The sequence below is a fragment of the Petromyzon marinus genome, chromosome 17 (genome assembly GCF_048934315.1).
Source record: "Petromyzon marinus isolate PM22_M1 ecotype Great Lakes invasive population chromosome 17, UKy_Petmar_22M1.pri1.0, whole genome shotgun sequence".
NCBI lineage: Eukaryota > Metazoa > Chordata > Hyperoartia > Petromyzontiformes > Petromyzontidae > Petromyzon > Petromyzon marinus.
Window position 1 is genome coordinate 12,607,346 of NC_133683.1, and position 72,089 is coordinate 12,679,434.

At 50.0% G+C, this 72,089-nt stretch overlaps 2 long non-coding RNA genes and 1 other non-coding gene across 3 annotated transcripts; 2 read left to right on the forward strand and 1 right to left on the reverse strand.

The window, feature by feature from the left end:
* The first annotated feature begins 14,719 nt into the window (after nt 1-14,719).
* LOC116943425 (U6 spliceosomal RNA) lies at nt 14,720-14,823 on the forward strand. The gene has a single exon (XR_004402954.1). It is a non-coding gene; the product is annotated as a U6 spliceosomal RNA (small nuclear RNA).
* A 21,741-nt stretch (nt 14,824-36,564) lies between these two features.
* Nucleotides 36,565-37,018, forward strand: LOC142924827 (uncharacterized). The gene is made up of 2 exons (XR_012941908.1): nt 36,565-36,760; nt 36,847-37,018. It is a non-coding gene; the product is annotated as an uncharacterized LOC142924827 (long non-coding RNA).
* A 26,809-nt stretch (nt 37,019-63,827) lies between these two features.
* LOC142924828 (uncharacterized) lies at nt 63,828-70,135 on the reverse strand. The gene is made up of 3 exons (XR_012941909.1): nt 69,901-70,135; nt 67,841-68,025; nt 63,828-65,477 (listed from the first exon to the last, which is right to left on the reverse strand). It is a non-coding gene; the product is annotated as an uncharacterized LOC142924828 (long non-coding RNA).
* Nucleotides 70,136-72,089: the final 1,954 nt, after the last annotated feature.

Here is a 72,089-nt window from a genome sequence, read left to right on the forward strand (position 1 = left end):
TGATCGTTGAGCATTATTATTGTTTATCGACAGGATAAATTGTTTACGTGGACTCCGTGCTAACAGTTGCTCTCCACCTGCCACATGAACTCCTCGTCAGTGTTGACGGGAACTCCCAGCCGGCTGGATCAGCAATAGAACAAGCAGCTCGTAATTGGAACTAAACTTTATTATTATTATTTTACCAGGCCAGGCCCCACTGAGCTGTGTAGTTCTTCATCAGAAGCGAGCTGGCTATCGCAAATGATCGCTCAAAAAGAAGTGGCTCACCACCGTGTGGATGCTTACATCAGCAGACAAATATTCCCAATGCCCACCAGCGGTGCAGCCATAGGGGGAATTTGACTTCTATATTTGGGGGGGGGGGTGGTTCGCTTTGTCCCTCTAATTACGAACCACGGGTGCATATAATTAATTAATGTTTAATCTTAATTGTAAACTACTGAAAATAAATTAATAAAGGTGACCCGTTTGGGCGGGGCGTTGCCCCCCCCCCCCCCACCCACCGTGCGCCTACCCCCCGCAAACTTTGCCCATGAGTGCAGCTGACATGGCGTGTGCAGGCGGTGCAACTGCCCGGGACCCCTGGCCAAGATGGGCCCCAGGTGCCGGGCTATGAAGAGGGGAGGGGAAATTGGGCAGGCGGCCCCATTTCACTGCTTGCACCAGGGTCCGTGCCAACCGCGCCACGACCACGGTTGCCACCTCCGGGGTGACAAGAAGCCGAGGACGCGTTGCGATTTCGAAGAATATCTCACGAGAGAAAACTTCCAGTACACGCAAATGGATGGTCCTCGGGCGGTGTACGCCCCCCCCCCCCCCCCAAAAAAAAAAGATATATAAATGGGAATTTCAATTATCCTGGGAAGACTGGCATATATTTCCCGAGGACAGCAGCGGCTATCTAACCACAACAAAGCGGACGATCCTGGGAAAACAAGGACTGGTGGCTTCCCGGGAGTGCGAGCCGGGGCGGACGTGCCCGCTGTCACCCAACCCCACAGCCACTCAAACCCGGAGTGGTCGCCCAAAGGCGCCGTTCCGCGCCGAGTGCCAGGTAATTGGTCCCTGACAAGGCGGGACTCGCCGGGGTCTCAATCCGCGCCCTGGGACCGCGGTCACGGGCTGGAAGAGCGGCGCGAGGAGCCTCGGGGCTGTGCTGTGTCTCTGCTGCTCCTGCTGATGATTATGTGGATCGCGCAAGAGAGATCCGGGCCGGTTGCCAAGGGAAAAACCTGGTGACGAGGAATAATCCTCGCCGAGGTCTGCTCCGTTGGCACAATGTGGCGTGGGGAAGTGGCGAAGTTCGCTGCGGGCGACACCGTAGAAGCGGCCTCCCTCGCCGGGTCCCCCACCACACTCCAAATACCCCCCACACACCCACCCACACACCCACCCACACACCCACCCACACACCCACCCACCCCATCCCACCCACCACACCCCACCCACACCACCCACCCAAACCCACCCCATCTCACCCACCACATCCACCCCACCCCACCCACACCACCCATCCACCCCACCCACCCACTACCACCCACCCCACCCACCAACCCACCTCACCCACCCCACCCACCCCACCCACTCCACCCACCCCGCTCACCCACCCACACCACCCACCCACTCAACCTACAGCACCCACCCACTACACACCACCCACCCCACCCACCAACCCACCCCACCCACCCCACCCTACCCACCCACCCCACCCGAACCCACCCACCGCACCCACCCACCCACCCACTACACCCCACAAACCACACCCACCCCATCCACCCACCCACCCATACCACCCACACCACCCACACCACCCATCCACCCCACCCACCCACCGCACCCACCTACTCACTACACCTCACCCCACCCACCCACTCCACCCACCAACCCACCTAACCCACTCACCCACCCCACCCACCCCAAACCACCCACCACCCACCCCACCCACCTCCGATTTTCCGAGCGAGCACCGCATCACCCCACCACACAGGCCCTCACACACACTGGGTCACGCTTTGATGAATGCGGCAATTTGCCGAGCGTTCGATTTAACCCAGAGTCAGCCATCACAGGCGAGGTGTGTCAACCGATCGGGTGCGATGTTACGTACGCACACTGTACTTCTTTCGCACCGTACGTAGCCAGCCGTGCTAATCTGCGGTACGGGCTGGGGGGGGTGGTGATGAAGGGTGGGGAGGAACAGCCTCCACAGGTGAACGCCGCAGACAGCCGTCTCTCGAGCCGCGCTTTTGTCTGCCACCTTCCAACTCGCGTTCAATGACACGATTGTGCGCAGGGGAGGGTCAAGTTTGTGCCAGAGGAGATTCGTTTCCTTCTCTCTCTCTCTCTCTCAAGAATATCTGGACACAAGGCCCTTCTCGCTTTATCCGCGTGTCCTTAGAACGATTAAAAAGAAAAGCGTCTGCAAGGAGCCACTCTCTACAAGCGAGCGATGGCTGGCGGATAATTGGAACGAACACCTCCCCCCCCCCACCCCCAAAATTGCAGTTTTTGCTTTCTTTACTTTTAAAGTTCAGGCTCACAGCTGGTTTGCGTGGCGGCGTGAAACGGATAGTTATTTAAAGAGAGAGAGAAACCGGCAGCTGTAACGCATTCGCGCAAGGAACGCGAGTGCGTTACAGCTGCTGTGGCGTGCGGCGGCTGAAGATGCACTTCAAATTGAGAAGCAGAATGTCTTTATTTTTTTCTCGGAAAAAAAAAAATCTGCGTGCGCGCATGAGTGGGGCTGCGAGCCGCAAAGGGACTGAAATGCACCTCGCTCATGATGGGCCTGTAACCCAGCATGCTTGACCAGTGTTAGTTTCCCCCCGCCCTCCCACTAACATCGATAGATAGATACAGTACCTGCATGATACAATGTAATGTTCACCGAGTGTACGTAGGTCGTGTAGCGGCTGGCGCGCCTGCGATGGCAACCCGGCGAACCAAGTTCGAATCGCCGCTCACGGCCAACATCAGTGACGATTATCCTAATCGGTCCTGAGCCTCCCTTGGGTCGGCTCAGCCTGAAATGAGTGCCTGATGCGGTGTGTAGTAAACATCGCCACTCGGGGAGACAAAGACGTCCGGGTGTGCTGCTGGCCACCCACCCCCTCGTGCACCGTGCCGGCCTTCATTAGTGCTCGCAAAACAGCACTCGCCCCAACAGTCTGTTGAGGCTACACGGGGGAATCTTTGTCTTTGGGCAGCTGAGTAGCCTCGTGGCTAGTGCGCTTTCCCCAATGAGTCATCAATTTGCGCGGAGCCATTTGGTCCGATTTGTCTGAGCCGTCGTCCCACAGTCGCTTTCGTGGGGAATCACCGATGAGCGCCGTCTTCTGTGCCGTGAAAGTGGACGCGGTGAACGACGACCAGATGGGGGACACGGTCGTTATATCCACCTGCAGGGCTGCGAGGGGTGCCAATAGCCAGGGCAGCGCAGCAAGTAGGTTTCTAATGGGCTACGGGCTGCCAAGCTTGGAGTTGCTTACAACCGCCCGTGGGATTTGCTGAAATATTTCCACGGCCTCCTGAACTATTGAGGCTCAGTGCAGTTGGTCCTCTGGGGTTCACGAAACGGAGATGGACAGCGTCGTGACACTGAAGAAAGGGAATCTTCAGCACCAACAACGAGGACATATGAAGAAAATAAAACTGCAGTCAATATGCTACAAAAAAAGACAAAGGTCCCCCGTGTAGCCTTACCAGTCAGTGTGCACAAGCGCACACACACACACACGGCTTGTCAATACAACCCGCATTCAGCCTTGTAGACCTTCGGAGCAGGTGTGTACGTGGAACTTCTTTCGCGCCGTACATAGCCAACCGTGCTAATTTGGAGGTGTGGGGGACAGGTGTTGTTAGTGAGCTCCCACGTGTAGCCTTAACATACTGTTGGGGCAAGTGCTGTTAGGGAGCACCTATGAAGGCCTGGTCGGTACAAGAGTGGGTGGCCAGCACCACGCCTGACCGCCTTTGCCTCCCCAGTGGCGATGTTTACACACCGCACAAATGTACTCGTTTGAGGCTGAGTCGACCTCGGGGAGGCCCAGACCGATTCACATAATTGTCACCGGCGTTTGAGCGAGAATCGAACTCGGGTCGCCGGGTTCGCTGCGCAGCGCGCTAACCGCTACACCACGCGCACGCACCACACACCACAACACACAGCACGCACAACTCAGTGCATTCATACGCACGCGCAAATAAAAAAAAAACCTGCCTATTAATTGAAAAAAGGTCGGGGAGGTGCCAGATGATGACGCCACCGCGAGGGCACTGCCAGGGACTTTGCCGACGAACGAACAACGCGTTTCTTGTGGGGCACGGCTGGAGTCTCGCCAGGGGGTATACAGTGGTTTTGCATGAAAGGCGCGGTGAAATGCAGAGCGTTTACCGAGCGCTATTTGTTTATCGGAGGGTACGGTACGGCCCCCGCCACCACGGCCACCGCCGTCACGGCGCGGCCCCCCGTGCTTGCGTAAACGTTGCCCCCAGGTGTCTCACTGCGGCGGGAAGACGGCACGGGTTGTGGGTAAAAGAGTAAAAGTACAGCTGCCCCCCCCCCTCTCGCCCGCACACCCAGCTCGCAATTGCTTCGTTCATGCCACCGCTGCGGAACGAGAGGGCTTCCGCGAACAACAGCGGAGCTCCAGGGAGAGAGAGAGAGGGAGAGAGGGAGGGCCCTACTCGAGGCTGATTGTGGCTTCGCTCGTTCAGGCTGTGGCCAGACGACTCGCAGAGAGGTGGTCACCGCCCGTTTACAGCCCCGAGCGCCGGTGGGGGAAATTCCACATTTTTTTGGAGGGGGGAAGAGTCTATCTGTGAGACAATCACGGTCGACCTCTCCACATCCTGCAGGGATGAAGGGCTGAGCTGGGCCCCGGTGCCGCAATGTTTGTTTAATGCGCCCCTAGACACACACCTTGACGCTGCACCACCCAGTGGTTACAGCGAGAGACGGACAGAGGAACGCGTGGGATCAGGGAGCCAATTGAAATAATAGGTCATCATATATATTGACCGTTAAGACATGTAAGTGGGCTTTGGCGGGACTCTTCGCTGCAAGGGATGATGGCTCTTGGTCAAGACTGACGGTTGATTGGCAATCAAAGAAGAGCCGATGTTGGCATTTACCCGCGATGTTTGATTGTTAATGGCCACGTGTGTCAAGCGGCACGTGGCATCACGGCTCGGCAAACGGGCGAGGGAATCCACATCTCGCCTGGTAGCCCGAGCCTGGCGCATGTACACTTCGCCTAGGGGCCGTCCATAAATGACGTCACGCACCTAGGGGGGAGGGGGGGAGTCAGACATTTGTGACGATGTGTGACGATGGGGGGGGGGGCGGGGGTGAGAAATGTGACGTCACATCAAAATGCGCAACTTTAAATAAATATAGACAACACGTTCTACTTTATTAAATAGACTTTTTAATAAATGTTTTTTTCCTACAACATCAGAGTGCAGCGCCACATTAAATACGCACTACAATGACAATAGTTTAAAGCGATTTGAAGCATGTTTTATGTGTTTTTTTGGGGGGGCAGAGCTTTGTGACGACATATTTTAGGGGGGGTTCACTTTTTGTGACGCCGTGTGACGAAGGGGGGGGGTCAAAAATCGTCCAAAATCGCGTGACGTCATTTATGGACGCCCCCTAAGTATGCAGGAACGCGTTGGTTCGATCTCTAACCCTGACGCCTGCTGCTGTATATTTGGAGTTTGCGTGTCTCTCTCCCCGTGGTTGCGTGGATCCTCCTCGGCTTTCCCCCTCCACATTTAGAATGAACACGCCCTTCGAGTATTTTGGCTGCTGTAAATGTCCACACGATGATACGCCACTTCTTTGAGAGATAATTTGTGATCGCCAGGTAGCTGCTCAAAAAGAGCTATATGGCGCAGTGGGCTTTACCTGGTAAAATAAAAACAAATTTCGTTGAACAAGATACAGAGTTTAGCAGTTTAGTTTAAAATACCAACATTAAACTCCTAACCAAGAGCCACCAAAGCGTTAAATATGGCCTCCTCCGTGCGGCTGATGTTGATGGAGAGCGCAAGGACTCTAATGTTGAAATTAAGTGGCTGCGCCAGACAATTGCGTCAGGAGAAGCGGGGTGGTGCTATCGCTGTGGTGATGCATGTGTGATGCATGTGTGTATGCATGTTGAACTTCTTTCGCGCCGTGCGTAGCCAACCTTGATAGGTGCGGGTGGAAAGACACACGAACTTAACGCAACAGGCGGTTCTAAAGAAATTAGTTTGCCAATCTAGATGATTAATTTCAAAGCGCACCAGCTCCGGCGTCTTCCTAATATCGGGAAGGAAGAGCGTTCCAGACGGCCGCAGAAGCGCATCTGAAAGCGCGCGACGCCGGCGACCGCCGTCGCGTTTGCGAGCCGGGAATTCGGCTCCAACGCTTCCGTCTGGGCAGTGACCGCAGCCTCCGCACACCGCCGGAGAATTTTCCAAAGCTTCCATTTGTGCACTCAGTACATCCCATCCGCCACGCGTACAGCGAGCGAGTATTGCGGGTGGCGAGATGTTAACTACCTCGCATGGGTGTACGGGATAATCGTGGGTTCGATCCCGACCTCCTGTATATTTTGGAGCTTGCACGTTCAACCCGTGGTCGCGTGGATTTTTCTCGGGGGTCCTCTGGCTTTTGACCCTCCACGTTACATTTCCAACCGATAGGCCACTTCGTTGAGCCGTCGTTGGTGGCAGCCAGGTCGCTTCTGCAAAAATGGCGATACAGCTCAGTGGGCCTTACCTGGTAAAATAAAATTAAAAAAAACATACGTATCGTTGAATAGTTTGAATAGTTTGATTGATGTTTTAACTGCGCGAGACACTTCACATTTTTACCTGGCTGAGTCACAACGGTCTACAAGGCAGCGGTTATTGGCCGGGTCCTGGCAGTGGCGACGTTGGCATGCGACTTACCTGTGGAGACCCCCTGCTGTGGTCACGGCTGATCGTTTAACAACAACAAAAAAACCCTTTCTCTCTCTCTCTCTCGTCTCTCTCAAAGAGCCCTGGCCTGTGTCCTGCGCAAGTCAATTGTCGGGGCTTGTTTCCGCTGCATTTTGTCCGCGACACGGCTGTTGCCGTGGCGTGCTTTTGTCCCGAGCTTGAACGTGGAGCGGAAGAGCTGGTGGGGGGTCGGGGAGGGGGGGGGGATCCCTTGGTTGCCGTTGTTGGTGCAACGCGACGCAACTTGGGAGAGTGGGGCACGACGGTGGGCTGGTCCAGTCGGGGTGGAGGTGGCTGGGCGGGGAGGCACGCGTGGATCTCGTATGCGCAAACTTCGATGGCGAAAGAGGTTGCTCGCTCTCGTCTCCCGCCCCCCTCCCTCCCTCCCTCCTCGTCGTCGTCGTCATCGTCGTGTGTGTGTGTGCAAGTAGAAACCCGCGGCATCGTTACGTGTCGGGGCATGCCTGCGAGGCCGTCGGCCGTCCAACGTTGTCAGTGCGCGGTCTCCCGGGCGGGCTGTACGCACGCAGCTACAAAGTCGGGCGCTTTTGATGCTGCCCAGAGATCAACCAAGAAGCAAACAGGCTGTGTTCTGTCCTTCGCCGGTGACAACGAGCTGGGTTCGATGCCTGACGTCGAGCGTCAGTCCACGTGGAGTTTGTTCTGCGTGGGGTTTCCTGTGGGTTCTCCCATTCTTCCATCATAGAGGTTTTTTTTTTTTTTTTGGGGGGGGGGGTTAGATCGGGTGAAGCCGACGTGTTCAACTCTCCCATTATTCTCCGAAAGCTTAAAAACACCCGTAACGCCGTTGGTGTTTACCAAAGCAAGTGTGGCTTTCAGTGCACTCCTATTAGTATCGACGATTGATCTTGTTTGGTTTACAGTTTGCGCATCATTTACAGAAAGTATTAGAGTGGGTTTTGAGCGGGCATCCTTAAACACAAGTGTCTACTGTCCAACAATTATTATTATATATATGTGTTGATGGTATAGTACAACTGAAAATAATTTCAAATAATAAAAAATACAAATTAAGTCATCACGTGGGGCAATGGTGCACAAAGACATAGATCCCGGACCTGACGCCTGCTGTGTATTTGGAGTTTTCTTGTCGCTCTCCCCACGGTCGCTTGGATTTTTCTCCGGGTCCTCCGGTTTCCCCCCTTCCCACATTTAAAATGAGCGTGCGTTTAGAGAATGTGGCTGCTGTAAATGTCCACGTGATAAGGAGCTTCGATTGGGCTCTCATTTGTGGCCATGTCGCTTCTGAAAAATGAGCTACGTAGCTCAGCGAGCCTGACTCGGGAAGTAAAAAAAAAGTTCGTTAAATAGTTAAAGTTACGTCTCCAACTCGAGTACTAAACCGGTCTCATCACTGCTTAGCTTCTGAGATCTGACAAGACCGGACGACTTGGTTCTGGCTTGGAACAGACGCCAGAATAGAACTCATGAGCTGAAAGTGTGGTGCATGCATCCATCATGATGCTAACTTAATAATCCATATGCACGTTGTGTTTTTATTCATATACAGGGTGGCCCCAAAAGTCAGAACACAAAGGGTGATTGTATTTCTTTTATATTCTTGGTTCTTTCGGTAAAGTCACGTAGAAGGGAAACAATAAAATAAACTTTACCGAAAGAACCAAGAATATGAATCCCTGCAGTCACGAAAGCTTTAAATCAAAATATATTTCTTTTAACAAATATTCAAACTGACCTCCATTGATATTAACGCATGACGCATGCATTCTCGTTTGAAATGTATTTAAGACTTTAAAAGACAGATCACAGGTGTAATCTTTACAAACATTCATCAATTCTATTTTGTCTCAATTCATTCAGCGTTCTTGGTCGATGGATTTGAGGTGACCCCACTGGAAGAAGAACGATAGATATAAATAATGATGATTGATAAAATATTAACTTACAGAACAAACAATTACAATTGTTTATACCAGTGATTAAATAAATTAAATGACCCAGTGTGTCCTGGCGTTTGTGCCACCCTGTATACATAACAAAGATAAATGTACCCCGTATAGCCTTAACAGACTGTTGGGGCAAGTGCTGTTAGCGATCACTTATGAAGGCGGGAACGACATACGAGGGGGTGGGTGGCCAGCACCACAACAGGCTGCCTTTGTTTCCCGAGTGGCGATGCTCACACACCGCACCAGGTACTCGTTTGAGGCTGTGTCAACATAGGGTAGGCCCAGGTCCGGCTCAAATAATCATCGCTGGTGTCGGTGACCATGAGCGGGAATTGAACTCAGCTTTGTACCGCTCCCCATACATACACACATTTCAACAAAATAACCTAAATCTAAATTCCATGTGAGTGCAAAGTATTTTTCACGTGTGGGAATGTTGCCAGTGCACACTGCAATGCATGCTTGTTCTCAGCCTTATGTGTGGGAGTTTGCTTTGCTGTTTAATGATTGGCTTAAATATTTTTTACAAGTAGTTGTGTTAGGAATGCGATCTTTTATTTTTAACCCCCCCTGCGCCCCCCCCCTTTTATTTAATGACATTTGAGAGTGTAAGGCCTCTTATTACGATTACCGCTGCATTGTCACGTTGAAAATAAACTAATTCTATTTTTTTTATTTTACCAGTTACAGAGTTCTTTTTTCTGAAGCGACCTGGTCACCACAAATGATAGCTGAACGAAGTGCCTTTAAATCAAGTGGAAATTTACAGCAGCCAAAGGCTCGACACGCACGTTGATTCTAAACGTGGAGAGGGAAACCGGAGGACCTAGAGAAAAATCCAGGCGCCCACCACGGGGAGAACATGCAAACTCCAAGCATACAGAAGGCGTCAGAGTCGGGGTCGAACCCACACCCTCCCGTATACCAGGTGAGGGAGTTAACATTTTGCCACCGTGCCACGTCGTGCACAGCTGTTCACGTGTGTATGATGGACCTCTCGGTACAGGTATAACCAAATACTTATAACTAGAACCTCAATGGCCATCGAAGTAATAATAATACAGTTATTTTATTTAATCTACAGCCCGTTGTTAATCCGTTGCCGGATGAGGGCCTCCCCATCCTGCATCGGTCACAGGGGTTATTTGACCATACTTCACCATGTTGGTCACAGTGCGTGTTGGTGATGGGGCGCGCCACTTAGGAGAGGTTTGGGATCATCCCCCCGCTAAGTGTTCCCTGTGACCGGCAATAAAACCTCGGGTCGCTGGGTTCAATGCAAGCCCAGTGCTGTGCCTAACCGTCGGCCCACCGCTCCATTCATGGCAACAGACTTCAATTCCACCAGGTGAGAACCCACTGAGGTCACCGCGGTGGCGAGATGTTAACTCCCTCGCCTGGTATGCAGGAGGTCGTGGGTTCGATCCCGACCCTGACGCCTGCCTGTAGATTTGGAGTTTGCGTGTCTCTCTCTCTCTCTCTCATCCCGTGGTGGGCGCGTGGATTTTTTTCCGGGTCCTCCGGTTTTCCCCCTCCACATTTAGAATCAGCAATACGCGTTTACGATATGTGGCTGCCATAAATCTCCACACGATGTTGATAAGCCACCTCGTTGAGCTTTCATTTGTGGTAGCCAGGTCGCTTCTGATAAAGAGCTGATATATAGCTCAGTGGGTCCTTACCTGGTAACAACAACAAAAAGCTGAGTTCAGAAAGAGCCAAACGAAACGATTTTTACACGCTTTCATTTAACTCACTCTCTGTTGTTGTTGTATCCTCAAATCTTGTAACTCAATTTTAACCCACTTACCAATGTGGTATCGACTGCAAACTTGGTATACTTATGTCATAATGATGACAATACTATATTCTATCATAAAAAAAGAAAAATATATTTTTAAACAATCTTTTTTAAATGTTATGTTTCGGCTTGGGTCTTATTGTCCACGCTCAACTGACGTTGGCTGTAATTGATCACGGTCCCTTATGTTATGGCAAGCTTCGGGGCCACTTCCTGGAGTCGTGGAGTTCTTCCATTACTAGTGCATTTCATAAAAAGCGTGTCTTTAAAAAAGTTTTTTTTAATATGACTTATTTTTTTCTTTTACCAGGTAAGGCCCACTGAGCTACACAGCTCTTTGTCAGAAGCGACCTGGCTACCACAAATGAAAGCTCAACGGAGTGGCTTGCCATCGCGTGGAAATTTAGAGCAGCCAAATACTCCTTTGCAAGCGTGGCTTGGGTCAACAAATGATGGCAGCGCATTTCAGACCTGGACACACGCAGAGCCGCTCGAGGTCAAAGAGGGAATTTCAGTGATACATCGTCTCGTCACGAGACAGGCTGCCGAGCACGCGAGACGCGAAGTCGCAAAGGATAAACAATGGACACGAACGCACATGCAAACGATGCAACGTTTAAATAGCCCAACAATGATATCGGTTGTTAGAACCGCAAAACCACTGACAAAACAAAACAGTTTGTCCTGGAATGTATGCGGATAACCAACTTAACGGATAACCAACTTAACGACCGAGGACTTTATGCTCGACATTTTTACACCAACCATCCCGTGCGCAGTGCCGACCGTAGTAGGTTCTCGCTAAAAGCACTTGTCCCATCAGCCTTTTATGGGCCATATGGGGATCTTTGTCTGTGTGTGTGTGTATGGAGAGAGATGGGGAGCGGTAGTGTAGCGGTAAGCGCTACGCTGTGCTACGAATCTGGCGACCCGGGTTCGCTTCCCGCTCAAGGCGAACATTCAGTGGCGATTACCTGAACCGGTCCTGGGCCTCCCCTAGGTCGACTCGGCCTGAAACGAGTTACTGGTGCGGTGTGTAAACATCGCCACTGGGGAGACAAAGGCGGCCGGGCGTGGTGCTGGCCACCCACCCCTCGTGTGCCGTGCCAGCATTTATAGGTGCTCGCTAACAGCACTTGACCCTACAGTCTGTTAAGGCTACACGGGGGATCTTTGTTTGGAGATTAGATTTTAATCTTATGGTTGCATGTTCAGGAGCTAAATGCCAATGTCGAGGTCCGCTAGCCCCCACGAGAGGGCTTCAGGAGAGAGAGAGAATGTAGTTTTGCTCTTCTCCGCTGAAGGAGCGTAGTCTCCAAAATTTGACTACATGGTCTCCACGGCATGGATCGGCACGACCACGGTCGCACTGTCGCCTGTCTTTTAACGCCCCCCCCCCCCTCCCCACCCTCTGAGGGAGATGTTGCGAGACAACGCTGTTGTCGGCACACGTCGCTGAGACCCATCCTCTGCCTGGGTGAGATTCCCTTCGCTTCTACTTAGGCTGACTCAGCCTGAAATGGATCCTCGGTGCATTACGCGCAGCAGCGCACGCGTGAGGGGCTTTTAACGCACCGTGCCTCAGCACCAGTCGCCAAAGTGTTTTTGTTGTTGATTCCCGGACAACAACAAGCGGTGGTTTTCAGAACTGCTCCATCGCCTCCCTGAGGTCAACTCAGCCGGAGACGAGTGCCTTGGTGCATTGCCGGTGGGGGAGACAAAGATGGCCGGGGAGGTGCTCTGGCCACACCACCCCCCTCGCGTGCGCCGTGTCGGCCTCAACAGTTGCTCACGAACGTCGCCGCTTGCGCTTGCAATATATGGGGGAAGGGGGGGGGGTGCTAAGTCATAGATCAATTCTTTATCGTACGTCGCTGTGTGTGTGTTTTGGAGTTGAATAATCCACCGCGGTGAAGTCCTGGCCAACATTATCTGCCACGCTTCCTGCGCCAATGGCATTCTTAAGGGGCCCAGGAAGGCTGGCCCCCCACTCTGGGGTAGTGACTCCCCCCCCCCCCCAGCACATCAAATGCACACCACCAAAACCTGGCCCTAAAAAAAAAAATCAAATCACTGCCGGCGGCTGAGATTGGCACTTCGCGGTGGTTGCCACCACGCCACACTGCTGCTGCTGCTGGCGACGTCTACACAAAGTAGAACCGCCTCGTCTCTCCCAAGTGCGCCCCCTGAATATTTTAGAGACGCCGGCAACATCACAGGCCTCAGGCCAGCGCTGCCAGGCTTTTTGACATTTTTTTTCTCTTTGGGAGGTGGGGGGTGGCGGGGGGGGGGGTGGGTTTGGAGATGATGGGGAGGGGGTGTGGAGATTATGGGGGGTGGAGATGATGGGCGGTGGAGATGATGGAGGGGGGTGTGGAGATGATGGGGGGGGGTGAGGAGATGATGGGGGGTGGAGATGATGATGGGGGGGGTGTGGAGATGATGGGGGGGGAGGGCTTTGGGCTTTAACTTTATTTATTAATTTATACGTCTCGTGTCTAATGGAGACGGCGTACGGACGGACGGGGGCGACGTGCGGGGGGGCTGGGGGGGGGCTGTTTGATTGAGCCACACAAAGGCATCGTTGTGTTTTGCTGCTTTGACGCACACCGCAAAAAAGGCGAAGTTCCTCTCCGCGTGTAGCGCGGAGAGGAACTGTTTGGGGGTGGGGGGGGGCAAGTGCCGTCGCAGCGAGCAACCTGTGAAGGGTCGCAACGGTGGCCCACATAGCGGAGCGGTGGTGGCGGTGGCGGTGGTGGCGGTGGTGGTGGCGGTCGTGGTGGTGGCGGTCGTGGTGGTGGCGGTGGTGGTGGTGGCGGTGGTGGCGGTGGTGGCAGTGGTGGTGGTGGTGGTGGCGGTGGTGGCGGTCGTGGCGGTGGCGGTGGTGGCGGTGGTGGCGGTGGTGGCGGTCGTGGTGGTGGTGGCGGTGGTGGCGGTGGTGGTGGCGGTGGTGGTGGTGGTGGCGGTCGTGGTGGTGGCGGTCGTGGCGGTGGTGGCGGTGGTGGCAGTGGCGGTGGTGGTGGTGGTGGCGGTGGTGGCGCCACGCCCGCCCGCATTAAACAAAGACGAAGGTTCACCCCATTTAGACTTTCAACAGACTGTTGGGTCCAAGGAGCTGTTACCGGGCACCTGTTTGAGGCCGGTAGGGACACCAGCAAGAGGTGGGTGGCCAGCACCTCGCTTTTGTCTTCCCAGTGGCGACAGTTCGCACACCGCACCGGGCACTCGCTTGAGGCTCAGGTGACCCGGACAACACCGGCGATGTTCATCAGCGATGCTGGCCGTGAACGGGAATCGAACTCGGGTTTCTAGGTTCGTAGACCGCTACACTTCCGCTTCCCACCTGCAGAGAGGCGCGTGTGCGCCTTTTATTTGTTTCGACACGCACCAGCTGGTGTCTCTGCCGGTCATCTCAGTCAGCCACCCCATGGCACCTGGGGTCTGTCCCGAGACCTCCGGTCAGGGGGCCTTCGGACACGTCACGTGACGGCCTAAAAGTGCAGCACCTGGCCGTCACATGCGCCGTGGTGACGACACTCACCGATTTTCGAACGGTGGTTGTTCGTATTGGTTTGATCACTTTCGTTACGATTCAAACCCAGGTTGAATTACAATGTGTTGAATTGGGAATCACAAATTGAACTGAGAACCACGTCCATAATAGATGTTTGTTTTTGGGTTAGATCGCGTAGATATGTAAATGTGTCGCTAAAACCCGCCACCACCCGACACAGCCAACTAGTAGGGGTCGTCACGTAAACAGAACGTGGCCAATTCGTCACTAGTACAGCACATCGGTGTGTTGGAGAGCCAAGCCACAACATTTACAATCAGAGTACGACGTTCCGCCAGTAATTGCAAATAGCTCCATCAGGCGACAGCCAGATTTGTGGAGATGTCCACCACGTCTTTGCGTTGCCATTGTACTGAATGTAGAGGCCTCTAGTGGCTGGAGGGGATCAATCGAGCGCAGTGCCTACAACAACACCGCAGTCGAAGAGAGAGAGAGAGAGTTGCTCCGGCAGTACATATACTAAAATTGGAACGATAGAGAGAAGAATAGCATGTCCCCTGCGCAAGGATGACACGCAAATTCGAGAGAGCATCGCTTCTCACAGCTGCGATGCAGTGCAAGCGAAGCGGGCTCGGGAAGCGATATTGACCAATGGATTGATACATCAATACCGTATCGACGCCGATATGCACGATTGGCTACGTACGGTGCAAAAGAAGTTCAACACACGTAACGCTCATTATCCGCGTGTTCTATATGAATGCGGTATAAGAGTTGTGCGTTTTCATGAATAGCCCGTCACTGTCCCAGCATTGTCGGTACTTATTGAGCACATCTGTGCAACTAAGCCAGCATGCGTGTGACGGGTAAGTCTATCTCGTGTGTGTGTGCTTGTGTGTGTGCTTGTGTGTGTGTGGATTCATGTCCACATGATTGTGGGGAGTCGTGGAGCAGCGGTTAGCGCTACGCTGCGCTACGAACCCGGCGACCCAAGAGCGATTCCCCGCGCACGGCCAACACCGGTGACGATTGTCTGCATCACCCCGGGGGCCCTTCTCGTCGGTTGTCTCGGCCTCAAATGAGCAGCTTTTGCGTTATGTAATCATTGCCACTGGAGAAAAAAAACAAAAACACAAAGGCGGCTGGGCGCTGTGCTGGCCACCTCGCCCATCCCCCTCGTGTGCCCTACAGCCCTTCGTAAGGTGCTCGCTAACAGCGCTTGTCCCAGCAGTCCGTCAAGGCTACACGGGGGAATCTTTGTCTGTATCTGTGGCCACGCGGTCGAGCGTGTGAACGTGTGCGTTGTTGCACGTAGAAGTGGAATGCATATTCCGAGTGCACGGGGGACCGGCCAGCCTGCAACGGGGGGGTTGTGTGAGTGGTGGTTCGGCTGGGATAGGGAGGGAGGGAGTTCACAAGGGGGGTGGAGGGGGGAGCTCGGGAGGTAGAGAGGAGAGAGAGAGGCAATGAAGGGAGAGGTTAGGGAGGGAGGGCAATGGAATTGGAGGGCTGCGTCTTTTGTTCAGCGGCATATGGGCTATTGTTCCACCCACAGTCCCGTCCAGGGACGAAAACTCCTTCTGCCTTCACCAATACCCAACTCCTCCACCCGCCACCCTTACCGCCCCACCATCACCACCACCACCACCACCACCCAACCAACCACCGCAGCCAGCCAGCCCAGCCCAACCACCTCCACCCACCCACACCATCTCCCGCCCCCACATCGCCCCCGCTTTGCGACACGGGGGGCTGAGGGGGGTAGTGGCGAGGAGCCGGCGAGGAACACAGAGTGTTATTGTTTATCGACAGCTGGCGGACGGCCCGGGCGTCTGGTGACGCTGGGAGGCCCCCCCCCCCCCCCATGTTAGCGTGCAGAGAAAGGGGGCCCCCCTCCCTCTCCACCCCGGGTTCACGTTACAGCCTTGGCCTTTGTCACAAAGCGCACCTCTGCAGTTTCACTCCCGAGCCTTTATTCTCCTGCTGCTACTGCTGCTGTTCTTCCTCCTCCTGCTGCTGTTGCTACTGCTACTACTGCTGTTATTCCTCCTGCTGCTGTTGCTGCTGCTAACTACTGCTGTTATTCCTCCTGCTGCTGTTGCTACTGCTACTACTGATGTTATTCCTGCTGTTGCTACTACTACTACTGCTGTTCTTCCTCCTGCTGCTGCTACTGCTGCTGTTCTTCCTCCTGCTGCTGCTGTTCTTCCTGCTGTTGCTGTTGCTGCTACTGCTGCTGTTTTTCCTCCTGCTGCTGCTGTTCTTCCTGCTGTTGCTACTGCTGCTACTACTGCTGTTCTTCCTCCTGCTGCTACTGCTGCTACTGCTGCTGTTCTTCCTCCTGCTGCTGCTGTTCTTCCTGCTGTTGCTGTTGCTGCTACTGCTGCTGTTCTTCCTCCTGCTGCTGCTGTTCTTCCTGCTGTTGCTACTGCTGCTACTGCTGCTGTTCTTCCTCCTGCTTTTGCTGCTGCTACTACTAATGTCGTTCTTCGTCCTGCTGCTGCTACTGCTGTTCTTCCTACTGCTGCTGCTACTGCTGTTCTTCTTACTGCTGCTACAACTACTGCTGTTCTTCCTACTGCTGCTACAACTACTGCTGTTCTTCTTACTGCTGCTACAACTACTGCTGTTCTTCCTACTGCTGCTACAACTACTGCTGTTCTTCCTGCTGCTGTTGTTGCTGCTACAGTAGGTTTGGAACTGGGATCTTTTTAAGAGATTATAATTGTAATGAGAATTGCTTTTGTTCCCCTCTATGTAGGGAATAAAACTAGAATTCACAATGCCCCCAAGACCCTTCATTTTTTTTCAGGACTGTGCCGCCATTTGTTCTGTTCTGCAGAGAAAGTCCACCGTGATATCAAAGCGTAGCACTCAAAAGCTCCGCACGAATAATATTTAACAATCCATGGCTGTACGTGTGTATGCATGCTGAACTTGTTTCGCACCACCGTGCTAAGATGGTAGTTCCCAGGCCTCCAATGCCTGTAATGACTAATTATTTACTTTTACCAGGTAAGACCCACTACGCTATATCGCTCTTTTTCAGAAGCGACCTGGTTATTGTCTAATGATAGCTCAACGAAGCGGCTTATGACGTGGAAATGTGTTACAGCCAAATAATCTGAACGCATGACGTGGATTGTAAATGTGGAGGGCGGAAAAACGGAGGATCCGGAGAAAAATCCACGCGACCATGGGGAGAACGTGCAAACTCCAAATATCCAGCATGCGTCAGGGTCGGGCATTGAACCCTCGTTCCTCCTGAATACCAGGCGAGGTATTTAACACCTCACCACCGCAGGCAATCTCCCTATAGACGTGCTAACCGGCATTAAACATGCTTGACTTCTGGTTATCTGACGAGGATCGGGCCCAAAATGCAGGGCGATGTGGTGTTAGGCGTTATAAATATTGTTCCAAAATCGATTATTAATTGCGAGGCTAATTTCCATGCTGTCATCAACTCAAGCAGCTATTTGGTCCGTAAGGAGGCCTTATTATTGGCGACTTTTGTTGCTCTCTCATCTCGGCAAGTTCAGAAGGATGAGCCCCCGTAATTATTTTGTCATTCACTGTTGGGTAATTAACAAATTTTAGGGATTTGGGCATTGACAATCGGGACGCTTTCGCGATGATGTCACGAAGCTTTTTTGGCGTTCTCTGTTCGGCCCAAAAAAAAAGTGTTCCTCTGCAAACTATCGTTGGCAGCGAATGTGTAAACCGCTTAACTGTCCCGACCGAGGCCCGTGCTTTTTTTTATTTTGATGACGGTGAATTTAGTTTCCCGGTCAGTGTGACTCTGTTGTGGGCACTGCAGGTGAACTTAGTGGCGACTCGGTGTCTGTCGACCTACGTAATGCACAGAGCTAACAACATTTTTGTTCCAAACAACCAAGCATCACCCATCACATACAGACCCTTGATCCCACCTACCTACCAACACACCCGTCTGCCTACGTACTTACCAGCCACACTCCTGCCTACCAACCCACATACCTCCACCCCTCATACAACTAACCAGTCACCCTTACCACAAACCTAGATACCAAACTAATTACCCACCCACCCACCAACATACCTACACCCCTCAACCATCCACTCACCCATGTACATGACAACCCATACACCCACCCACCTACCTACCACGCACTCACCTACCACCCACCAACCCACCACACGTCTCGATTCGCATCGTACGGCAGAGAAATAGAAGAGCCATCAATGTAGTTGGGAACGCGCCATGAGCGTTGCAGTACGGGTTTGGCGGGATCGTCCGTATCTGAGTGCATACGAATGCCTTCACGTCGAGACTCTTGGGCTGGCAGAATTTTGGTTTAACCCCTGGGGCGGGGGCGGGGAGGCGAATATTCGTTCCCGCCAGTGAACAATGCGTCCCACAGACTGCCAGCATCCTCATCCTTCAAGGGAAGGGGAACCCACTCACGTCCACCGCAGAGATGGAGCGATGGAAGTCAGCTGGTTCTGTAGGTGCCGGGCGGGTCGTTACATTGCAGGACCGCGATACATGGTTGCTGGATTAGGGAGGCCTTCATCCAGCAGTGGATTGATCGTGGCTCTTGACCGCGGCTGACGACGATCCAGTTATTCGCTCCCTAGAGTTCGGGTTGGGCGTTGCGTTGGTGAGGGCGAAGTTAGGACAAAAACGAGCGCGTTTGAAAAAAAAGTTAAACTGCTGCTTAGCAAACGGAGCAGACGATTCATAAATACATTGGGAAAGCTGTCTTTCAAATGTCCGCTTTAGCTTAAAACCGCATTGATTATAAGCTCCGTATGCACGGAAACATGACCTTGTATAAGCTATAAAAATTGGGTGCAGAGCACCGACGGACGAAGTCACACGACGGCCTGACGAAGGCATCGAGAGCGAATCCGCTCGTCAAATCCCACTTCGCTCAATCCGACGCCCCTCGTGCGTGATTGAGCCCCGTGGACCGTGTGCTCTTCCCTCTGGTGGGCAGAGCTTGCAGTGAAAGATATTCTCCCGATGTTGGCCTTCGTATCCACCGACTTCCACTGGACATCTGTGTAAAAGAGCTTTATAGCTCATCGGATTCCTTCAGTATAAATAAATATACAGATTTTTTTTTTATTTTGACTTCTGGCCCAGCACGCCGCGGTGGCGAGATGTTATCTCCCTCGCCTGATATGCAGGAGGTCGTGAGCTCGATCTAGACCCTGACAAAGCTTGCTGAATATTTGGAGTTTGCGTGTATCTCTCTCTCTCTCTCTTCCCGTGGTCGTGTAGATTTTTCTCCGAGTCCTTCGATTTTTTCCTCCACTTTTAGAATCAACAACACGCGTTTCGAGTATTTGGCGGCTATCCATTTCAAATTTGACGTTAAGCCACTTCGTTGAGCTATCATTTGTGGCCAGGTCGCTTCTGAAAAAGAGCTATAGAGCTCAGTGGCCCGTTCCTGGTAAAATAAAAAAAAATGTTTAGTTTATATGCAATTTGCTCGGTAGAACTTCCTCAAAGGTTTTTCGCTCGCATTCAAAAGGTCGTAAGTTCAAATCCTGTTCAGGGATCGATGCAGCCCACCATTCATTGCCCCCGGGCTCGATAACATGAGTTGTGACGAGCCAACAGCGGTCATCCGATGATGACTCTCTCATCATCATCATCATCGTCGTCATCATCGGACACGGGCAATCCACTGCTGGATGAAGGCCTCTCTAAGCCATCGACATTTCTCGCGATCCTGCAACGCAACGGTCCAGCCGAGCATCTGCGCACGACCTCGTGGCTCCGTCTCCTCGGTGTTGGCAAAATCCCGAAGCAGAAGACTCGTGCTGGATACGGAAGTCACATTCGCAAATATCATTTGTAACTTTGACCCTTACCTGTCTATCGATAGCTCAATGTTCATGTGCCATTTTTTTATTGAGGGACTACTACGACTACTACTACTGTGTGGTGTTATCTTGGTGTTGCCTGGGACTCTAATGCTGTTGTTTTTTGCGGCCTTGCCCAAGCTTGATTAATGGAATCGTATTCATAGTTACTTTCTTACCCCTTTTCTCTATTATTTGCTTGCACTACTTTTGTTTGTCTACATTGTTTGCTGTCGTAACCTTGGTGACCCCGCGCCATACTGGACATCTGTGGAAAAAGAGCTTTATAGTCCACCGGATCCCTCCAGCATCAATTAATGTTCTGATTCTGAACGCCGATGCAGTTTAAAATCATGGCGGGGGGGGGGGGGCGAGATTCAAGGGGGAGCACCGAGCCGCATTTTTGTTAAATCTGGAGACTCGAGCCATCCTTACACGAGCAGAATCAAGGAGGAGCCGGCTCGATCAGAAGCTGCTGAGTTTAAGTAAGAAAAAAAAAGCGGTATCGTTGAGTCGAAGTAGCAGGCTCACCTCCTGCTGCATCAAGACTCCTGATTCTGATTTCGGAGGTGTTCTTCTCCTGGGCAACCGCTCCTCCCCCACCGTTCAACCCTAGCCCCATTTGTTTCTCGCTACGGAGTTTGAATTTGTCTTGCCCGTCATAGGAACGTGGAATGCCCACAATTGTCTCAGGGCCACCAACAGAGATGAGCGCCGTCTGTTTGATGACTTGTGCCGAGAGTTCGTCGTTCTTAACCTTCACTGCAGCCTCAATCGTTACAACATTTATAACGTTAATAAATACACAGAGTTTGATGAAACAAAGTAGTTGCGCTTACGCGCCCGTGCTTAAATTTGTGTTTTCGTTAATGAACCTTCTAGAAAAATCTGGCCGTGTCTCGCACCCCCAGAAAGAGCATCTGGCACCGCGCGTCAAGAACCACTGGCCTAGATGCTTATTTTGAAAGTTTATTTTTTTCTTCCTCCAATTATATTTCAATTGGCACTGGTAGTGAGACCAAGACATTTCTATTCAGAACACTGTGTAGCGAACAGAGCATCACCCTGTGCCCCAGAATATGACGTCGTAGGAACTACCACTGAGTTCCACGCCTTTATCCACACTCGGTGTGCCCTGTTTTTATGCCCTGCAAACGTTCCTCGGAGTCCATAATAAAAGTTTTTGGGCTAGATCACGTAAGTACAAATGTGCCTTAACCCTCCACCACCCGACACAGCCAGCAAGGTTTGTCACGTAAACAAAACGTGCCAATTATTTCCTACTTCGGCCCACCGGTGTGTTGGAGAGTAAATCAACAAGATTTATCATTTTTAGTACCGTGACTGACGTTTCGCTGGTAATTACATCCAGCATCATCGGACGATTTGCCCGATGAACAGTATTGCTCGTAGTCGCATGCCATTCAAAACATTTATTCATTCATTTTAGAGCCGCAATGCATCAATTGAAGTATATTTTTACTACGATTCACTTGCGTGCAGCAATTGGTGATTGGACTGCAACCATCAATGCACTCCAATTGAAAACTCAATTGAATAATTGTCAGCTGAAGCCTGGATTCGAACCCAGTGTCTCATTAGTCCTAGCTCAGTTCTCTGACCAAGCGAATAATAATGATGATGTAATGTGTATGATCATTATTATGTGATGTATCCGGCATTGGCTAAACATCGCAGTGCTGAAAATTGACCTGCAAATTACTCGATTGGGATACATTTGTGTGTGGGAGAAGAGCAGTTGCGAAATAGTTTGTGCAAACTGCTCTCAACGCAGTGACTTCAGTTCGACTTCCATCGACGTCCAACGTCACGTGGTGTGGGTGATATCTGACTTACTGGTTATGTGGCCCTAAGATTGACCATTGTATGAATGTATGCTGAACTTCTTTCGCGCCGTACGTAGCCAGCTGTGCTAATCGGATGTGTGGGGGGAAGGAGAACAAATGAAACACAAAAATAAGTTCCAAAGAAATTAGTTTTCAATCTAGATTTCAAAGTGCATAGCTCCAGTGGCTTCCTAATATCGGAAGGAAGAGCGTTCCAGAAGGGCACCGTGGTATTGACAAAATGCGCTGAATCGTTTTGTTCATTGCGCTCACCAGCATTGTTTCAAGTTTTTGGCGATGAGTTTGTTTATTCAGGTGAGAACCTAATAGAGAACCAGGATGAGTCTCATATGGCAGAGTATGTATGCTGGACTTCTTTCGCACCCTACGTAGCTAACCGTGATAGTCGGAGGTGTGGGGGAAGGACAACACACATCGAATATACAACAGGCGTCGGGGTCGGGATCGAGCCCACGAGCTCCTGCATACCTGGCGAGGTAGTTAACATCTCCTAGCCACCGTGGCGCCTCGAGTGACCCGGGGCATTAGTCTGTCAGTAGGGAGCGGCGGGGATGATTGCTACTGTGTGCAATCCCAACTGCGTAATTTGTGCTGATAATGGTGAAGTATAGTTTGGTGTGAAAACTATCACAATGGCAAAGCATGGTATGCGAGAGGGGGGGGCCTACATCCAGCAGTGGATTGACAAGAGCACTTGTGCATCATTATCATCATTATTGTGTTACGGTGGGTTTGTTGTGAAATCATGTACGGACGTGAAATGTTCTTCCATCTGGGCACAAGATATGCGCCGTGTGCCTAAGATGCAGAACGCGTCTGTTCATGACGATTAAGGGTGACCGTATAAACGCGTGATCTGCTGGTAGATGCGCGCGTCGTGGACACGCGCGTCTCGCGATGTGCCGGTCCCATCGTTGGCTATGTTTTTATTTTTTTTTCCAATACGATGCACATCGACGAATGAAAAGAACTTGGCTGCTCGTGCACGTGGGCATGAAACAACAACAACACCAACAACAACAACAAAACATACACGCACGCGCACACACGCGCGCGCACACACACACACACGCGCACACACGCACTATAAGATGTGTCATCCACTCTACGTTGTACGGCAAAAGCTATTTCTGTCAAATTCTTATCAAGCGCGGCCACTTCGTTTACCGTAAATACGGGTTCGTGAGCCACGTGAACTCGTGCCATGGCCTCTGTTTGGAGCCCGTACGCCCCTGCATAGAACCCTGTGACCGATCTGACCCTTCTGTACATGTGCCCTCTGAAGGAGAACCATTGCCCGAAATGTTATCAATTATATCTGCTTTTTTAATGGAAAATATAATTGCCCCCGTGTTATTGACGAATGTGTAGACCGGTCAGTGTGTTTAAAGACAATGCATATATTATCAGAGCATGGTTTGTTTGCATGTTCACCACAACTACGTGTGGCTAATGCAGACATGATTGCTTGCGAAAGGTTTCCTTTGATGTTTGGACATCTTAACACCTGTTTCTTGCCAGAAAGGGTAAAACCTATTCTTATTTTTTCATACTTTGATATTGGCAAAAAAGTTTTCATTTTAATGTGTTTTAGCTGTTTTTGTTGTTGTTGACTCAACTTGTGCACAACTGACAATGTAGCAGCAGCAGCATCAAAAAAATATTTTTTGTATATGTGTATATTCATTGGATCTTTCGGCAAAGCCACGTAGATAGGAAATAATAATCAAAATATCACGACGTTTCGATCGCAACACAAGCAATCGTCATCAGGTGAAAAAATATAGCGGGAGAGCTGCTGAGGCAGGCTGCTATAAAGGTTCGAGATGGGTGTAGCCCAAGGGTCATAAGCGAAGTGGGCGGGGCTAGTGATGAAATTAGCATGTAAATGTAAGATCGGGTAAATCGTGTGTATCTCATCATCCACGATTTAGCCACTGCTGGTTGAGTCATCACCAACCCTGACGTTCTCGCGATGCTGCTGCTACTACGATCCATGTGGCCCCTGCACATCAGCTGATCTCACGACCTCTGACCCCGTTCGTCTCCGCACGGGACGCACCCTCGGATGTGCTCGCTCCTCGAAGCTGCCGCTCCATCTCCGGTCTCGACCATCGTCGCGTCGTCCCACCGAGCTGTGTGACCCGCTCCGAACCCACTTTGATCAACAACCAATCACGACGCCTCGAACGCAGAGGGGAGTCGGGAAGAAAAATAACAAGAAGAGCAATTCTTTTTTTTCGAATTCGGTAAAATAAAAATAAAAACTGCGGTGAATACGAGAGACAATGGTGGTGGTCCTCTGAATGAACAACGGTGATGAAGAAGCGGTCCTTACAGCGCCGCATGCTGTTAAGGAGCCGCAGGTTCCCAACTCCTTTCTCAAACGTCTGATGCGCCTCTGATCCACGTGCTCTTCTCTTTCTCTCGCGATTTCTAATTACGCACCTTTCCAATCGCCTCTCCGTCTTGTTGTTATTGTTTTTGTTGTTTCTCCGCTGTCCACATATTCTGATCCAAATGGCACAGCGGGTGATAACGCACCGAGTGAAAACTGCCATGTTAATTGGGGCCCGTTTCTACGTTGACTTTATTTGTCTATTTATTTGTCTATTCATTTGTCTATTTACTTATTTCGCGCAAGTTCGAGCTGGGAATATACAAGAGGGGGGTGGGGGGGGGGGTTAAGTAAAGTGCACGAGTCATCGGGAGTGGTCCTGCGCTGTCTCGCTCCGGGGCAGCTCCCTGCCGGGCGGTGTCGTGGCGCCGCCGGTGAAAGTTCCCAAGCTGGAGTTGAGTTTCACTCTGTGCTGTAACTGACACGGGCGGGTATTGCATTCACGCACGAAAAAAAAATCCAACAAAGACTCAAAATAAGAGAGAGCTACGAGAGAGAAGAAGCAACTGCAGCCAGCATCAAGTGGACAGCGCCTCTGGGTGAACGTTTGTTCGTGCGCGTATTTCTGGTGAAGCGACTTTGTCAGATCGCGGGGGGTGGGGGGGGGGCAGGGGCCGGGGGAAGAAAATATTTAAGGTGAAACCTCCGCAGAGATTGCGATGCCGCAGATGTTTCGGTGGACGTCCCCGACATCAACACAGCCAGCGCTGCGCTCCCCGCACCGCTGGCTGTGACGGAACGAATGAATGCTGTTCACGATCGCGCGCCGCAGCCATCGCGCCTTCTGCCGGATGAATATCTGCCGGGACGTCGCTGAAGCATTCCTGACCTCTTGCTTCAGAGCCCAGGGCGTGGCGCGGTGGTGAACCTGGCAAAACCAGAGTTCGATTCCGGCCCGTGGCAAACTTTGGTGGCGAGTTGCTATCTAAAAACCGGTCTCTGGAGGCCCCCTACGTTCTCACGCTCTGATAGCTTTGCAGCTCATCGGGTTCCCCCAGTATAATTACAGATTCTCATTCCCATTATCTACCCGCGCTGAGCTGCGTGGTAACGCATGGTCAAATCACCCCCCCCCCCCACCGTGACATTGTCATGTAATGGGGGGAACGTTCATCCAGCAGCGGAATGATTAGCGGTTGTATGTTTTTTTTTAGTAGACTTCAAACCGCGTTGACACTTTGCCCACGTGTTGGCAACAGCTGGGGGGAGGGGGGGGCGGGGGGGTTCTGCGCGAAGGGATTCGAAAGCTGGCGCGTCACTCGGGCGTCGCAGAATGAACGAAATCCACGACTTTGGGAGGACGAACGTCGATTTTTATTTTTGCGTGCGGGTGTAGCATTTCCAGCATCGCCGGACCGCCAGTACAATGTCCACGACGGCGCGGGAACCCGACCGCGTTGCATTCACCGTCCCAGCGCTGTGACACGATGCTACGAAGGCGCTCTCGCCTTGGCCTCCCCCTCCCTCGCAACCTTCCATCCCCAGGTGTGCCGAGCCCCATCGACAACTCCACCGCTCTCCAGTTTCCGCCTTGACAACGACAGTGGCCAACTCAGTGGCCGGCGACGTCACCACAGCAGCGCTTGTGCCAGGCGAGGTCCACTTTGAGGCCGTCACGTGAAGGGTCGAAGGCTCTCTCTGGCGACAGGAGGTCACGGGGACAGTCCCCAGGGTGTTATGGGTCGACTGACCCATAACACCCTGGGGCACATGCGCCAGCTGTGCTCTCGCCGTGTCGCTTCGCCGCGTTTTAGACGCCCGGCGCTCCGCTCGTTGTTGTGAGCGTCGCTCCTCTGCCCGCCGTTGTCGCGCGGAGGTCGAATGCCTTCCACATGCCCAGGAGCAGCAGCGTCCTTCACGAGCCTCCTCCACAGAGGCCGATCTTGACACCGCCGGTACCGGCCATCGGCAAGTCTTCACAACCATCACCAGCACCCCGCCATTCGCCACTAAGTGAGAGTGACGTCTGTGCCAGGCCAGACGCACTTTTAGGCCACGTGAAGTGTCAAAGGCTTGTTGACAGGAGGTCTTCACAACCGCCACCTCTCCACATGCTCTGAGCTGAGATTTAGACGTCTAGAGAAGGGGCAGGGATGACTCTGGAGGGGGGGGGGGCGGGGATGGGAGTTCCAGAATTGAAAGGCGGCAGGGGAGAATGAGCAATGGCTGATTGAGAGCTGAAATAAGGAATAAAGCATTGGACAGGTTTGGTGACATCACCATCACACTGGCCATGATGACCTCTTGACCTTGAATTTTGTTGGATTTGTTTTCACGCGATATACCAGGCGACTACATTGTTTTCGCTTAAAAGCAGTGCTTGTTAATGACACCGGTGCGATGGCATTTTCAAATTGTGCTAAGACGCCACTGCTGATTCAGACATTTAGATGTCAGATGCAAAACGTATATATACGGACGTAATTCACCGATATTAAAACGTGCTGCTGGTGCGAGGTTGCGTTGACCTAAAGGAGGTGGCCCACGCTGGGGTCAACAACATCCACACACGGACGGCCAAATCGGAATCGGGGTCACGGAGATCATCCCAGTGCAGCCAAGAGAGTGGTGCTTGCAACTTTGCCAAGCGCGCGCATACACAAACACAAAGATCCCCCGTTATAGCATTGACAGACCGTTGGGGCAAGTGCTGTTCGCGAGCACCGCCCTATGAAGGCCGACACGGCACACGAGGCGATGGGTGGCCAGCACCACGCCCCTAACAGCCTTTGTCTCCCCAGTGGCGATGTTTTTACACACCGCACCAGGTACTCATTTGAGGCTGAGCCGACCTAGGGGAGGAGACACAGGAATGTGGTTAAGATGATTTTCCACTGGTATTGGCCTTGAGCGGGAATCGATCGCGGATCACCAGGTTGGCTCACCGCTACAGTACCGCTGCCACACACAAAGACAAAGACCCTTCGTGTAGCCTTAACAGGCTGTTAGGACAAGTGCTGTTTGCGAGCACCTATGAAGGCCGGCACGGTATACGAGGGGGTGGGTGGCCAACACCACGCCCGGCCGCCTTTGTCTCCAGAGCGGCGATGTTTACACATCGCACCAGGTACTCATTTGAGGCTGAGTCGACCTAGGGGATGCCCAGGATCGGTTCAGATAATCGTCACTGGTGTTGGCCGTGAGCGGGAATCGAACCCGGTCCGCAGCGCGCTAACCGCAACACTACCGCTCCCCACAGACACGCACGCAGACACACACACAGACACACACACAGACACACACACAGACACACACACAGACACACACACAGACACAGACACACACACAGACACACACACAGACACACACACAGACACACACACACAGACACACACACAGACACACACACACAGACACACACACAGACACACACACAGACACACACACAGAAACACACACAGACACACACACACACACAGACACACACACGCAGACACACACACACAGACACATACACACAGACACACACACGCAGACATACACAGACACAGACACACACACAGACACACACACAGACACACACACAGAAACACACACAGACACACACACACACAGACACACACACGCAGACACACACACACAGACACACACACACAGACACACACACAGACACATACACAGACACACACACACAGACACACACACAGACACACACATAGACACACACACAGACACACACACACACGCACGTTCCCTTCCCTACAAAGAACACCCTCCCAGCGCTATAAATGCGCGCGCATCTTTGCAGCAGTTTCGGTAGCGCGAGCTTTGAAAGCGGCAGTTTGGACTCGGGCCGGTCGTTAAGCGCGCACAGGACCAGATTGCTGCTGCTCATAGCCAGAGGATCGGCGGGGGGGGGGGGGGGGGTCGGGAAGAGGGGGGGTGGGGGAAGGGAGCCGGTGAGTGGAGGAGAACGGTGGTGGTGGGGGGGGGTTAGCAACCTATCACTCACTGAAAACCAACCAAAATATTCCATATCCCCCCCCACACCCCCCCTCCCCTCGTGCGTCACCCCACATCCACCCGCCCGCCTGCAACCCTCTCTCTTGCCCCCCCCCCCCCGCAACAACAACCGACAAAAAAATATCGGGTGCCTCGTGCACAGCTATCACGCAGCCCAGTAGCACTCTTCCTCCCGCTTAAATAATGGATGGCAATCTGGCCTGCCCAGCTGTGTGCGATGAGCGAGCCAGAAATGCTCTACCCGTAAACTTTTTTTCCGAGCCTGTCATCTGTGCAGGCCGGTCGGGCGGGCTGCACGAGAGGGCTGGGAGGGGGTCGTAGCGAGCCTGTGGGTGGGTGGGTGGGTTGTGTGGGTGGTTTGGGTGGTGTGTCTGGGCGTGTGGGTGGTTTTGGGTGGTGTGTCTGGGCTTGTGCTTGCGGGAGTGAGTTGCCCGAATGTGAGAGGCGCAAAGTTGGAAGGGTGGTTGTTGGTGGCCGAGGCGGTGGTTTTGCCGTGGTGGCGGCGGCGGCGGCGGTGGCAACGATGGTTGTTGTTGGTGGCGGCGCTGGTGGCGGTGGTAACGGTGGTGTGTGTGGTGATGGCGGTTGTGGCAGTGGTGGCAACGCTGGTTGTGGTGATGGTGGTGGTGGTGGCAGTGGCTGGTGGGCTGCACAAAACGAGTGGTTCATCTGGAGAGGGCACCGCATGTTTCGAGAGACCGAGGAGAAGACAAGCGGAGCAAACGGCGTGCCCTGTGTGCCACGGTTGTTGCGCAGGAGGCCACGCAGAGTTTGCAGATGGTCCCTGCTAAAAAAAAAAAAAAATCGCCTCCCACGATGAAGCGTAACAACAAAGCAACAACAACAACAAAATTGCGATGAAAAAAAAACTCGGCAAGCTCCGCTGGCATGGCCACCGTCATCAAATTAGCGAAAACGTCCAGCGTGGACGGGCGCTCCTCTCGGAACATTTTGCTGCAAATTTCACGCGAGAATTTCACTCGCGCGCAATGCGCCGCCCAGCGAAACCCGCCGCATTCTTGTCTCTAGAAGCTGCATTCACGGCTTTATTTTTTTTTGGGGGGGGGGGAGTGTTGTATTCATGAGGATTTATTTGATTATTGAGTTATTATCGACGATGTAACACGGAAATGGCCTCCCGCGTTCATAGATGTCTTGGGGCTTTGCAGACAATCGTTTTTGTGGTTGGTGTTTTTTTTTATTAATTCGCGGAAACTAAAAGCACCCCACAGCCACTCACTCCCCTCCCCCCCCCGAACTTTTCGTGGGAAGATTTTGAAGGATTTCAAACGAGCAGTCTTCGTTTGTCCTCCAATGGTTTTTAGTTATTTCTTCCCGCTTCATTTCAAGCGAGCACGCTAAAACCGCGTGCGCTCTGCGCGTAAACAGAATGCCCGCAGGTTGCGCGGCTAACCACGCGGGGTTTACGCGACTTGGTATCACCCTGGTGTCGATTTTGCAGACCTTTTGTTGAGATTCGCGTGTCTTTTGTTCACGACCATCAAACGCCTCGCTTGTTAGTTGTGCAAGAAGCTAAACAAACAAAAACAAGTTCGTTATTTATTTTACCAGGTAACGCCAACTGAGCTACATGGCTCTTTTCTTTGAAGCTACTTGGTCATCACAAATGATAGCGCAATGGAGTAGGCTCATCACGTGGAAATTCATAGCAGCCAAATACTCTAAAACGCACGTTGATTCTAAATGTGGAAGGAAAAACCGGAGGACCTGGAGAAAAATCCACGTGACTACTTGGAGAGAGACACCGCAAACTGCAAATATACAACAGACGTAAGGGTGAGAATTGAATTCACGACCACCTGCATATCAGGCGAGGGAATTAACATCTCCTAGCCACCGTGGCGCCCCCAATACTCCGAAAGCAGCGGTCCCCAAACTTTTAGGCACCAGGGACCGGTTTCGTGGAAGACTATTTATTCACGGACCGGGGGGGGGGGGGGGCGGGCGGGGGGTGAGTTCATCATTGGGTCTTTCCCCCTTTTCAAAGAAGCTCCCGAGCGACGTTTGTTTTTTTAACTCATGTTGGCTACTAGGGGTTAGAGCTTGTGGGCTTACCAACACCACGTGACTGAGACAAGTGCGCGGTGCGGGAAAGAGGCACGTACGGAAGTGGTGAATAATAAAATAATGGGGGTGGGCCACGCGCGGACTCTCACCTCCTGCTGCTGTGCGGACCGGTTCCTAACAGGCCACGGGCCGGTACGGGTCCGCGGCCCGGGGGTTGGGGACCCCTGGGCTAAAGGACCCTGTACAGCGCTCTCTCTCGGCAATGTTGATGTTTTTTGTCTCTGTTGTTGCATGCAGCAGCACGGATCTACCGTGCAGAATTCGCCAACACGACGCGTTCTACTATTTTAAACAACCAATGTATTTAAGCAACCTTTCAGTCTTTTAAGCACTGAAAACTTTAACCAAGTAACCCCCCCCCCCCATACACACACAAATATTACTCTCTGAGGAAGTATGGCACGCAAATGAGGTACCGTCTGTTCTCTCATAACGCGGTAGTTGCGTTCCCTGAGGAACACCTCGCTGTGGAAAGATTGCGTTATAATAAACAATATATCATATAGGGCAAAGCAAGTCTGCGATAACACGGTGAGATGCGTACGCAGGCTGAACAAAGATGGAGGTGCGTGGGTAGCATCCAGAAGCATCCAGCAGCATCCCTCCGTGTGCGATTCTACGCCGAGGCAGCCGTACAACCGCTTATTCCTACTCCCGTGACGTAGTTCGGTTCACTCGTTCGCGTTATATCCAATTCGTACCCGCGTTATAACAAAAACATGATCCCTAAGTGCATTAATCGCGTTACATCCAATTCGCGTTTTGAAAACATGCGTTATAGGAGAACGGGCTGTACTTACTATGCGTATCTGTAAAATGTTGCTTCACGCACGGGCGCACACAGACGGGTATATACGCACGCGTACACAAGCACACTTCACTTTTACTATAATTCAGCAGTGTGTGTGTTTTTTTTTCTTCCCGCAAACTGGACGGAAACGGCTCGGCTGATTGAGATGTCCCTTTAAACTCGGCCGGGGGGTGGGGGCGGGGGGGGGGGTGCTCTTCAAACTGCACCAGCTCTGGATGCAAAGTGGGCATCTTCCTTGGTGTTGCAGTTCAGATGAACTCACAGCTGCCTGCCTTGGCTTTCTGCCTGGGCAGATGGAAGAGGCTCGCTGGCTTCGCTCGTTGCGTTTGGCTGCCCTGGGTCTTTTTTTGTGTGTCGATGTCGGTGGGGGGAGTGGTGGTGGTGGCAGTTTTTAGCACGCAGTGCCACAATCTCGGCCTGTCCCTGGTGCCGCAACGCAAGTGGCAAGAGTGAAAAAAAAATCGAATGAACCCGGCCCGGGCCACGCCTTGAGGTCGACTCAGCATAACCTGAGCACTCCACGGCTTTCCTGTGTATAAGGGTCGAAACAGGTGGACTTCTCCACAAATCGGGCTGTTGCCTGATGAAGCTAGTTTTAATTATTGGCGAAACGTCGTACTCTGTAAATGTTGTGGCTTGGCTCTCCAACACACCGGTTAGTGCTGTACTAGTATACTACACTATACACTACTATACACTATACAATAATACTACTATACACTATACACTAGTGCTGTACTAATATGCTACACTATACACTACTATACACTACACAATAACACTACTATACACTATACACTAGTGCTGTACTAGTATACTATACTATACACTACTATACACTACACTATACACTACTATACACTACACTATACACTACATTGTACACTACTATACCCTACACAATAACACTACTATACACTATACACTAGTGCTGTACTAGTATACTACACTATACACTACTATACACTACACTATACACTACTATACACTACACTATACACTACACTATACACTACTATACACTACACTATACACTACTATACACTACACTATACAATACACTATACACTACTACACTACTATACACTATACACTACTATACACTACACTATACACTACACTATACACTATACTATACACTACACAATAACACTACTATACACTACACTATACACTACTATACACTACACAATAACACTACTATACACTATACACTACACTATACACTATACTATACACTACTATACACTACACAATAACACTACTATACACTACACTATACACTACACTATACACTACTATACACTACACAATACACTATACACTACACTATACACTACACTATACACTATACTATACACTACACTATACACTACACTACTATACACTAGTGCTGTACTCGTGACGAATTGGCCACGTTCTGTTTATGTGACAACCTTTACTAGTTGTCTGTGTCGGGTGGTGGTGGGTTTTAACGACACATTTATATGTTTTCGCGATCTAACCCAAAACAACCTCTTATGGATGATATTGGTCGCGAAAGCCGACTGCGTGTTAAACTTCTTGTGTATTTTGCCGGGCTTAATCGATGCCCGAGAACTGCACTTGTCCTTCTGCAGACCGTGCTAAGTAATCGATGTTGGTCTCTGTGTGCGCGTCTGTGTCTTTGTTATTGGGAGCGGTAGTGTAGTGGTTAGTGCGTTGCGCTATGAACCCGGCGGCCCGGGTTCTATTCCCGCTCACGGCCACGACCAGTGACGATTATCTGAACCGGTCCTGAGCCTCTCCTAGGTCGACTCAGCCTTAAATGAGTACCTGGCGCGACGTGTAAACATCGCCACTGGGGAGACAAAGGCGGTCGGGCGTGGTGCTGGCCACCCACCCCCTCGTGTGCCGTTCCGACCTTCATAGGTGCTCGCTAACAGCACTTGCCCCTACCGTCTGTTAAGGCTATATGGGGTATCTTTGGCTTTGTGTCTTTTGCGCGTGCCTACGAGTGCGGAGCGATCGCGTCGCAGTTAGCGCGCCGCACGACAGACCCAACGAGCCGAGTTCCATTCCCGCTCACGGCCAACACCAGCGACAATTATCTGAACCGGTCCTGGGCGTCCTCTAAGTCGACTCAGCCTCACATGAATACCTGGTGCGGCTTGGCGTGGTGCTGGCCACCCACTCCCTCGTGTGCAGTGCAGTCCTTCATAGACAGCACTTGCCCCAACAGTCTGTTGAAGCTATACCGGGTGTCTTTGTATATATGTGGTATGTGCGGTTTACTCCGGTAAAATAAATAGGGCGAGGGATCAACAAATTCCAAAAAAAGACAGCATCTATTAGATTCACTTTTCAGCCGTTCATTAATTGTCCCCCCACGTTTTGCTTTAACAGTCATCAATTGAAGATTTTTTTTTTAAAACAATGCTACTACTACTACTACGATAGGGTAATGAGCCTACTGATTGAAGTAACTTTCTGACAACAAAAAAATGGTATCATAGAGGACTTTTAAATCTCTGAGAGAGGTGGCAGAAATGTCTGCTTGGCCATCGGGGCCTGCCTCCTACACTTGACTTGCTGGTTGCCGTCGCAAAAAGATGCGGGAAACACGTAAACAAACACGTAAAAATCCCAGCCCGATGATAACAACAACACAAATGAAACCGCACAGCGGACAAACTTTTCTTGTTTGGGGGATACAATGTCCTGATTGTGAAGATAACTTTTGATGGTTGCTGGTCATCTCCCATCGCATCGGAATATCTCACGCCCTCCCCCTGTCTCGTGAGGCTGTCAAGCGTAGACCTGGTCCAGTCGAAGGTCTGCAGAGGGAGGGTAGTGGGGTGTTTTCAAATGACCATTATCAATTTAAAAAAATTGAAGCTAAACTATTGGAAAACATCGACGGGGTTTTCGGTGGAGGCGTGTCCGCTTGTGATCGTCTTGTTGTTTTTTTTTTCGTAGAAAGCTTTTAGAGCAGCAGCAGCAGCAGCAGCGTATCGCAAGATAACCGACCATTTTTGAACGAGCAGGGAGAGAGGGAGAGAGGGAAGGGGACGACAACATTTGAACGGACGGTGCCAGAGTCCACCGCGCCACGAGTGACGATCGCGGGGCGCAAACAAGCAAAAAAAAAACGCTCGCTCGCCGTTCCGTTCCGCTCATCCGTCCACCGCCGTCGGCTGTGCCGTGCGTTTTGGGGGCCTTTGTATCGCGTTGTTGTTGTTGTTCCCCATAATGTCCGAGGATTAGCTCCACGAGTCTACTTAGCACTGTCGGTGACTTGTTCGTTGCATAGTAATACAAATAACAAGTGTACACCTCTCCGTCAATCCACTGCTGGATGAAGGAATTCCCTTCGCCGTGTTGGTCATCGGGGTTGGTGAAAGCGGAGGGGTTGCTCATATATTGGCCGTGGCCAGGAAATCTACATCATGTTTGGCAGCTCCGTAGCGTCGTGCACGAATAGGGTCATATATATACGTATTAATTTTATATATATATAATAACATTTATCCCACCGTCAATCCACTGGTGCAAATGGGCCTCCCAAATGCCGTGGCGTTCTTCGCGGTTGTTGCCTGGCCATACTTCACCGCGCTGGTTCAGAGCGCGTTGGTGGCTGGCTGTTGCTGGACGACCCTGGAGCCAGAGTCAGGTGGAATTCCCCTGCCGACGTTCGACGCGGCCTGGAACCGAATCTCCGCAACCCCCAACCCCCCCACCGCCACCATCAGGGACAGGAATCGGCCCCTGACATAGGAATGTGCAATTTCCACTCCTGGCTCTGGGCTGTATTCGACTGACCGAACCTGCTTCGTTTTTTTTGTTTCATTTAAACTCAACAGCCTCTGATCGAGCAGACCCCTTCCTGATTGCGCTCCTGTGAGGGTGGCTCGAGTCTCCAGGTTTTACAGAAATGTAGCTCGGTGCCCCCCATTGCATCTCGCCCCCAATCCCCACCACCCCCCCCCCCCCCCACTCCTCCCCAATGCTTTTAAATGGCATCGGCGCTGTTCTGAATGAGTCAGAATATTTATATATACTGGAGGAATCCGATGAGCTATTAAGCGCTTTTTTTAAGATGTCCAGTAAGGGCACGGGGTCAGAAAGTTACACCAACAAACAAACAATACGATCAGAGTGAAAGGTAACGGGAAAGGTAAGAAAAGCATTAAAAAAATAGAAATAAATGTAAATGTTTATTTTACCAGGTAAAGCCCACTAAGCTATTCGCTTCTTTTTCACAAGCGACCTGGTCTACAAAAGCATAGCTCGACGTGCTGGCTTATAGTGTGGAAATGTATAGCAGCCAAATCATCTAAATAATCCAAGGTCCAGCTGTCTCGAACAGCTGCAACCTCAGCTCCGAGTACCGATCGCAACCTCTTTGCCGAGCCATCACACGTGCCCCGTTGCCCGGAATGCTTTGGAACATCGCGAAGCAGACTGTTGGCAAATTGATCGGCAAAAATGTTACATCCTGGCAGCGAGGGTGGCGGGGTGTCATGGTGGGGGGTGTTTTAAAATTATTTATTATTATTAAAATGTAAACTAAATTATTGGAAGACACTGACGGGTTTGTGACGGCGGTGGAGGCGTCAATGTTAGTCGCTTGTGATAGGGATTTTTATTTATTTATTTATCAGAAAGCTTCAGAGCAGCAGTAGCGCATCACAAAACAACCGACCATTGTAAACAAATTCCCCATCGTTATCATAATCATCAGCAATCATCATCAGCCATGGTCAATCCACTGCTAGATGAAGGCCTTCCCCCCAAGCTCCCACTGCCACCTCTCACAAAAAAAGATTTTTAAAATGTATTTTTACCAGGGAAGGCCCACTGAGCTCGACAGCTCTTTTTCAGAAGAGACCTGGCCACAAATTATAGCTCAAAGAAGTGGCTTAATATATATAAAAAAAACATGCTCTAAACGCATGTTGATTCTAAATGTGGTGGGAAAACCGGAGGACCTGGAAGAAAAATCCATCCGAGCACGGGGAGAACATGCAAACGCCAAATATACAGGCGCCAGGGAAGGGATCGAACCCGTGACCTACTGTGTACCTGGCGAGGTAGTTAACATCTCGCCACCGCGTTGACTCGCGGTGAAAGAAAGCTTCAGAGTGGAAGCAGCGCATCGCAAGATAACCGACCATCGTGAACACACGTCACCATCGTCACCGTGATCATCCGCAATAATCATCAGCAGCCACGATCAATCCACTGCTGGATGAAGACCTGCCAACTCCCCCACTCCCCCCCCCCGCCCCCCGCAAGCTGCCGCCACCACGTCTCATGGTGCTGGGATGTACAGTGAGGGAAAAAGTATTTGATCCCCTGCTTATTTTGTACGTTTGCCCACTGACAAAGAAATGATCAGTCTATAATTTAATGGTAGGTTTATTTCAACAGTGAGAGACAGATTAGCAACAACAAAATCCAGAAAAACGCATGTCAAAAATGTTATAAATTGATTTGCATTTTAATGAGGGAAATAAGTATTTGACCCCCTCTCAATCAGAAAGATTTCTGGCTCCCAGGTGTCTTTTATACAGGTAACGAGCTGAGATTAGGAGCACACTCTTAAAGGGATTGCTCCTAATCTCAGCTTGTTACCTGTATAAAGGACACCTGTCCACAGAAGCAATCAATCAATCAGATTCCAAACTCTCCACCATGGCCAAGACAAAAGAGCTCTCCAAGGACGTCAGGGACAAGATTGTAGACATACACAAGGCTGGAATGGGCTACAAGACCATTGCCAAGCAGCTTGGTGAGAAGGTGACAACAGTTGGTGCGATTATTCGCAAATGGATGAAACACAAAAGAACTGTCAATCTCCCTCGGCCTGGGGCTCCATGCAAGATCTCACCTCGTGGAGTTGCAATGATCATGAGAATGGTGAGGAATCAGCGCAGAACTACACGGGAGGATCTTGTCAATGGTCTCAAGGCAGCTGGGACCATAGTCACCAAGAAAACAATTGGTAACACACTACGCCGTGAAGGACTGAAACCCTGCAGTGCCCGCAAGGTCCCCCTGCTCAAGAAAGCACATATACATGTCCGTCTGAAGTTTGCCAATGAACATCTGAATGATTCAGAGGACAACTGGGTGAAAGTGTTGTGATCAGATGAGACCAAAATGGAGCTCTTTGGCATCAACCCAACTCGCCATGTTTGGAGGAGGAATGCTGCCTATGACCCCAAGAACACCATCCCCACCGTCAAACATGGAGGTAGAAACATTATGCTTTGGGGGTGTTTTTCTGCTAAGGGGACAGGACAACTTCACCGCATCAAAGGGACGATGGACGGGGCCATGTATCGTCAAATCTTGGGTGAGAACCTCCTTCCCTCAGCCAGGGCATTGAAAATGGGTCGTGGATGGGTATTCCAGCATGGCAATGACCCAAAACATACGGCCAAGGCAACAAAGGAGTGGCTCAAGAAGAAGCACATTAAGGTCCTGGAGAGGCCTAGCCAGTCTCCAGACCTTAATCCCATAGAAAATCTGTGGAGGGAGCTGAAGGTTCGAGTTGCCAAACGTCAGCCTCGAAACCTTAATGACTTGGAGAAGATCTGCAAAGAGGAGTGGGACAAAATCCCTCCTGAGATGTGTGCAAACCTGGTGCCCAACTACAAGAAACGTCTGCCGTCTGTGATTGCCAACAAGGGTTTTTCCACCAAGTACTAAGTCATGTTTTGCAGAGGGGTCAAATACTCATTTCCCTCATTAAAATGCAAATCAATTTATAACATTTTTGACATGCGTTTTTCTGGATGTTTTGTTGTTGCTATTCTGTCTCTCACTGTTCAAATAAACCTACCATTAAAATTATAGACTGATCATTTCTTTGTCAGTGGGCAAACGTACAAAATCCGCAGGGGATCAAATCCTTTTTTTTTCCCTCACTGTATGAGAACCCCGCGTGCCCGGCACCTGGTAGGAGTCGAGACGATTTCTGTCGCTCTCAAAACGCGAGACCGAGAGGGGGGTCGTCCTCCCAAGGAGATGGAATCGACGGGAGAAGCGATCGCTGCAGTAAATGGCTTCCAGTGAGTGCGGCCGATACGATTAAGCCGTGCAAAACAATTATTTACCTTGCACCGGTATCATCACCCAATTATTCAAGTTTATATATATATGTTTTTGTCAAACTAATTAAGATAAACTAAAAATTGTATGAAATGGAAGGGGCAATTGCATATATTTAAACACTAAAGAAAATAGCGGCTCAATATTATGCAAACACTGCTTTGGCAGCTCACGCACAAATTAATAATGTTTAATTAAACGCTTTAGAGTGTTGATGTTCAATCCACGCATAGGGAAGTTGTGCATTACACGTATGTACGTGTGTATGTGTGTATGTATGTATGTCGAACTTCTCCCGACCGTGGTAATCGAAGGTGTGGGGGAAGGACAACAAACTATGGGTCTTTGTGTGAGTCTATGGGTCTCTGTGTGAGTCTATGGGTCTCTGTGTGAGTCTATGGGTCTTTGTGTGAGTCTATGGGTCTTTGTGTGAGTCTATGGGTCTTTGTGTGAGTCTATGGGTCTTTGTGTGAGTCTATGCGTTTCTGCGTGAGTCTATGGGTCTCTGTGTGAGCCTATGGGTCTCTGTGTGAGTCTATGGGTCTCTGTGTGAGTCTAGGGGTCTCTGTGTGAGTCTAGGGGTCTCTGTGTGAGTCTATGGGTCTCTGTGTGAGTCTATGGGTCTCCGTGTGAGTCTATGGGTCTCCGTGTGAGTCTGTGGGTCTCTGTGTGAGTCTATGGGTCTTTGTGTGAGTCTATGGGTCTCTGTGTGAGTCTATGGGTCTCTGTGTGAGTCTATGGGTCTCTGTGTGAGTCTATGGGTCCCTGTGTGAGTCTATGGGTCTCTGTGTGAGTCTATAGGTCTTTGTGTGAGTCTATGCGTCTCTGCGTGAGTCTATGGGTCTCTGTGTGAGTCTATGGGTCTCTGTGTGAGTCTAGGGGTCTCTGTGTGAGTCTATGGGTCTTTGTGTGAGTCTATGGGTCTCTGTGTGAGTCTATGGGTCTCCGTGTGAGTATGTGGGTCTCCGTGTGAGTCTATGGGTCTCCGTGTGAGTCTATGTGTCTCTGTGTAAGTCTATGGTCTCTGTGTGAGTCTATGGGTCTCTGTGTGAGTCTGTGGGTCTCTGTGTGAGTCTATGTGTCTCTGTGTGAGTCTATGGGTTTCTGTGTGAGTCTATGGGTCTCCGGGTGAGTCTATGGGTCTCTGTGTGAGTCTATTGGGCTCTGTGTGAGTCTATGGGTCTCTGTGTGAGTCTATGGGTCTCTGTGTGAGTCTATGGGTCTCCGTGTGAGCCTATGTGTCCCTGTGTGAGTCTATTGGTCTCTGTGTGAGTCTATGGGTCTCCGTGTGAGTCTCTGTGTGAGTCTATGGATCTCCGGGTGAGTCTATGGGTCTCTGTGTGAGTATATGGGTCTCTGTGTGAGTCTATGGGTCTCTGTGTGAGTCTCTGTGTGAGTATATGGATCTCCGGGTGAGTCTATGGGTCTCTGTGTGAGTCTCTGTGTGAGTCTATGAGTCTCCGTGTGCGTCTCTGTGTGAGTCTATGGGTCTCTGTGTGAGTCTATGGGTCTCTGTGTGTCTAAGGGTCTCCGTGTGAGTCTATGGGTCTCTGTGTGAGTCTATTGGTCTCTGTGTGAGTCTATGGGTATCCGTGTGAGTCTCTGTGTGAGTCTATGGATCTCCGGGTGAGTCTATGGGTCTCTGTGTGAGGATATGGGTCTCTGTGTGAGTCTATGGGTCTCCGTGTGAGTCTCTGTGTGAGTACATGGGTCTCTGTGTGAGTCTATGGGTCTCTGTGTGAGTCTATGGGTCTCTGTGTGAGTCTATAGGTCTCCATGTGCGTCTATGGGTCTCTGTGTGATTCTATGGGTCTCCGTGTGAGTCTCTGTGTGAGTCTATGGGTCTCTGTGTGAGTCTATGGGTCTCTGTGTGAGTCTATTGGTCTCTGTGTGAGTCTATGGGTCTCCGTGTGAGTATGCACGTCTCTGCGTTAGTCGTTGGGTCTCTGTGTGAGTCTGTCGGTGTCTGTGTGAGTCTATGGGTCTCTGTGTGAGTCTAGGGGTCTCTGTGTGAGTCTATTGGTCTCTGTGTGAGTTTATGGGTCTCCGTGTGAGTCTCTGTGTGAGTCTATGGGTCTCTGTGTGAGTCTATGGGTCTCTGTGTGAGTCTATGGGTCTCCGTGTAAGTTGCAGCGGCTGTCTTCACATGGCGGCACCGCCGATCGAATAACCGTGGCATCACCCATTCATGCTGCCGGATGGACAGGGGTTGGACGAGGTTTGGGAAACTTGCACCATTGGTTTGCAACCGTTTGCGCAGCGTCAGATCAAAATCTGACCGGCGGACCTCTGGATTGCAATTTCCGTTCGGTGCGCCCAAGCCGTTGTTGCTCCACGCTGGCATCTGTGGAGGATGCAGCGCTCTTCGGTATGTGACTGAAGGGCGCAACAGGTGAAGGCGGCGATGGGGGGGGGGGATGAACTCTCACTGCTCAGGAATTTCACCAAGAAAAATGTAGTTTCTTTGGAACGTGTCAAACTCATAGGTCTGCTACACGCTTGAGCCCAGGTGACAGAAATCCACTCAGAGCTCCACCGTGATGCGCAAAGACAAAACACTCCGTGTAGGCGGACTGATCGTTTTCAGCAGCCATTTCCAAACCTAACGTTGCATTTGGTTCAGGCGATACGTCCATCATCGTAATCATCACCACGACCACTCGTGGGGTCGGTAAAAGGAGCAATACCAATTGTTGGAAAGTCAAGAGTTGTCCTGTGAATGAACTGCCCCCCCCCCCACACCACAGTAATGTGGAATTTTAGATTTGGGCTCAGAACTGCCAATCGAGATGGGCATCACCCAATGCTCTGTTGAGCATGGGAGCACCCTGACTCTTCAATGTAACGTGCGACTGTGAATGTTTCAGTGCAGTCGCAAAGCATATCTCCCCTATTCTTATCGTTGGTTACTTTTTGACCCGCCCCTACTAGAAATCTGTGAAAAAAGAGCTTTATAGCCCATCGGATTCCTTCAGTGAAAGTAAATATTATAATTCTGATTACAATTGAATTGAGGGATAGCCGAAACTGCACGAACTCATTCCTGAAGACCTCTCGTGGCTAGCAGACCTCTACCTTTGCAGTTAGCTCCCGTACATATTGCTGCCATGCACAAGAACAGAATAAATGTTGAATTTAAAGCTTTCGTGACTGCAGTGATTAATATTCTTGGTTCTTTCGGTAAAGTCACGTTGAAGGGAAAGAATAAAATAATAAAATATATAAAACAATTAAATTGTATTATTTTATTGTTTCCCTTCAACGTGACTTTACCGAAAGAACCAAGAATAAGAGCAGAATAGTTGGTCGGCAGGTCGCGTGTGGCGGGGCACTTCCGAGATGTCTGGCCAGGGCGCCGCAGTGGTGAGATGTTAACTCCCTCGCCTGGTACGCAGGAGTGGGTGGGTTCGATCCCGACCCTGACGCCTGCTGCATATTTGAAGTTAGCGTGTCTCTCTCTCTCTCTGTGGTTGCGTGGATTTTTCTCCGGGGCCTCCGGTTTTTCCCTCGACATTTAGAATGGACGTGCTTTGAGAGTATTGCACCTGAGAAACCACTTCGTTGAGCTATTATTTGTGGCCAGGCCGCTTCTCAAATAATAGCTATATAGCTTTATGGGACTTACCTTGTTACAAAAAAAATGTTTGAAAGATTCGTTTATAGAGTTGGCCAAAATACCCTCTACTCTTTTGTGGAGGCCTTTTCACCAGCAGTAACATGCCACGCGCAGTTTCAAGGTTACACCTTTACCTTACCACAGAATATTGCGTTAAAGGCGTTTTTCAAAACCTCACGCAATCATTTGCCGCATGTGATTAGCACAAGCCGGCTATAATATCGTGATGGGATAATGAATGTCAATGGGCTGTCATTTGGTTCTGTGAAGAAACTCAAGGAAATTGATTGATTGCAGAGCCAATAAATTTCACTATGTCACCGAGGCAGTTATAATTGTGTGCACCCAACAACTGCCCCTCAAACGTCACACGGCAGGGGGTCACCCGTGGGAGTTGCCGCCCCTGGCTTGTAGAAGCACGACGATGTGTTGCAACCACCCTCTTTGACACATAAACTACCCGCGACCTGTCCCACCTTCCCACAATTTTCTTCCTTCTCCCAAATCATTGCATCACCCCCCCGATTTCCCGTTCCACCCTGCCTGGACTCTTTCCAGACGGACCTTGTTGGAGGTGACGCGTGTCTGTTCGGGGAACCCTACCGCATCCGCTGCTGCTTTAGATGGTCCTCAAACAAGCTGCGTCGTGTCGTTTTTTTGTTGTTGTTGTTGTTTAAACCTCCGAAGACGTTTGGCTTCTCGTCTAAAACACGCGGTGGCAGCGGTGCATGTGTGCATGTTGAACTTCTTTCGCACCGCACGTAGCCGACCGTGGTAATCGGAGGGCGTGGGGGGAAGGATGACAAACTTAACACAAATAGCAGTTGTTAAAGAAATGAGATTTCAATCTAGGTCATTTAGAAGCGCACAGCTCCAGCGGCTTGATAATATCGAAAAGGAACAAGCGTTCCAGACGGCCGCAGATGCGCGCCCGAAAGCGCGCGACGCGGTGACAGCCGTCTTTGTTGGACGGTCAATGAAGAAGCGCTGCTGCTGCTGTGGGGCTGACCGGAGTTTGCGTGTTTCCACGCGGGCGTTTCACGGTTCTCAGAACCCGACGAGGCCTCTACGTGTGTGTGTTTTTTTTGTTTTGCTACCGTCAATTTAGTCGGCATTTTAGCTTTTCTGCTACGCGTAGTCACATCAGTCGAGACGACAAGAGATTGTGGAAATTCAAGTGACGTCTTCGTGCGGTCAATTCGCTTCGTCTGGTCGACCAAAAGCAGTCGCACATGTAGCAGTGCACTCTTTAGTTGTGTTAAACGTTGATGGTAAGGGTGCGCGCAATTGTCCATCACCCCACCAACAGCGATAAGAATTATATCAGCTGAACTCGATCACTTTTTTTTGTTAACATCACATTACCGGGGCACCACGGTGATCAGATGTTAACTACCTCGCCCGGTATACAGGAGGTCGTGGGTTCGATCCCGACCCTGACGCCTGCTGTATTTTTGGAGTATGCGTAAATTTACACGTGCTAAGCCACTTCGTTGGGCTATCGCTTGTGGCCAGGTCGCTTCTGACAAAAAAAAGCTATATAGCTCGGTGAGCCTTACCTGGTAAAAATAAAACTAGCTTGGCTTAGTTTATAATGCCCATATAGACAATTGCCATGCTTGGTCTTCATCAGTGCGCTGCAGTCTCTAGCGATGCGACGAGTTTGTCTACGCCCCGCTAGCTGTGTCGCGTCATGGTCGGTCGCGCTCTGCTCTCCGGGGGGGGTCGCTGTCGTGGTCACGCTTGGTGATTCTCGACAACCACTCACGGTCACCGTTGGCCGTGAGTGGTTGTGAGAGAACGATGCCCGCGTTGGCCGGGTGACTTGCTGGGTCAGAGCGCTGAGCTGGCACCGCGAATACATAATAATACTAATAATGATTTTTATTGTTATTATTTAAAATTGTAACGCGCCACTGCAGAGTATCCGCTCACGATTGAAGGCGGAGATCGACTCAGAAGCACGAAGAGGAACCAACGGATGAGCGGGGAAGGTAGCCACGTGGTGAGCCGGAACCAAATTGCCCTCCAAGCTCTGCATTCCTCTATATATGAATGTGTTATCGGCCGATTGATGAGCGTATTCAGGTGGGAGGAAACTGCAGCACCTGCGGAAAACCCATGCGTGCGAGGGGGCAACACTCTATACCATACAGATGGAACAGATGGCGGTGAGGCCATACTTTGCCGTGCCACCTTCTCCCGTCAAACCCACGGTACGACACCTAGAGGTGACCGTGGTAACTTCGCAACGTTTGTGCGATCCACCAACCCTCGCTGCCTCCACCGTGCTGGATCACTTGCCACGTGCTGGATCACAGACCACGTGCTCGATCACATGCCACCTGCTGGATCACAGACCACGTGCTGGATCACATGCCACGTGCTGGATCACATGCCACGTGCAAAGCCACCGACCCCTGGGATAAAAAATAAAATAAAAATCCCTCCCCAAGCGGGGAGGTGCACCATTCCCGGGGTACGTATCCTGGGTATATATTCCTGGGTATGTATTCCTTGATACGTATCCTGGGTAGGTATCCTGGGTAGGTAACCTGGGTGCGTATCCCTGGATTACGGTTCGCTCGTGATGAAACCCGGGCCTCCAGCATAGCGAGCTGACGACGTCGAATGACCTCACAAACAAATCCCATCAGATTAACTTGCGTGTTTTTATTCTGGTTACAGCCCAGCGCTGCGAAGACTTGCAAATGTAGATTTTCTTTCGCTCCCAAGCGACGGACATTTCGCAGCAGCAGGGCGTGTGGAAAAGAGCGTCACTTGAAGGGATTCTCAGACGTAGCTCGGTGCTGTCCACTTCTGCGGGCCGTTTTTTTTTTAGTCACACCGGCGAATTGCTGCTCTGCGAGAGCTCAGAATGGATTCACTGTCTCATGCCAACGGGGAGCATGACTTTGGGGCCGTCCATAAATGACGTCACGCACCTGGAGGGGGGGGGGTCAGACATTTGTGACGATGTGTGACGAGGGGAAATGTGACGTCACATCAAAATGCGCAACTTTAAATAAATATAAACAACACGTTCTACTTAATTAAATAGACTTTAAAAAAAATGTTTTCTCCTGCAACATCAGAGTGCAGCGGCACATTAAATACGTACTACAATGACAATAGTTTAAAGCGATTTGAAGCAGGTTTTGGGGGGGGGGGCGAGCTTTGTGACGTCATATTTAAGGGGGGGGGTCTGACTTTTTGTGACGCCGTGTGACGAGGTGGGGGGGGGGTCAAAAATCGTCCAAAATCGCGTGACGTAATTTATGGACGGCCCCTTTCCACAATCCTATGGTCTCATTCCTGCACTGGGTGCAGGAGGAAGGGGCAGTTGTTGGATGCACAGAATTATAACTGCCTCGGTGACAGTGAAATTGATTGGCTCTACAATCAATCGATTTCCTTGAGTTTCTTCACAAAACCAAATGACATCCCAATGACATTAATTATCCCATCACGATAATAAAGCCGGCTTGTGCTAATCACACGCGGCAATCACTATGACACCAACATACACTACTATCTCCCTAGCAACCCACCCACCGCTAAACCTACTTATCTAACTCTCTCCAACACGACTATACCACTCAGACACCCAGCAAACCCAATTACATAACAACATACCCAGCCACACATCTACCTATCCACCCACCCCGATCCTTCCACACCTATCTACTTAAACACCAACCGAACCATGAATATACGTAACAACCAACTCACTCACTTACTTACCAACCTACTTACCAAGCGACCTGCCCGGCCACACACGTAAACATGCACCACTCCCCACCGACTATGTGGCCCAATGATCCACCCACTCACCTACCAACCTACACAAATAATCACCTATCTCTTTGTACATACCTACCTAAAAACCCACTCACCTACCGATCTACCCACTTGCGCACCTACCCACCCACCTACCTACCCACGCACCTACCTACTCACCTACCTACCTACCCACCCACCTACCTATTTAATCACTTTCCTACTTAGTTGCCCACCTACCTTGCCAACCTTCTTGATCACCTCCCAATAGCCACCTAGGGGCCATCCATGAATGACGTCACGCGATTTTGGACGATTTTTGACCCCCCACCCCCCACCCTCGTCACACGGCGTTACAAAAAGTCAGACCCCCCCCCCTCAAATATGACGTCACAAAGCTCTGCCCCCCTCCCCCGAAAAAATATAAAACATGCTTCAAATCGCTTCAAACTATTGTCATTGTAGTGCGTATTTAATGTGGCGCTGCACTCTGATGTTGTAGGGAAAGAAACATTTATTAAAAAGCCTATTTAATAAAGTAGAACGTGTTGTCTATATTTATTAAAAGTTGCGCATTTTGATGTGACGTCACATTTCTCAACCCCCCCCCCCTCCTCGTCACACATCGTCACAAATGTCTGACCCCCCCCCCCCCCCCACTAGGTGCGTGACGTCATTTATGGACGGCTCCATAGCTGACAGCTCGCCCGCTCGCTATCGAGGCAGACAGCCACGAGCACGGATTCTTATGCGGCTGTGGGCGGCTGTCGATGTGTGTGTGGGGGAGGGGGGGGGTCGCGTTTCACCCCTCCCCCCTCTCCCCGCCCCCCCAAAGGGGGGAACGCCGCCTTCTCCGCACTATGCCGGCGAGCTTTTCGTATTCCTCCACCACCACGCTGGTGGTGGTGGAGGAGGAAGGGGCTGCGGGGTCATTGCAACCTCACTAAAAGCCCCTTCGCCTGCCATGCTAAAGGCAATAGTGGCTCGGGTCAGTTGAATGCTGTGCCAGCATCAAGAGAAAGAGCGAGCTGGCGAGCGAGCGAGCGAAAGAGAGATTTAAAAAAAAAACCCACGGCACAAAGGAATGTTTCAACGAGTCCGGCCAACGAGGAGACGATCGGAAAATAAAATAAAAAAGCAGCCGGGAATGGACACCGTGTGAGCGTGAATCCTGGCGCATAATGCACCTTCGCTCGGCCGCAGGAGTTAAACTATACACGATTTTATTTTATTATTCCAGGTAAGGCCCACTGAGCTATTTCGCTTTTCTGTTTTTCAAAAGCTACCTGGTGTCAAAATGATAGCTCAACGAAGTGGCGTATTACGTGAAAGTTGTAGCAGCAACATACTCTAAACTATACTTTGTATTTTACCAGGTAAGACCCATTCAGCTATATAGCTCCTTTTTTCAGAAGCGACATGGCCACAAATGATAGCTCAACGAAGTGGCTTGTCATCATGGGACATTTATAGCAACCGAATACTCTAGACACGCACGTTGATTCTCACTGTGGAGGGAAAAACTGGAGGACCCGAAGAAAAATCCCCACAACCACGGGGAGAGAGACACGCACACTCCAAATACACAACAGGCGTGAGGGTCGGGATCGGACCCACGACCTCCTGTACACCAGGCGAGGTAATTAACATCTAGCCACCGCGTTTAATGTACATGCTTTAGAAGCCATGCAGCCTTAATAGAGTGACCTTATTAACAGTGTGTACGAAAATATTCATACACGCAGGTGTAAACATTTTTTTTATTTACTCTACGAACATTAACATGGAGTGAAAACAATTCACTTGACAGTATCTACACTTGGCACCGATCTCAGTACACTTCATGAAATCTCTCATCCTCTGTGGGAGATGGAGACATTACTCCTGCAATGTGCAGTACTCAGTTGACCACTGCGAATAAACTAAGAGGGCCGATGGACGGATTATTTGTGGCTATATTTAGAAAGGAAGTGAAGTGGCATTCACCCATGCATGCTGTTATCTACACGTCATCATGCTGCACAAAAAGGCAGAAAGATGCCGCATATATCCTTGAACAGACTGTTGGGGCAAGTGCTGTTTGCAAGGAGCGCCTATGAAGGCCGGCACGGTGCACGAGGGGTGGTTGGCCAGGATTACGCTCGACTGCCTTCATCTCAGTGGTGAAGTTTACACGCCGCACCAGGTACGCATTTGAGGCTTACTCGAACCTAGGGGAGACCCAGGACGAGGTCAGATAATCGTCACCTGGTAGTGTTGGCCGTGAGCGGGAATCGAACCCGGGTCGTCCAGGTTCGTAGCACAGCGCGCTAACCGCTACACTACCGCTCCCCACCACATACATACAGAACAAAACAAAGATCCCCGTATAGCCTTAACAGCCTGTAGGGACAAGTGTTGTTAGCAAGCACCTACAAAGGCCGGTACGACACACGAGGGAGTGGGTGGCCAACACCACGCCCGGCCGCCTTTGTCTCCCCAGTGGCGATGTTTACACATCGCTCCATGTACTCATTTTGAGGCTGAGTCGACCTAGAGGGGGCCCAGGACCGGTTCAGATAAATCATCACCGGTATTGGCTGTGAGTGGTAATCGAACCCGGGTCGCCAGGTTCGTAGCGCAGCGTGCTAACCACTACACTACCGCTGCCCACGCACACACACACACATATACATCGACCTAATGTGATTTCAAGGCAGCAGGGCAGCGTTGGTTCTGCGGGAACTTGGGCCACCGTCTCGCCGTCTCTAGGTCACGGCCGTAGAAATCGATTTGTGGCAAATGCCGTAAAGTGGATCTTTTATTTTAATTCGCCGGAAAGGTCTCCTCGTTGGCAAAGCACACGGGGGTAATTTTTATTCCCAAAGCGCCACGCGCTGCCCTTTGGGGAGAACAGTGACACCCAAATGTATTATATATCTCATGATTATTATAATTGTATCCACCTTGTGTCTTAGCCATGGAAATGTGTTGGACAAAGAAATGTGGTTGCTTCTATTTTTCATTTATTTTATTATTTCATTTTCATTTCTGATTATTTGAGTCAGCTTCACGAAAGCCACGCCGCGTGTGTTTCGCTGCTGTGGATACACAGAGGGGAGAGAAGTTGTGGCTTTACCACACAGCAGTTCCCACATCTATCCCCCTCCCCTCCGCACCCCATAACCCCGGCTCCAGCAACCAAGGTCTCCTTCGAAACCCCCAGTCACAAGTCAACCTCCACAATTCAGGGGGGGGGGCGGGGGGGGGCGGGGGGGGGCGGGAGGTGGTGTTCGAGACCTTTGTACTGACACCACCATTCAAACTCTGCTTTTATGGGAGGACCAGTGGGGTGGTGATGGGGGGGGGGGGGGTCTCTTCTTCTTTTCTGCTGCCCTCTCTGTCTGGAATTTTCTCTGCCTTATTTTGAGAATTGGGGTGAAACAGTGGAGTAGTGAGTTGCTTCACCGTGAACACGGCGTTCTGGGCTCGATTCCCAGTCACGGTGAGGTCGCTCACTGCACTGCATGCGCACCCAGCAAGTCGGAGTTCGATTCCCGAGAACGACTCCCAAAAACGTCACCAACCGGCACTGACCAACTTTGGGGGCGTGGCATGGGAAGATTTGTATCCAGAACGTCGATTGGCTTACGAACATTCAGGCCTTTTTGGTCTAGTTGAATTATCCGTCTTGCCGACTCTCTCCCCCACATCCAACCGCAGCCTGTACGCATCTCGACTCAGGCCTTCGGGGCGACGAAGTGTGACCACAACCTCCAAATTCGCCGCACACTTTGCGTTTTCAGTATTTTTTGCTTTGCTTTGAGATTCTTGGCATTGCTTTAACTGTTGATTTTCCTGTTGTGCAATTGCCCATTTCCTTCTCTTATCTCGTTTCAACGTTGTGCATTTTGCCCTCCACACCCCCCCCCCCCCGCCCCCAATTGAACTGCGTTCTGATCGTCGCTCATTCACCCGAGCGGCCCTCGACCAATTGGAGTGCAAGGCTCAATTGGGGGGGGGGGGAGGGGGGTCCCGCCCACCCAGTAAAATTTCAAGGCCATCGATGAATGAGTCAGTCAATCAATATAGGCGGGATGGGCACATCTGTGCGGGGAGGTGGAATTTCTAAGTCTTCTTAAAGACCTCTGGTTATCTCAGCATCGGAATCGGAATATGTATTTGGAGGAATCCGATGAGCTGTGAAGCTCTTTGTCACAGGTGTCCTGGACGTCTCGTTGCCTATAAGTGTTGCCTCTCGTGCCGAGTCTTCATGGCTTTTGATTAGTTCATCAATCAGATACTGGAGGAACGCTTCCCCGCGCTGCCGTTTGTCGCGGGGGCCGTTTGACCATACTTCACCAAACTGGTCAGTGCGGGATGATGAAGTGGTGAGGGAGGGGGTGGGCGAGGGGCAGGACCAGTTCAGATTTTACTCACCACTGATGTTTGCAGTGCCGGATTAAGCTAGTGTGGGGCCTGTAGCATATGTTATAAAGGGGCCCTAAATTTAAATATAAAAACATGTAAATATAAATCAGTAACTGGCACAGTAAATATTATAATAATACCAATTATTTTATTTTGCTACTGGCAAAGGGGGTCTCATGATGTAAATGCTTACCCCGAGCTCTCAATACTCTGATGGCGCGTTGTCTTTGAGTTGTGCGCCTTTTGGCGTCATCTGGTCCAACACCACGTGAGACTGGGCTCTAAGATAAGCTGTCTCGGGTGTGGACCAATCAATTTCAAGGACAATGTTTTATATTTTTTTATTATTTTATTGTTTCCCTTCAACGTGACTTTACCGAAACAGCTAAGAATATTATCAGAGTTGTTTTAAGTTGGCATTTTGACCGCAGGTATTGTGGTTAATGCAAACATGATCCCTTGTAAAAAAAGTATAATCTTCTTGGTTCTTTCAGTAAAGTCACGTAGAATGAGAATAAAACAATAAAACAAAATAAAACAATAAAATTATCACGACGTTTCGGTCACAACACAAGTGGCCTTCTTCAGGTGAAGAAACAGGTCTATCCAGGAGACAGAGCTTGAATGGACGCTGTCACGCAAGGACCGAGTCTTTTTTAAAGCTGTATGGGCGGAGTTGGATTAGCAGAGTTGGCTTAGAATGTTACCAGCCCCCACCTCTGGGGCGGAGGAGGGAGGGGTGCTGGTAGGAACCGAAATGGTTTAAAACATCTTTCCAATGGTTACTAAGCCAGAATCCATCTTCAGTTTTGTTGCAAGATAAAAGGGTTAAACAAAAACTATTGTTATAGTTTGCTGCTGACAAAGGAGGTCTCGTGATGTTGGACGGCAAGGTAATTGTATTTTTTCATTTGCTTTACAGCCAGATGATACGACAAATCGCTAACCTTAAACACCCAGTCGTTCATAAAAAAAATTGAAGGCGGTATAGTACTATGGTAATAGAGCAAGTGCAGAATCACTGAACCGGAATTGATAGCTTGACAGCTTTTAGCGCGGGGCACCTTTAAAGTGCGGGGCCCGTATCATATGCTGCTTTTGCTACTGGGATAATCCGGCACTGGCGACAAGCCTAATGCGTGTCGGTGAAACATCCTCCCTCAGCAATGACAACAGTTGCAGTGCTGACGACTCTTGATCGGCGACGTTGCTGTAAATAATCGTCACGGCCTCTCTCTTTCTCTGTGTGTGTGTGTGTGCTGTGATGACAACGGGCGGCCCATTGCCCGAAACATCGCCAATTATATGCGTGTACTTTTTAAGGCCACTATTGCTGTTATTATTTATGGGATGACCTTGTCCATCTCCCACCAAATGGTACTCATTTTATAGATCTTGGAGGGGAACGATGGAATGAATGGATTTGCAATGAAATATACAAATGAACGTATTTTTGCGGTACACCGGTGCGCGGTTTTACAAAAAGGGGAACATTTTTCGCAATAAACATTTGGCAATAATAATTTATTTTCCCCGCGATTCGCAACACCCCGGCATGAAAACCTTGCGGGGCGGTGCGTCAAAGTCACCTCTCGCGATGTCGAAGCGGTCGGAAGACGAAACGTCGGTTCACATTTTCATTTCAGAACTTTTTTCCTGAGTGAGCCGGTGTGTCACGCTGCCCCGCCGTACCGCCAATGCGTCCGCATACGTAAAAGTGACCGAACCACCCGACGGTAGCGTGAGCGACATCGCAAGTTCTCAGGAAGCTAAGCGGGGTTAACTTTGGCTAGCACTCGGATGGGCGAACGGCTACCCAAAGGTCGCCAGGTGTCGCAGGCGTGGTACTGCGAGGTGCCCAGGAGATGGCAGCACTGAGCGCGCTACTCCCCCTCGCGTGCGTGATGCTTTCCCCTGGTCCGTAACAGAGGCGTTTTGGGTTGCACCGCGTAAAAACATGAAATGTGCCGTTAGACCCGCCAGCACCCGACGCAGACAATCAGTAAGGTTTGTCACGTAAACAGAACGTGCCAATTCGTTACACGCACAGCACAGCGATGCGTCGGAGAGTAAACGCACGCCATTTACAATTCGAGTACGACGTTTCGCCAGGAATTACAGCTAGCATCATCAGGCGATAGCCAGAGCTGTGGCTGTCTCCTGATGATGTGCTCGGCGTTCCTCCCGCACCCCGATCGATCGCTCGTGAATGATTTTGAAGAAGCATTCGATACTCTTGTCCAGGGAGGCTCGAGACTTGCAGCGGACAGAAGGCATTCATTAAAATACTTAGCGGTGTATGTATGTGTGTTGAACTTCTTTCACACCCCACGTAGCCAAGCGTGCTAATCGGATGTGCGGTGGCGACTGAGATTGTGACGGTACTAACACGAAAACACTACCATGAATGTGATATTGGCGTTTTATAAAGCACGTATGGTGGGGTAATATATTATTTTCAGATTATGTTCAAAGCCTCTACCCTAATACATGAATAAACTCAAAATTATTGTCCCCACTCATTGCCCTGTGCTCGTTCCTGGACATTGAACCTGAGTGATAGCTGGAATATTGCTCGTATCTATGTCTTGAATCCGTTTTCATGATCATAAATCACCCACTAATGACTTCTTACCTACCAGAGATATGATGTTGACAGTGATGATGACGGATGATGACAAGACCGGGTCAGCCCTGGCAGGGATTTGAACTCAATCTCACACTCTTGGAAGCCCCGCTGCTAAACCAGCTCAGCTGTTTCCCCACTCTCCGCACATTACCGGAGATATTTAAAAAAAAATAACTACAGGTGTCAGCAGCACAGCGGTGGGTGGGGGGGGGGAGTGAAATAATTACCTTGCACGCGAGATAAATAAAAAAGGAACGAGCCCGTCAGCGTGGGGCTAACATCGCTCGTTAGCCGTCGCGCAATATAGCCTGTGGTCCTTCTTTTTAAACGCCGTTCCACCTTCTCCCTCCCCCCCTCGCCCCGCCCCGCCCTGTGGCAGCCGTCCTTTGGCCGCAGAACAAAAAAAAAGGGGAACAAGCGACCAAAAATATCGATGGTGATGTGACCCCCTCCAATTATTGCTCTCGAGTCACGGCGTCAGAGCCAGGGGGCACCCACAGCCTGCCGTGGTCACGATCGCCCGTCTCTTTCGCATCGAGGGACAATGTGGAAGGGAGCTGGGGGGGGGGGCCGAGATGTTAACTATCCTCACAGGAGCGCGTGGGTTCGATCCAGACCCCGACGCCTGCTGTGTATTTGGAGTTTGCGTGCCTCTGTCCCTCTCTCACTCTCTCTCCTCGTGGTCGCGTGGATTTTTGTCCGGGGAACCCACCGGTCTTGTCCCTGCACCTTTGCAATGAGCACTTGTTTTGAGGGTTTTGTGGCTGCTATAAATATCGACGTGATAAGCCACTTCGTCGAGGAGTCATTCGTGTGGCCAAGTCATAGCAGCTCAGTTGGTCTGACCTGACAAAATAAAATGAAAGAAATTGTTCAGTTTTTGTTTCAACATAAATCTCATCCACACGGTGTTTTAGGCACCACAATTCATGTGAACAACACAATCACTCACCCACTCACTCACCTACGCATCCACTCACTCACCCATTCACTCACCCACTCACTCACCCACTCACTCACCCACTCACTCACCCACTCACCCACCCACGCATCCACTCACTCACACATTAAATCACCCACTCACTCACCCATTCACTCACCCACGCACCCACTCACTCACTCACTCACCCACCCACTCACTCACTCACCCAGCAACATTGCTGGGTGAGCCCTATCTGATAACAAAAAAGTGTAATCATAGAAAGTTTACTTTAGAATGAAGGATCGTGTGGTTAAGCGGTGCGCTGATTTTACTCGCATGCAACATGCAAATGTGTGTACAAGGCCAGCCAAATCTCTTCCGGCCGGACCGCAACTTGTTCCATGATACCCGTACGGCTCTTTGTCAACATTGTTGCTGGACCCTCCATGCAGGCGACGCAAGTTATTCTTTTTTCCATACTTCACACCGGTGAAGTCGGGGAACACAGATGTGGGAGCATAGAAGTACAGCCCGACAAATAATTGTGCTGCCTTGCCCTCTGCTGTCCATAACACAGATATGCAGTAGCCCATAGCAGCTGTCTTGCATGGTGGTCGCCCATCCAAGCACTATTTAGGATAAAACCTTGCTTCGGTTCCAAGGTATGATGAAAAATGGGCACATTTCTTATCATGTGGTCACAGCCACTGGAAACCCCAATAATTCACACTTGTGGGACATTTACAAGTTACAATGTCAAAGTAGTGCCCAATGGTGACCCAGTGGCAGTGGTGACAATTCCACATTTTATATGGAAAGGGTGCCGCAGTGGCGAGATGTTAACTCCCTTGCCTTGTATGCAGGAGGTCATGGGTTCAATCCCGAGTCTGACACCAGCATATTTGGAGTTTGCATGTTCTCTCTCTCCCCGTGGTCACGTGACTTTGTCTCCGAGTCCTCCCGGTTTCCCCCTCCACATTGAGAATTAACATCACGCGTTTAAAAGTATTAGGCCGCTATAAATTTCCACATGATAAGCCACTAAGTTCAGCTATCATTGGTGATAGCCAGGCCGCTTCTGAAAAATAGCTATACAGCTCAGTGGGCCTTACCTGGTAAAATAAAAGAAAATAGTTTGTAATAGTTCTAGCTCGTGGATATTTATATTATTGAAAAAGCACACATCAGAGCTAAATTTCCCGTCAGTGTGCACTGTGATAGAGGGCATATTGGGAATTTTTCACTTAACATTTCTTGTAGCCAGCCGCCGATACCACAGATGGGGCTTTTAGACGGAGGCTGTTAACGTTATGTTGGTGGGGTCTATTTTAATTGCCGAATATATATATATGATCCTAATGGCGGTACCCCGGGGTACCAAATAACACAAAATGTGCCGAGGAAATTAAATATTTTTTTTTATTTCTGGGACACTATTTTTCCCAGGGGTGTACTTCACTCCGCGACTGGGGGTACCAATCAATCCGAAATCGGTGCCACACTCCGCGATGTCGAAACGCAGCGAGGAGGATCGCGCCGAAGCCCTGAACGCTCGCGGCACGCACCGTAAGTGGTGGTGCATCGTCGTGAATGCAGCTCGTCGAGATGAGTCGATCGGCGCATCGCCCACCATCAACAGACTCAAAATGACTGCGTCACGGACATTGTGCGAGAGCCGGGGTACTACGGTAAGGTTCACGTGTAGTCGTGAAACGAAGTTTGCCTCACCCCTTCATTTCTCAGAGCTTGAATGTATCCAATTTAGGCGAAAAACCTAGCGTTGGGGGTTTTGTGGAGTCATTCGCGATGAGGCTGAGACCACACGCGGTAAAGTAATGACGAAGGCAATATAATAATTATGATTATTTACATTTGCAACACGACGCAACGGTATCCGCTCGCTCTCGAACGAGAGAGAGGACGACTCGGAGGCACGAGCAGGAACCACAGACGAAGGGGTGAGCCGGCGCCGCAACATTAGACAAACGCTCTGCGGTCCCCTACATATACTAAGCTCTCTTTGCCCAATCGGTGTTTGCATGTGGGAGCAAACCGGAGGAAAAACCCCCGCGCGTGTCCGGGTGGCAACACCTCCATCCCGTACAGAAGGAACAGATGGAGGCGACATTTGATGTTACCGCCTTCTCCTGACTCGCCAGGGCACGGCTCCTCCTCGACGCCCCACGGGAGGAGAGGTTCACAGCGTTTGTGTGAGCTAACAACCCCTCGCCGCGTGCTTCTAATGTGCGGGCCCTTTGTCAATCCACCGCTGGATCAAGGCAAACCTCCATTCAGGTCAGTCATTCGGGGATCGTTTGGACATACTTCACCACGCTGATCAGTCGTGGTTGGTTGGTGAAGGGGCAGCCGAAAACGGGGTCAGATATCACGAATCAAAACTCGTCTGTTACAATGCGTGCAACGTTACATAACGCGCGCGCCATTTTTGCAGCGTATTTCTGACGGTATTTGATTTTCATTGGCGCAATTTTACCATCGCTTGCATCCACGTCTTGTGTTCATGTCGGAGAATATGAAATTATTATCGACGAGAATTCGAATACGGGACTGTTACATGTGCACGTCTGTTTTTCCTGATGCTGAAGCAGTGAATTACAAATGCCCTATAAAGCAAACTAGAAACGAGAGAAATATGTTTCTTTTAAGAAGGATGTTAAACATTTCATGGGCATACAAAACGAGTAACATAAACTGAACATGGTGAGCAGGTACACAACACTGAAATTAGTAAGAATAATCAGAAGGTCATATTTACATTTATTGGACATGTAATGAGAAAACAAGAGAGTGAATATAGGTTAGCACATCGGCTTTCGCGACCAATATTATCCATAATAAAAAAACACATTTGGGGTTAGATCGCTTAAATAAATATAAATGTATCGTTAAACCTGTCACCATCCGACACAGCTGATTAGTAAGGTTTGCCACGTAAACAAAACGTGCCAATTAGTTGCCACTTCAGCTGAAGCAGTGAATATAATTGTTATTTAAAATGGGGAAATTGGAGGTGAAACAGGAATCTGGGAAGCCAGCGAATTAAGTTGCCCCGTTTTGCAATTTGATCAATTGGATACAATTCTGAGCCTCTAATGCAACGCTTTTGAGAACATATCATGGACAGAGCTGAAAGGAAGGAATTCCACGATCGATCAGCGAGATCTTTGACAAAGGATATGGCACATACAGCGTGAGACTTACAGTGTGTTGCCCATTGACTAGCATAGCCCAAAGAGCAACATTGCATGTGGACTTACGTTGGCCATAGACTCACACGTTTCAGAGTAAATATCATGAACAGAATTGATAGTGCAGAGATGGCCGTTATCGGCGACGTCTTTGAGAAAGTTTACACCGCTCACAGCGAGAGAGAGAGAGAGATGCACAAAGGAAAACAACTGTGTACACGCAAATACAATATATTTTATTTTGTATTATGTGAAATGTGTCTGCTTGCACGATGTGGTTTTGAGGTCTGAATCGTTTCTGTGAAACGGGTGTCACAATATCATTTCTCTTAAACCCCACATTTGCAATCTCAAGGATGTGGCCAACGTTATTGTATTGCAACGCATGCATGTTTGTATGGATGTATGTACGCTGAACTTCTTTCACGCTGTACGCAGCCAACCGTGCTAATCGGAGGTGCGGGGGAAGGACAACAAACTTAACACAAAAATCACTTTTAAATAAATGAGTTTTCAATCAATATTTTTAAAGTGCATAGCTCCAGTGGCTTCCTAATATCGGGAAGGAGGAGCGTTCCAGACGGCCACAGAAGCGCATCTGAAAGCGCGCGATGCGGTGACCGCCTTGGTTCGACGGCCAGCAAGCAGCCGGTGCTGTGAAGATGACCAGAGTTAACAAGATGGTTTATGCTCCGTGCATGCATACAATACGGTGTGTCCTCCAAGGTGATCACGGTGGATTGACCGTGTCTTCCATATAACAACAGGGCCTCTCTGTGGGGTGACCCTGAAGCAGCATCGGGGAGCCGACTGATAATTTTTTTTTATGAAATAATAATTTTGAAATCGCGTTCCCGTTCTTCTCGACGGCGCGCACAACGCTGTCGCGTGCCAGGCCGCCTGTCCGTGCTTCGAAGTGGACTGTGATGTCCGGAAGAGTCGTGTGATTTTGTGTTGTTGTTGTTGTTTAAGTCACGTGTTTACATCTTCCTTCGAGTGCTTGTTTTACAATTGTATCATCTCTCTCGATGCGTCAGCCGCGTCCTCTCTCAAAGACGCCGGTGGTCATGGCCTTTCCTCCCTTTAGCCCTGTCCGTGATGTTTACTCAACAACCTTTGCACGAGATACTCCCAGCTGCATCCAATCGTTCAAATGACGTACTTACCTGAAGCGTGCAGGAATAACATTGCAAGTTGGTAGGGTGGCTGAGTTCGAACTTTGTGGGTTTGTTGTTGACAAATCGGCTACAAAAAGGGGCAGCACCACGCCTGGCTGAACCCAGTCGTTTGAGGACGCAGTGCACTCACCGCACACTCCGATTAGCACGGGTTGGCTATGTACGGCACGAAAGAAATTCAACGTACCTACATACTCCAAACACACGAGTGCATACACGGAGATGGGAGACGGAGGGGAGATGATTTAACCTCCTCCTCCACCCTCTCACTCCACGCGGCCCTGACCATTCATCGGATTACCTGGGTCGCCATTTAGGCTCGCGATGAAAGAATCAAAATCTTGTTCGGGGGGCAGATGCCAACACAGAGAGGGGACAATCGTCAGACCTCCGAGCTCTTTGCTCATGTACAACGTGATGATTGTTGAAATGGGTACAAAAAGATCATGAATCTTGTTTTTCTTTACATTGAGGACAACGCGTAGGGATTACGTTAAACCATTACAGCGTAGCATCGTCATCCATCAGCAGCAGCAGCAGCCATGATCCGTCCACTGCTGGATGTATGTCTGTGTGTGTTGAATTTCTTTCGCACCGTACGTAGCCGACCGTCGCTAATCGGAGGTGCTGTCATTATCGCGTACAAAGATGCATACATTCAGATATAAGAAAGCAAATATATATATAATGCACATGTTAGCACTGCCCAAGCATTTTATGCAAGATGTACCTTCAGTGAATTGCAATCGATGATATCTTGCTGCTCGTTTGCAAATAAGGTTCGCTGGCATACTTTAAATAAACAACATCAACAACAATATAACACAACAATATACCAACATGAACACCAATTAAATAACATAACAACATCATCAACGTTAACAACAATTAAATAACATAACAACATCATCGACATGAACAACAACAATAACATAGCAACATCATCAACATCAACAACAATAATATAGCATAACAACATAACACCGATAACGGTTTGACATTTCAGCAACAATAATACCAACAAAATTACATATAAACAAGACCAACAAAGGTCTTATTTTATGAGACCTCCTTTGCCAGAAACAAGATATAGGAATAGGTTTTACCCTTTTAACTGGCACAAAAACTGACACCTTTATTCAAGGCATCATGTTTGCAATAACCACAACACAAGCAGTCAAAATGCAAACAAAAAAGACAACTTTGATAATAATATGCACTGTCCTTGAATTTGATTGGTCCACACCCGAGACAGCTTTTCTTAGAGCCGAGTCTCCATTGGTGTTGGACCAGAAGACGCCAAAAGGCGTCTTGTTCATATTATTATCAGAGTTGTCTTTTTTGTTTGCATTTTGACTGCTTGTGTTGTGGTTATTGCAAACATGATGCCTTGAATAAAGGTGTCAGTTTTTGTGTCAGTTAAAAGGGTAAAACCTATTCCTATAAAGGTCTTATTGTTCACAATACCAAACACAAATACATTTTTATTCTTACAATGTAATACTTGTTTACATACTCGATGCCTTTCTGGTACAACTCTGCCACTCAAAGCGCCATCGCACGAAACTCAACAATAACATTCGAAAGGCTTAAAAACAAAAATGATGAACAAGTGACATCGATGCATACGCCACCGATACAATCGTTTTAAATAATTGCGCGCTTAAACGCAACTTTCGCAAGCGCATGCACACGCACGTGTGCACACGTGCACACGCACGTGCACACGCGCGCACGCACGCGCACATGCACGCTTTACGGCCAGCGAAGTTTGGTATTTGATCAGAAATTAATTAACTCGAGAATTAGATTTATTGTGGCAAGAATTGAATTACTGCACCGATATGGAGGCAATAACGTGGAAACAGTTAACTAATGAAATTGTCGTGACTTTGCAATTCCGTGCAACAGAAATGCAATTGTTAATATCATTAATTCTGCATTTAAATGTCACATGTATTGCCGACGCACGGAGCGATATCGATGGCATTTCATCGTGGGTCTCTCACTACAGCACAGTGCACGCTCAGTCATCCTCGTTTGAGCGTACTTATCTGAGTTGTAACAGGGCGATCCATGTACAGATAACCCCACTAAAATAACGGGGAGAAATCTAATAGAGAGAACAACAACAGCGGTTTTTTTTTATCTCCCTACCTTCGTAACCGACCACTCCAACGAGTCTCAATGCACTCGTCGCAATCCTTCAACACTCTCTCCTCTGTGAGCTATTGGAACCGTCGCTTTCAAAGTGCTCGATCAGCTGTTGAGAAGCGAGATGGACATTAGACATCAGCGGGGTATCTACAAATGAAGCGCTTGAACACCTTTATAAAGCATTTTCGAGCGTGCATCGTGAAATGCAAACATTTCGAAATATGATCTTCCAATTGTATTTTCCTTTCATTACAATGTTGTTTTTACACGTACAGCCCTTTTGTTGTTTAAAATCAATCCACTGCTGGGTAAGCGCCTCTCTCAAATGCCCGTGCAGATCGTGGGTGGTTATTTGACCACACTTCACCATGCTGGTCAATGCGGGTAGCACAGATGCAGAAGCATAGACGTATAGTACAACGGTGTTTTTTTTTTACTGCGCTGCACTTTACTGACTAACACGCATAGGCCCCACCGCGAGCCCGATGGAAACCTGCTTTTTTCATGTGCTATGAAGAAGGGCCATTGCCCGAAACGTCACCCATTTATATATATTTGTTTTCTCGGGCCACGGGTTTAGCGATGAACGTGTTCAGTTTGCTTGCGAACGGTGGTCAACCCTGGCGGGAGATATCTCATGGGACTGGGTACGTCGTAGGCAATTCGGTCATGTGAGAGTCTACTTAACGTCTATAATGAACAAATATCAGTAGTATGGGAAGTAAAGATTCATTTTCCTGGGGAGAGACTTCCACTCACCGTGGGAATTGTGACATTTACACCACCGGCTACGGAGCGGCTGGCAAGAGAAAAGCTCACCCCTGTCGATCCCTCAAAAAGGATGTCCCTGGTGAAGCTAGTTAAAATTACTGGTGAAACGTCGTACTCAGATCGTAAATGTTGTGGCTTGGCTCTGCAACACACCGGTGTGCTGTACTAGTGATGAATTGGCCACGTTCTGTTTACGTGACCACCCTTACTAGTTGGCTGTGTCGGGTGGTGGCAGGGTTTAACGACACATTTATATATTTACACGATCTAACCCCCCCCCCCCCAAAAAAACCACTATGATGGATAACTCTGACTTCTCAAAGGTCACGGCGCAGCCCTGCGATTGCTTGCGCACGCCACTGCGGGTGGATGTTTCCTCCCGACTAGACGGAGCTAACTCGGGCTGGTCAGACAGTCTTTGAAGGGATGGGAGTACCACAAACACTTCCGATCGGTTATCTGTGGTGGTACCTGGTCATACTGTCGAGTTGACACAGTCAGCAGGTGGGGGGGAGGGGGAATAAATAGGATTTAGAGTATTTGGCTACTATACATTTGGCTACTTTGAATGGGGTGCCATGGTAGCGAGATGTTAACTACCTCGCCTGGTATACGGGAAGTCGTGGGTTCGACCCCGACCCTGACGCCTGCTGCTGCTGTATATTTGGAGTTGGCGGTTTTCTTCCCGTGCTCGTGCGGATTTTTCCAACGGGGTCCTCCGGTTTTTCCCTCCACGTGTCGAAACAACGAGCGTTTAGAGTATTTCCCTGATTTAAATTTCCAATTGATAAGCCACTTCGTTGAGCTATAATTTGTGGCCAAAGTCGTCGATGAAAAAGATTCTACATACCTGGTAAACCAATATAAAATAATATATAGTTTCTTTATTTTGTATAGTTTTAAGAAACTTGCACTCATTGCTTCAAATATCGAACCGGTGACCTCGGGATCGCTGGTCCGGGTGGGCGACCAGGGGTCGCGACTACACGCCGTACGATACAAACACTAAGTAAATTGTAGCATCACTTGTGTCCGTTACATCCCCATTTTACTCGAGGGACATCTTTTACATTCTGAACAAAAGACAATACTGATTAAATAACAAAAACAAACGACGCGATTAAAATTGTAAGTTATTAGATGTCGCCAACCGAACCGCGTGCTTTCCACAACATTTCCCAGAGTCATTGACGGCGCGACAATTTGTAATGTTTCACGTTGAACGTGATCATTTAATTCCTTGTTGTGCATCATCATTTTTCGCTGCGCAAAGTAACGAAGATTATGAGGGCTTACGGTCGGCTTAATTTGATTGAAATGCGACTGAAAGAGCATTTTAAGTAATCTTTACTCACGCTTGAAGAAGTACACAAACAATGTCGTATAATTATACTCACGCTTGAAGAAGTACACAAACAATGTCGTATAATTATAAATGCATAAACGCCGTCGCATATTCGTGGGGGAAACCGATATCACGATTGGTCACCACCGTTCAAGAAAATAGAGAACGCGACAGCTCGGGGTTTTAATCCGTCACATCAAAGGCAGCCATTCCAACCCCCGCTAATCAAACGAGAGCCTTCGCCACTTTCCCGGTGGGTGGGTGGGCAGCAAAATCACTCGACTTATTTTCGGTTCTGTGGCCAAATTTATCATCAAAGGTGGTCCCAACAACTGAGGCTTGGAGTCGGGGAGGAGGGCTGAGGTTGGGAGGTTGGCGGTGAGAATGGAAAAGTCGTGGACCTGAATGAACCCTGTCTCGAACTGCCCACATTGGTTCTTATTTGGCCGAAGAATCATGTGGAAACATCTGATAAATAAAATAACATATGCATTCGTTACCAAAACACTTCTTTTTGGTTTTCACCTATCGCATTTAGAGACCGGCCAGATCTCACCAAATGTATTTTTTTAACCAATGGAAAAAAAATGCACATTGCCAATGAATCTGAAAAGCAAGGCGGAGTGGGAAGATAGGCACCTTGTTACTATTGCTGAGTAATGCGCCCTCTAAAAATAATAATTACGAGCCGCAGATTATTAATTGTAATTCCACCATTTGCATTTCAGTAATGATGACTAATACATTCATATTTATTCCACTAACAGATTAGTTGCGTTTTACAAATTAAACAAATATAATTGGCACCATAGATTCGCAGTTAGCTCCTGAGCATATTGCTGCCATCATGCGTAAGAATGAAATAGAAGTGGAGAGTCAAGGTTTTTTTTTCATCCCCCACAACCTTGATTAAAACGTGTGAGTGGAGTAGTGGGGGGATAGCGGTGGCGTAGCGGTTAATGCGCTGTGCTGCAGAACCCAGCGACGTGAGTTCAAATCCCACTCACGGCCAACACCAGTGACGATTCTCTTAATCGGTTCTGGGCCCTCCCCAAGGTTGACTCAGTCTCAAATGAGTATCTGATGCAGTCTGTAAACATCGCCACTAGGGAGGCAAAGGCGGCTGGCCGTAGTTCCTGGCCACCCACCCCCTCGTGTGCCGTGCCGGCCTTAATAGGTGCTCGCTAACAACACTTGACTCAACAGTCTGTTAAGGCTACACGGGGGTCTTTGTCTTTTGTGACTTAGGCAACAATTGACCGTGACGTCATACACGCACAGGCTCAGCTGAATAAACGTAAAATATTTAATATCAAAAATTGATATTAAATATATATATATTTTTTTACAAACGTCACCATTTTACCAGAACGTCCCACGGGTCTCCGCTGTTCCGGCTCTACCGCAGCGTCGTTCGGCACGATGTCCGACGTTTCGCTCCGCACGCCGGCAGCTTCGTCACAGCCCGCGGCAACATCCCGGAGAGTTTCCCCCCCCCCCCCCCCCCCCCCGAGCTGAAAGAGAAGCGCGTGTGTGAACAAAAAAACATAAATCAATCTCTACCTTCGACGGAGAGCAAAATGAGCGACGCGAGCTGATGCAAACAAAACGCGTCGCGTCGCGCGATGCGACCTGGTTTTGTAGCGGCGACCAGGACGTGCGCGACGAGCACACCGCACGTCGAGAAACGACGCGCCACAGTGTCCTCCTTCTAATTATACAATTATATCGCATTTGCCATGGAAGTGTCTGCGGTGAAACGGTGGCATTAACATTTTTCTTCTGCCATTGTGATGCGCGCACGCGCGCGTGTGTGCGTGCGTGCGTGCGCGTTGTTAAACAAAACACGTGCAAAGATCCCCCGTGTAGCTTTGAACAGACTGTTGGGGCAAGTGCTGTTAGCGAGCACCTATAAAGGCCGGCACCGCACGCGAGGGGAGTGGGTGGCCAGCACCACGCCCGGCCGCCTTTGTCTCCCCAGTGGTGAGTTTTACACACCGCACCAGGTTACTCATTTGAGGCCGAGTCGACCTCGGGGAGGCCCAGGACCGGTTCAGATAATTGTCATTGTTCTTGGCCGTGAGCGGGAAATCGAACTCGGGTGGCCGGGTTCACTGCGCAGCGCGCTAACCGCTACACTACCGCACCCCACACTGACACACAGACACACAAAGACACACACACACACAGACACACACACACTGACACACAGACACACACAGACACACACACACTGACACAGACACACACAGACACGCAAACAGACACACACACACTGACACACAGACACACACAGACACACACAGACACAGACACACATAGACATAGACTGACACACAGACACACACAGCCGCACACACACAGACACACACAGACACAGACAGACACACAGACACAGACACACACAGACACACACAGACACATACAGACACACACACACTGACACACAGACACACATAGACATACACTGACACACAGACACACACAGCCGCACACACACAGACACACACAGACACACACAGACACACACAGACACAGGCACAGACGAGCGAGAGAGAAAAGGGGAAACGCGTGAACGAGGCGACAAATGTAACGCCGAGACATCGCGGTCAGTCGAGGTAAGGGAGCGGTGCTCTGGCAAGGACGCATTTCGTTTGCTGAAGTTGCTTCTGCCGCTGCTGTGTTGGCAGTGGCGCACGAACAACTACAGCCGCCGTGCGCCACAACTCAGTGGCGGTGACCTCACCACGCCGCTTGTGCCAAGCTAGGTGCACTTTGAGGACAGACCGCCAGCACGTTCATCGGTAACGCTGCGTGGCCTGAAATGGGTACATATGAGAGGCGACGTTTCGGGAAAGGGTCCCTCTTCACAGCACAGCCTCTACCCAATATATATTTCTCCCGTGTGCCGCGGTGGGAAGATGTTAGCTCGCTCGCCTGGTATGCAGGAGGTCGTGAGTTTGATCCCGACCCTGACGCCTGCTGCTGTATATTTGGAGTTTGCGTGTCTCTCTCTCTCTCCCCGTGGTCGCGTGGATTTTTTTTCCGGGTCCTCTGTGTTTTTTACTCCACATTTAGAATCGACGACGCGCATTTATTTGGCTGCTGCGACGTGATAAGCCACTTCTTTGAGCTGTCATTTGTGACCAGGTCGCTTCTGAAAAAGAGCAAAATACAGTGAGGGAAAAAAGTATTTGATCCCCTGCTGATTTTGTACGTTTGCCCACTGACAAAGAATTGATCAGTCTATAATTTTAATGGTAGGCTTATGTGAACAGTGAGAGACAGAATAACAACAAAATCCAGAAAAACGCATGTCAAAAATGTTATAAATTGATTTGCATTTTAATAAGGGAAATAAGTATTTGATCCCTCTGCAAAACATGACTTAGAACTTGGTGGCAAAACCCTTGTTGGCAATCACAGAGGTCAGACGTTTCTTGTAGTTGGACACCAGGTTTGCACACATCTCAGGAGGGATTTTGTCCCACTCCTCTTTGCAGATCTTCTCCAAGCCATTAAAGTTTCGAGGCTGACGTTTGGCAACTCGATCCTTCAGCTACCTCCACAGATTTTCTATGGGATTAAGGTCTGGAGACTGGCTAGGCCACTCCAGGACCTTAATGTGCTTATTCTTGAGCCACTCCTTTGTTGCCTTGGCCGTGTGTTTTGGATCATTGTCATGCTGGAATACCCATCCACGACCCATTTTCAATGCCCTGGCTGAGGGAAGGAGGTTCTCACCCAAGATTTGACGGTACATGACCCCGTCCATCGTCCCTTTGATGCGGTGAAGTTGTCCTGTCCCCTTAGCAGAAAAACACCCCCAAAGCATAATGTTTCCACCTCCATGTTTGACGGTGGGGATGGTGTTCTTGGGGTCATAGGCAGCATTCCTCCTCCAAACACGGCGAGTTGAGTTGATGCCAAAGAGCTCCATTTTGGTCTCATCTGACCACAACACTTTCACCCAGTTGTCCTCTGAATCATTCAGATGTTCATTGGCAAACTTCAGACGAGGCATGTATATGTGCTTTCTTGAGTGGGGGGACCTTGCGGGCGCTGGAGAATTTCAGTCCTTCACGGCGTAGTGTGTTGCCAATTGTTTTCTTGGTGACTATGGTCTCAGCTGCCTTAAGATCATTTACAAGATCCTCCCATGTAGTTCTGGGCTGATTCCTCACCGTTCTCATGATCATTGCAACTCCACGAGGTGAGATCTTGCATAGAGCCCCAGGCCGAGGGAGATTGACAGTTATTTTGTGTTTCTTCCATTTGCGAATAATCGCACCAATTGTTGTCACCTTCTAACCAAGCTGCTTGGCAATGTTCTTGTAGCCCATTCCAGCCTTGTGTAGGTCTACAATCTTGTCCCTGACATCCTTGGAGAGCTCTTTGGTCTTGGCCATGGTGGAGAGTTTGGAATCTGATTGATTGATTGCTTCTGTGGACAGGTGCCTTTTATACAGGTAACAAGCTGAGATTAGGAGCACTCCCTTTAAGAGTGTGCTCCTAATCTCAGCTCGTTACCTGTATAAAAGACACCTGGGAGCCAGAAATCTTTCTGGTTGAGAGGGGGTCAAATACTCATTTCCCTCATTAAAATGCAAATCGATTATAACATTTTGACATGCGTTTTTCTGGTTATTTTTGTTGTTATTCTGTCTCTCACTGTTCAAATAAACCTACCATTAAAATTATAGACTGATCATTTCTTTGTCAGTGGGCAAACGTACAAAATCAGCAGGGGTTCATATACTTTTTTCCCTCACTGTAGCAGCTCAGTGGGTCTTACCTGACAAAATAAAATAAATTGTTTAGTTTTAGTCTCAACATAAATCTCATCCGCATGGTGCTTCAGTCACCACAATTCATGTGAACAACACAATCACTTACCCACTCACTCACCCACTGACTCACCCACTGACTCACCCACTCACCCACCCACTGACTCACCCACTCACTCACCCACTGACTCACCCACTCACTCACCCACTGACTCACCCACTCACTCACCCATTCACTCACCCACTCACTCACCCACTGACTCACCCACTCACTCACTCACCCACTCACCCACTGACTCACCCACTCACTCACCCACTGACTCACCCACTCACTCACCCACTGACTCACCCACTCACCCACCCACCCACCCACTCACTCACCCACTCACTCACCCACTGACTCACCCACTCACCCACGCACCCACTCACTCACCCACTCACTCACCCACTGACTCACCCACTCACTCACCCACTGACTCACCCACTCACTCACCCACACACTCACCCACCCACTCACGCATTCACTCACCCACTCACTCACCCACTGACTCACCCACTCACTCACCCACTCACTCACTCACCCACGCACCCACTCACTCACCCACTCACTCACCCACTCACTCACCCACTCACTCACCCACGCACTCACCCACGCACTCACTCACCCACTCGCTCACCCACTCACTCATCCGGTCGCTTCTGAACATGAGCTATATAGCTCAACGGGCCTTACCTCGAAAGATAAACAAGAGTTGTTTTGTAGTTCATCGCTGTAAGTCCACCGAGCATTGTTGATGAATGCGTGGAGTCGTTTTTGGCAAGGCCACGGGGCTATAGAAGAGACGTTTTTGGCAAGGCCACGGGGCTATAGAAGAGACGTTGGTCGATGGAGACACTCGGCGACGGACTGGCAGCCAACTAGAGACAAAGTTAACGCGACGAATATCAGAATATTTATTTGCAGTGGAGGAATCCGACGAGCTACAAAGCTCTTTATTCACAGGTGTCCAGTAGGGGCACGGGGTCAGAACGTTACAACAACAAACGATTTTTGAACACGACAGTAGGGCAAAGTGTAGGGAAAGTAAGCAAATCGTCGAAACAAAAAACGTATACATCTATGTTTATTTTTACGCGGAAAAGCCCATTGAGGTATTTGTATTATTTGTATTATTATTATTATAATACCGCATCAGAGACGGAGCAGTGAGATCGGCTCGTGCGCAGGATGGAGATCGGCCGTGGCTTTGCAAGAAATTTAACGGCACGCCGCAGATAGACCACGGTAGATTATGATGATGATGGTGGTGGTGGTGTTGTTGTTGTTGTTTGTTTAGCGGTGGCGAAGCAAGACGCAACGCTCGACAGGAACGTGAAAACATGTGCGTGTATAGAGATTTGACGCATAACGTTGTGGATGTATGCACGCTTGCTGAACATCTTTCGCAGCCCACGTAGCCGGCCGTGCTAATCGGGGGTGCGGTAAATTGTTTCATTGGTAAGCCCCGATTAACTTGGAGCGCCAATCATGATCATGCTACGGTGCCCTTACTTTTGGAACGTGTATTTCAAGAACGATTTCGTCACACCATTTAGAAAGTTCCCAAATGCAGTTGCATGTTTGGCTACTTTTTTGAATATTTAAGTGTAGTCATTATCTCATAATAATTATAAACACTCGCAATAATAAATAGAGGTTTCAAGAAATGCTTGTCGGACTTTTTTTTATTAAAATATCTACAATATTAGCTGCCTAATTAATTATCCCCGAGATTCCATATCTGAAGTGACAGGGGGGGGGGGGGAATGGTAAAGGCGCGGCCCTGAAATTGCTCTGCTCACACCACCACTGGCAGAAGGGTCCTCTGCGACAAGGGGAGGTGGAGATCGTTCCCTCTAGAAGATAATTCGGCCAACTTTTTGCACGCTGGGAGTACCCACACTCAATGAGTACCTTTTTTTTGCGTTTCGTTTGTTCGCCTTCCCCCGCACCGCCGATTCACCACGGTCGGCCACGTACGGTGCGAAAGAAATTCAACATGCATAACACACGCAACGTGTGGATGAACGAAACTGCGGCGTGCACATGTAATACGGGAGGGCAGACGGAGCGCGGGAGATGGGATCCGACCAACGACTGCAAGTCCAGCGTGCTCGCCGCTGCGCCACGTCCAGCAAAACCATCGAACAAAGACGGTCACCACCGCATCGCGCGCGATCAGACCGTCTGGAACGCTCCTCCTTCCGATTTTAGGAAGCCACTGGAGCAACGCACTTTGAAGTCTAGGTTTGAAAACTCATTTATTTGAAATTGCTTTTTGGTTTTTAGTGTTGTTGTCCTTCTCCCGCAGCTCCGATTAGCGCGGTTGGCTACGTACGGTGCGAAAGAAGTTCTACATACATACAGACATTTAAACACATTCTCCAATCTAAGCTGACTCATCTAATCGTTCTACATCTGAACTTTGCATCACGCGTAGTTATTCAACGTTCCGCGTTACGCTCCGGCACGCTAAGCATCACAAATTGGAACAATGAAGTGTTCAAAATGTGAAAAGGCAACCAAAACAAAACCCCCCCTTTCTCTATCATGAGCTATCGTACGAACTGGAAAAATGTCGGACAGAAACTGTTGTGTGTGTGGTGGGGTGCGGTAGTGTAGGGGTGAGCGCTACGCTGCGCTACAGAACCCAGCGACCCGACTTCGATTCCTGCTCACGGCCAACACCGCTGACGATTATCTGGAACCCGGTCCTGGGCCTCACCTAGGTCGACTCAGCCTCAAGTGAGTACCTGGCGCGGTGTGTAGCAAACATCGCCACTCGGGAGACAAAGGCGACCGGGCGCGGTGCTGGCCACCCACCCCCTCGTGTGCCGTGCCGGCCTTCATAGCTGCTCCTCGCTAGACAGCACTTGCCCACAACAGTCTGTCATGGCCACACGGGGGATCTTTGTCTTTGTGTGTGTGTGTGTGCGCGAACCTGCGGTGCAGTTCTGCCCTGCAGATGGTACGACCCCCCTCCCCCCCACCCCCCCCATGGTGGAGTGGGTCGTGGCGTGGAAGGAGAAACGTTGCGGGGCTGTGGGCGGGGTGCGGTGGACGCAGTGGGAGGGATGGAGACTCGCCCAGTCGGTGGCTGTGGTGACTGCGGCGATGCTGGGTGGGTGGGGGAGGGGGTGGAGAGACGGGGGGGGGGGGGCTGGGGAGCGATGCGCGGGGGGCAGAGAGGAGGGCAGCAGCGGCCGCAGAAGGAGCGGCGGTGCTGGGAGCTGCCACCCTCTGGCTGCCGCGTAATTGAAGGTCGCGGGGGTCAGAGGGCATCTTTTACTGAAGCCCTTCCCCCCTACCCACCCCACCACACCCCCCCCCGTGGACCCGTGGAGTGCGTGCACATGAGCGGAAAAGAATGGGCGAGAACAGATGTTTCCGTGCAGCTGCGCGGGGACAGGCCCGATCGTGCTGATATGCTAAGTGGGTGGGGTGGGTGGCAGTGTGTGTCTGTTTGTGTGTGTGTGTCTACGCGCGCCTCTCTAGCGATTCCAGTGCCCGGTCCACAGGGGCATGACATCTAGAACTATGGGGGCACACCGCATGCCGAGATGTCCGTGGCCATAGAGCAACGCCGGACTTTGCGATTTCCCGGTGCGGCAGTTTCAAACGTCGGCGGGCTTTCTGAAATATCTCACCCCGCCCCCCGCCCCGCGCCTCTGTACTCCCGCTATCTCTTGCGAAACGCCTGGACCGTCGTAAAAGAGAAGGCCAAATAACGTCTAGAGAGAGGGAAGTGGAGGGGGGAGGTGGGGAGGGTCGCTGGGGCTCATTCTGTAGGAGGTTCCTTCCGCCAGAAATAAAGTGAGAGCAAGCGTCGAAACGTCGTAGTTTTTTTTTGTTTTGTTATTTTCTTTGAACCTATCTACGTGACTTTACCGAAAGACCCAAAGGATATGAGAGCGAGCAATTGCGGGGGCTGCGGTCTTTGACCTCCGTCCGTGTCCGTGCCGGCTGCGTAGAGCTGCACGAATGGGACGGGGGCTGTCAGTGTGCCCTGGTGAAAGCGAGCAAGGAAGCAGGCAAGGGTCACGTGAAGCCACGATGAGGAGTTGCTTCTAATTGGGGAGGGGGGGGCATGTAGGGGAGCAGGGTTGTTTGTTTGGGGGGCCCATGCCCCCCCCCACCTCATACCCCTCCCCCAGCCCCACCACCTCCTCATTGTGTAAAACTGCCTGATTCATATCGGCAGCTTCTGGCAGACTATGCCCATCAGCAGGGGCGGAGCCAGGATTTCAGGCCGGGGTGACATTCAACAAATGTTAATTTCAAGAATGATTAGAGAGTCAGGCTGTTGAACTAGACGCCATCGGTTGGCGACACACTCTGACAATGCAGTTGCACGGAGTCCGCCAGACCGAGTGTCGTAGACTTCTACGCAGAATGTCACCCCTGTCACCCCCCCTGGCTCCGCCCCTGCCCATCAGTGTAATCCACGTCTTCATGATAGCCTTGTGGTGATCGATTGGATCAAATATCACACGTCCTCAATTATCATTATTTTTATTTATTGTTATTACCTCCCTCGCCTAGTATGTAGGAGCTCTATCCCTGACCCTGACGTCTGTTGCATATTTGGAGTTTGTGTGTCTCCCTCCCCGTGGCCGCGTGGATTTTTCTCCGAGTCCTCCGGTTTATTTCCTCCATGTTCAGAATCAACGTCGTGCGTTTAGAGTATTTGGCTGCTATAAATGTCCACATGATGACAAAGCCACTTGGTTGAGCTATCATTTATGTCCGGGTCACTTCTGAAAAAAAAACTACGTAGCTCAGTGGGCCTTATCCGGTCAAATAAAAAAAAGTTTAGTTTTAGTTGAGTAAATCGGTGTCTGAACATCATTTGGGTCTCCTTCAAGTCAACTTCTCTTGGAACAGTCTCAAATTAGCGTATTCTGTTGTTGTGCAGTCAAAACTCGGGCATTTGGGAGATGAA